The sequence below is a fragment of the Neocloeon triangulifer genome, unplaced genomic scaffold, assembly GCF_031216515.1.
Source record: "Neocloeon triangulifer isolate White Clay Creek 2 clone unplaced genomic scaffold, ASM3121651v1 ptg000012l, whole genome shotgun sequence".
NCBI lineage: Eukaryota > Metazoa > Arthropoda > Insecta > Ephemeroptera > Baetidae > Neocloeon > Neocloeon triangulifer.
In genome coordinates, this window is record NW_026775554.1 from 16,818,532 (window position 1) to 16,890,620 (window position 72,089).

The 72,089-nt window shown below is 35.9% G+C and overlaps 3 protein-coding genes across 3 annotated transcripts in view; 1 reads left to right on the plus strand and 2 right to left on the minus strand.

Moving 5' to 3' along the window:
• Positions 1-2,786: 2,786 nt before the first annotated feature.
• On the plus strand, positions 2,787-44,083 carry LOC132196691 (locomotion-related protein Hikaru genki-like). The gene is made up of 9 exons (XM_059619504.1): positions 2,787-2,934; positions 18,648-18,842; positions 19,710-19,801; positions 28,547-28,712; positions 29,558-29,731; positions 33,426-33,560; positions 38,065-38,208; positions 40,055-40,459; positions 42,828-44,083. The coding sequence occupies exons 1-9, from the start codon at positions 2,835-2,837 to the stop codon at positions 43,034-43,036; spliced, it is 1,620 nt and encodes a 539-aa protein (XP_059475487.1). The 5' UTR covers positions 2,787-2,834; the 3' UTR covers positions 43,037-44,083.
• LOC132196692 (uncharacterized) lies at positions 3,081-5,485 on the minus strand. Its single transcript, XM_059619506.1, has 3 exons — positions 5,427-5,485; positions 5,143-5,365; positions 3,081-4,436 (listed from the first exon to the last, which is right to left on the minus strand). The coding sequence occupies exons 1-3, from the start codon at positions 5,463-5,465 to the stop codon at positions 4,021-4,023; spliced, it is 678 nt and encodes a 225-aa protein (XP_059475489.1). The 5' UTR covers positions 5,466-5,485; the 3' UTR covers positions 3,081-4,020.
• Positions 44,084-49,809: 5,726 nt separating the features above from the next.
• Positions 49,810-72,089, minus strand: part of LOC132197149 (locomotion-related protein Hikaru genki-like) — a 32,381-nt gene continuing 10,101 nt past the window's right edge. The window contains exons 3-9 of the mRNA XM_059620241.1: positions 68,227-68,318; positions 62,455-62,620; positions 61,909-62,082; positions 57,351-57,485; positions 56,587-56,730; positions 53,128-53,529; positions 49,810-50,203 (exon numbers count right to left, since the gene is read on the minus strand). Coding sequence (XP_059476224.1) covers positions 49,995-50,203; positions 53,128-53,529; positions 56,587-56,730; positions 57,351-57,485; positions 61,909-62,082; positions 62,455-62,620; positions 68,227-68,318 — 1,322 coding nt within the window. The 3' untranslated portion in view covers positions 49,810-49,994. The remainder of the gene's footprint in view (positions 50,204-53,127; positions 53,530-56,586; positions 56,731-57,350; positions 57,486-61,908; positions 62,083-62,454; positions 62,621-68,226; positions 68,319-72,089) is intronic.

The following is a 72,089-nucleotide window of genomic DNA, read 5'->3' on the forward strand; positions in this document are numbered from 1 at the left end:
ACAGCTGGAAGAATGATCATGGGCAAAGCTCAACGGAAATTCCATTGCATGGGGTATCATGAAATATTGACAAAAAGATGAGGCCGGTGGCGTTTGACAGAATGAAGTCAAAAAGAGTTGAGAGAGAGAGAGAGAGAGAGCCGGCTGCAAACGCCAAACTTTTTGCACTGGCTCTCGCAAATTTTCTCTTTTTGGTGAGCATTCGTATATATAAATATAATATGGCAGTAGCTTGAAAAATGACGGATGAAAAACGGAACTCGTCGGGCGCACCCAGACATCGCATTAGCGTCCAAATAGGTCGTTGGAGGGGAAACACAGGAAGAGCAGAGAGAAGCAAGGTTGGCCAAGATAGTGGGAAAAAACATCGTCAGTTCTAATTAACATGGAGCTTATTGGCGCTGGAAGAAAAACAGTGGCTGCCTGTGCACGCAAACGAGCCCATTCATCGCACATCTTTTGTGCTCGTGTTGTTTGAACCCCGTCCATACACTCGCCATCATTTGTTGGCGTGCTTGTTTTTGGCCTGTGTATCATGGGGCAGCCAACATTTTCACTGAATAGCTGCTACGTCATATTTTTATAATTAAATTAATAATAAATGTTAGTTTAAAGGAACAAAGTTTGATGAAATTGTTTTTATTTTACGTTTTACAGTTTGAGTAAGATTTTTTAAATCAGATATAATAAAACTCTTTAAATTTTTTTCACATTCTATGATACATAAAATATCTTAAAAAAAAATAAAATCAATAGTAAAATTATATTGAAACATGATTTTGAAAGAAAAATAAATTTGCTTCTTTATTAAAAAATTTAATTACAACAAATTGATAATTAACATAGTTTTGCAAAAGGAGAACAAGAAAGCAATAATTGATTGTAACATAAAACTTATTATGAAATTTCTAATTCATTTCCCAAAATCTAAAGCTGCAATATACAGCACTAAGAAATTTTTTTATAGAAAAACAAGGCGACCCATTTATCAAACTGGATGAAGTGGATGCTTTGTTTTGCGCCGCTCACAATACAGAGCCAAAAGTGTCAACACTCGCGAACCAGCAAAGCGCCACGGCCTGTCAAAACAGCTTTCCGATCTGTGAAAGCAAAATGAAGTGGCGCTTTGTGCGTCGATTGCGAAGAGTGAATCAGCAGCAGCAATTAATTGCGCCGATATTGCGTCAGCCGCACTCCCTTGATTGCGCCGAGCACAGAGAGACCCAGATTCGCGCGTCAATATGATTGAGGGCGCGTGTAAAACATGATTGGAACAATTTTACAATTGTCGTCATAGTCGACAATTACTGCTCTTGTTTTAAAACTTGTAGGCTTTCCATTGTTCCGATATGAAAACGGCGTATTTTAATTGCGAGCAGAGGGAATGAACGGTGGGTTCATTATCAACATGGGAAAAGTTTTCCTATCAAAGTTCGGAAGTTAAGGGTATAATTTATATGAAAATAGAAGTGTCTTTAATTTATATATAAATTCAGAAATTGATACTCATTGTACTTGGCAAAATTAAAATCAGTAAATTTTAATTAAATACCCTTGATGATTGAACTATTTTGTTAGCCAACTCTGACTATTTAGATGAGAGTATATATTTTTTGTCAATTAAGAGATAATAAAGAACCAAATCTTTTTTACGGTCTTGATTGGATAGTAACTGCTTGAAGTTATGAGCATACTTGTTAAAAAAATTTAAATAACGCAATGTGTAATGTAATATAATTTACAACATCAAACAATATAAAAATTTTAATTTACAAATTTTAAAGGCAGAATTATTAAACATGAAACATGTTCCAATTTAAATAGTTTTTTATTTTTTCTATTGATATTTTATTGAATAAATTATTTTGTATATTTATATTTTATATTGTTTATAAAAAAGAAATTGATTTTTACCTTCCAATGAATAATTATTTGTGCTATTTAGAAATAAGGTTAAATTAAGGTTAAAATTATCACAACTTGTACACAGAACATGCGATCCATTGATATGTGACAATAATGTTCCTGATTTCATTATGGCTAAGGTACGCTTTTACTTGATATTATAATAAAAGCAATACATAATATTTGATATATTTTTTCATCGACTCTGTAATAAAAAGAACTGACTATTGGTTTCAAATCAAGAAAAACTAGTTTAAAAAATTATGACATCTGATTATTGTAGTCTAAACTATCAAAGAAAAGAAAAAGGAAATGGATTAGCACAAATCAATACAACTCTGATTTAAACAATGGGGCAGATTCAAAAGTCAAGATAAGGTGACATCGAGTGCCTGCTGCCGCTGGAAAAAACTGGGGTCGAGTCGTCGAAAAATAATTAGCATATAAATTAAAGTGCTGATGATCAAAAGAGTGCCGACGCGCGTTTCCTCTCTTTCTCTCTCTCTCTCCAACAAAACAAAAAAGCGACCGGGGACCAAAAAATCTTGCTCGACTTGAGAGTGGGAAAAAATATGTAAATTGATACACTCCCCCGTTCTTTCTCTCTCACTGCGACATTTGCACAATCATATCCCCCCGAATCACGTCTGCTCTCATATTTTTTATTTGAATTCCACCCTGCCTTGTCTTTGTGCCAAGGTTAATTAACGACAAATTTAAGGCGGATTTTTTTCGTCGCCGAATCTCATTAGAAAGAAGGCAAGAAACAAAAGTGTGTTATGCGCGCCACTCTCAAACAGTCGAGAGCAGGAGGAATTAAGGGACATGCGCCCTGCTCGGCGGGTTGCCAGCCAGCCAGACTCCCGGTGTGCGACCGGCAGTTTGCGAGCAGACCCCGATCATGTGAGGTGTCCTGGACGCGTGTCACGATGAGGGCTCGTGTTGCCATGCTAATTGGCGCCCTTCTGTGGCTGCCACTTGTGTCAGCCAACGAGGACAATGACGAGAGCAACGAAAACTACGAAACTGGTGAGTAATAATCAAGAACAATGCTAACCTCAAATTAGTGCTCCAATTAACATGGTTGACAATAACTGATAATTTTCCACGTCAATTGAAATTGCGTGCACAATTATGAGTTTAACATTCAATTAAACCAACTTATCGCCTTGGCATACAATATTTTTATGATTTTTATTTTTCATTTAAGTTTAAAAAAAAAGGAGTGAAGAAGTTAGAGCTCCTGAAGACTTTCAAGGAGCGACAAAAATGGGCATTGTTGTTGCCTTGTTGAAAGCAAGTCTTTCTCCTTCAATATGTACAATGGTGCAGTTACTTGATTTCGATATATCCATCAACCAGGTTTTCAAACACATGATTTCATTACACTTAGAGTACTTTTTCTCTTTGTCCAGCTTTTTCACTTTTTTCAGTTATAAAAACATCAGTAATGAAGGAATTTAGGCAAATTTAATCTTTATAAGTACAGAAATAAAATTATGTGTATAAGATTTTAAGGTTAATTTTTTTTTGCAGTTTGTAAATGAAAATGACCTGTAATGAAATATATTATATTTTAATTGAAAATTTTTTCCAATTAGGTAATTTTGGAACACATAACATCAAAATGTTTTCCAGATCTTTTAAAATACAAACATGCGTTTGTGGAACTCTATGTTATTTTTTAATGAAACGCATTTCATTACATTAAAAAATTATATGTATTGCCAGACGGAAATGAATTTGATATTTTGTGTGATTTTTCAGGAGGCATAACTGATATGGAGATTCTAAAAACAAAAATTTCTCGGGAATATAGCAAATTTTGATAAATATGGACATCATTGAAAATTTCAGCTCCTTTAAAAACAAAGGATTTAATATCCTAAGATATTTTCACATATTTTTTACTTTCATTTGCATATTATCGTTCGTCAAGAGAAAATTAATATCCCGCTTGCCTCGATATAATTTTTTTCTGTTTGTAAAACAAATGCTTATTAATGCTCCGATTTTTCATTAAACTTTTTATAATATATCTCCAAAATGAAATTTTTATGGCAAATATTATATAAGATATCAGGAATTTACATATTTTAAGAAACGCAGAAACATTTAAAAGGGTCTGGCACCACAGTTGGTATTGTAAACGCACTGCCTCAATCTAGTGTCGAAGAGCAAAGTTGAAACGCACTGCGTTCTGGCGGCCTTGACACCGCCTCCAGCGGCCCACGAGCAGACGTAGTAATGTCTGCAACTGTCCGGGTCGGGGAAATGACCCGGGCTGGAGCACACGGGCATTCTCGTCGTCGTTGCTGGCGGCTTGGGGCTGGTCGTGGTCGTGACACTAACGGTCGTGCTGCCGCCGCCAGATTCCTCGCCCCATGTAATCGGGCAGCCCGTGAAAGTTGCTGCCTTTCTTTCGCACCGGGAGATTGTCGGGTTGAATACAAAGTCGGCCGCGCAGGAAATAAAGTGTCGGGACCAATTCTGGCCGTCGTGCACGCAGCTCATGAAAATCGTACATGAACCTTTTAAAAGTAAATGAAAGTTAGCACACAAAAGTTTATGTTAAGCACTGGAAAATTTTTAAGAAAATATTAAATAGTAAAACTTAATATAATTGTAAGTAGTACAAATAAAAATAATAAATGTCATTTTTATTATAATTGCGTTACTTAGTTGTAATATAAGTTTTTTAAAAGTTGAATAAAAATTTTTTAACAAAATAACATATTTTCTTTATTGCATAATTTTTTTCAGATTAAAGATTATTTGTTTTAATTAAATATTAAATGATTTACAAGTTTTTTTTATTTTAAAAACTTAAAGATGTATCAAAAAGAAATAAAATTTGTGTAATTCAAAACCTAATAACTTATAAATAAGTGCTTCGAAGATACAACTGATGTAATGAAATATTTAACAATAAATAAATGCGTATCAATGATTTGCCACTGAAGTAATACTGATCATAATTTAAATATCAAAAATTCAATAACAAATACTAGGGAAATTCAAATGATTAAAAACTTTTTTACCAAAACAATTTCTTATACATTCAAAATTTATAGCAATGATAAATTAAAATTTTAAAATATTACAAGCATTTCAAATTATTCGTGAAATTATGTGAGTGAAACCGTTTCTACCGCCCTTCCCTCCTTACTTTTCTTTTTTAAATTCAGATTTTTGTTTCGTTGTCAAATGATTTAATTTTGAGAGCAATCTACACACCGTTAATTGGGAAAAGTCCCTCCTCACAGCAAGCGTCTTCAGGTTCGGAAATGCAAGGTCCCCATTTTGAATTGTTATCGCACAACAATCCGGGGTCGCAGCCATACACATGGCCCATTGCGACCCCGTCCACGCATTGCTGGACCTGATTGGCACTCCTGCAGAGAAAGTTTCTGTCCCCACATTCCCGTCCGTAAGCGAACGCCACCGACAAAAGAAGCACCTAAAATTGAGATAAAGAAATCGAATTAACATTATGAAAGCTCAATGTTTGATCAAGGCACCTCTACGGAGATTGAACAAACCCTGATGGTGACTGCCATTGCCGGAATGCGTCGCTTATCTGTTATGCGGGTGGCGCTCGGTGCGCCTTTTTGAAATTTTATTGCGCCTCTCCAGAGCAAATATCCCAGATTAGATTAGCATTTATTTCAACGACGTACATTACTTTATTATTATTACCAACTGATGCAACCAAGATTGATTAATATGAAGGGGAAAAAAATGCAGGTCTGTGAGAATTTCCTTTGGTGGAAAAAGTGATGATGACGTGAAATCTGCGTCGGAATTAATGAATCGCGAAGACACGGCTCGTTATTTTTCCATTCAATGCACGGAATAATGCGTCCATATACTGACTGGCGCGTTAATGAGAGTGGTGGATCCGGCTGGAGCTCTTCTTGTTGTGCCACGCCGCAGTTTTGGGGGCGGCCTCGCTTTTGTGCGGCTCTTTTCCAACGGCTTCATTAGGCAGATATGTAGTATGAAAAGAAAATATAATTAATGGAGCAGTGTTGCTCGACGCTTTCGCCAGAGCATAATAATAATATCTTTTGCAGAGCAAGAGAGAGCAGTGTGGGCGCGAAAATCCGCCTTGCGCTGTCGCTGGAATTTAATAATAATGGTCTGGGCGGAATTTTGCGCTGCATACTTTGATTGTCTGTATGCGGAGGGCGGAGGGGGTGAAATGTTTTAACAAAATCTTATTTTGATCCGCTTCAGCGGATTTATTTTGGCGTGATGGATAAGGTGATTTTTTGGAAAATTGAGTGGAGTTGATGAAAATAATAAAATGCAAAGTTAAGTTTGAAAATTAAAAAAGTAACAAAAAAAATATTTAATTTATTATTCATCTTTAAAATTTGTTGGTGTCAGCATTAGTTTAATGATTATTTATTTTTATTACAAATTAATTGTTTAATTAAATTCCCTTCTTATTTGGTTTTGATACCAGAAATATATTTCTACATTGGCTGACGTAGAAATATATTTCAATAATTATCATTTAAAATAAAAGTCGTATATTTTAGCCATCAAATAATTCACCTCAAATTTATTTAGACAAAACCTTGATAGTTCTTAGATGGAGCTCCATATTTCATTTGTCTATATTGCGAAGCTGCGTTGGCAAAATTGCGGTTTGACTTGGGGGTGCGGTTTATTGGACTAGAGGCACTTGGCTCGATACTCTCTTTCTCGTGCTATTCCACACCGATACGCTCGACAAGGATGCACGCCTTTATACTTATGCACCCCGGCGCAAGTAAAGCATAGCGCGTCGTTATTTCTCAATATAAGAACCTCGTTCCTGCGGCGGCAAAAGTACTTTTTCTCCACATAAAGAGTGCGCGAGAATGAATTATCAGTTTGCCATAAAAAGCAGAGGGGGATGAAAAATGGCGAGCATATCTGGAAAATTACGCATTCAGCCTCGCGAGTTTAATGATTTTGTAATCTGATTATATGCGCTGAGCCGGAGGGGATGCAAACGGCAGCGCTCTCACTTTTCTCTTCCATTATTTTGCAAATATACGAGCTGGGAGAGAAAGAGGTGCTGGCCGGACGGTTCATATTTCCAGATTAGGGTGGAATTATACGCGACGGCCGTTGGCGATTTCCGTTTAAAAAATTTGCTCTCGACAGCTCTCTCTTTTGACATGATTTATTGCGAGGGATTTCAGCAGGTGGATTATATGTGAATGCTCGCCAAATGGATTCTTTGATCATCCCTTCAAAAGTTGACAGGCAATTTACCGAATCATGAAATGAACTGGAAACAAAAACAACAGCATAAATTCCATCTTGTTCTATGTTGTATGTCATCTCAAAATGAGAAGAAACCATAAAGAATGTAGGCAAACAGGATAAAAATAAATGAGGTGAACTTATTTTCACAACATTTCAAAGAATATTTAAATTCTGTAACGAAAAAAAAAATTATATTTTACATCATTGAATTTAAAGTAATATGCAAATAATTCGTATGTAAGTTTTATTTGTACAATCCATACTTTTAGAAAATTATATTTTTATAGTTTCGTTTCGTATACAAAATTTACTAAATTAATAAATGAAACTAAATAACAAAAATTAGCTTTTGATAAAATAATAATATTTATTAGATTAAAATCATTATAACACTGACACATATCTTTCATCTAATTAAAATAAAGCTATTGTTGCAACTATTTCAACTTGAAATTTGAATACATACACATTATTTATGCTAAATATTCATTTATTTATTTCATGAATTATCAAAAAGATGTATTATATTTTTTTTAAATAATCATAGAGAGGAAATGGCGCGTTTTATACAAAAAAAATCATGTAAAATCCTCATATTATTTTAATATTCCGTCTTTGGCCAAATTCATGTATCCATAAAGCACACTTGGTAACCGCACAGGGAGAGCGTGCCCTATACATAATTCACCGCAATAATAGAAAATGGCCTCTTTGAGGATTTCTGGCCAGGAAAAATTTGGTGGTGTTTCCGTTGCCAACGGATATTTCGCCGTGCCCGACAGAAATTTGGCCTTCCACCTTTTTGCCCGGGCTACATTTGACGCCATTTATACGTAACGCATAAATAAAAAACCTGCTGGCACTGACTTGTTTTCCGACGCAGTGCCAAAACTCGTAAAATTGAAAGGCGAGCGAGTGTCTCCGAAAGAATAAGACGAAAAAGTGGGAAAAATTATTCAGCATACGGGGCAGACTTATACTTTGCAGACTTTCTTTCTGGCAGTGATTCTTGATATTCCTCACGTAGATTATACGCCCGAGCTCAAATATTGACATTCTATATATGCAGTGAAAGAGACACTGCTGTCACACAGATCGAGCGCGCCCGTCCGCTTTGCAATTCGATATTGGCCCCATTGTGTCCGGCTACGCGAATTCTGACATTTTCGCGCATTAATTCGGTTCCCATGGAAACGGCTCCTCACTCGAGCTGCAAGAACACAAATAGCTCCACCACGCTATCTTTACACCCAATTATCGGCAATACTTACTCTTCGCATTTGGAACAGGAATCATATCTATGCCAAAGTCAGTCTGTGCTCTACTTTTCTCACAAATAATGAAGTATGTGCAGTTTGAACTTTTGCTGCAACTGCAATAAGCATGACGCGATTGGTATTTTATTGATTTCTTAAACGTCACCAAGCTACTTTTATCAAAGTTATTGTTTCGATACATAACTTCTCCTCATTATAATATGTGCATCTGATACTAATTTTCATTGCATTCCATTCTTTTCCATAAGTTAAAACTAGATCAGATAGTATGTTATGGAACTAGTAATTTATTGAAGTTTTCTTTATATAATAATTTTTACTTATAATTATTTAAATCAATTTGTGTTATTTTTATTTTTAACATCATAACCTAAATTTTTTTTAAATATTTAGAATTTTAAACGTCTTTTAAGAATTTTTAAAATAGTTAAATTTTATTTTATTCCAACTTCTGTCTATTGCAGTAATAATAAATTTAAATAAAATGGAAAATAATTATATTTACATGACCATCACCCTAAAGTTAGTAAATATGTAATGTGGTATAAACTACTGCTTGGTGTACGAGGAACGTCAATTTCTATAAACAAATTATACATTATACTCCACATTTAAAATTGCTTTGCTACATTTAATATTTTTGAATAAAATGGGAGGTGCTTGGAATCATCGCTCATCATGAATTTCGTGGGTGAGTTTATCTTTCACCTCCCAAAATAACAATATTTTTAAACTATATCGAGTGCCATTATTAACCCTCTCTATTTTCCGCGTGAAATAATATAAACACAAAAGCGGCAGAAATGTGTATTTTGGGTTGACGGTGAAAGCAGAAATGTGTCACTGTCGAAAAAGAGAGGCGCGTGTCAAGTAAATGATGAGCTTTATTCAGCGCGTCTCTGCCAAAGTAGGCTTCTCGCAAAAACAATTCGCAATATCAGCAGCGTGCCAGGGACTCGGCGCATAAGTTAAATTTTGCCATACCCGACTAAGAGGTTTCAGTAATTAAACAGAGATCTAATGAAACAGTTCGAGTGACGCGAGTGAGCGCCTCTGTGCTCTTATTAAATTAGACGAGAGACGCGCAAGGTTGCCTGAAAATTATCAACTCTCGGCGCTATATTGAAATTCTTGCTGTTTGTCAACATAGTTTGGGACCGAGAATTCGTGCGGTGCGACTTTCCTGCCAACACCTTTGATCGACGTTGGCATTATTTATTTATTTATTTCACAAAATACGAAGTTTGTTTCCCAAGGGGAGGTGGATTTTCGAGCAAAGTAAATTGGTAAATTTCGCCATCAAAGGCTGCGGTATGTTTTTCGCCCTCGCGTTTTGCAGCAAAAACTGCTTTTAAATTATTTCCCCCAGGACGGCGAGCAGCTCCCATTCATTAACAACGCACGGGCCACTTCACCGCGCGCTAAGCATTCACAAAATTAAATTTTTTATTAAAGGCCTGTCCGCCGAATGCAGCCAGATACTCGGTTTACAGCCGCTTCTCTCCACCTGCCTGAATAATTACAGCTAATTTATGCCGCTGCTGACTAATCGTCCTTGCATCAACCTGACTAACTAGCCTTGCATTTTAATCTGGCGTTTAAAAGTAAAAAAAAAAAAAAAAAAAAATTATATAGCAGGGCAATGGAGGACACACTTTATACTGTAACTAGACATTATTGCAGAATTTTTAATTTAGAGCTTGAAAATTTTATTGATAAATAATAAATAATTAATTTATGAGGCATGGGTTCTTTTTGTTTCAAGCGTTTGAATTGCTGGAAAAAAGGATAGTAATTTGACTTTAAATCTAATTCAATCTATTCAACTGATTTATAAGGAAATATTTTACAATAACCCATTCCGCAATAAATGTGAAACATTCGGTATTTGGTTGAGCTTCTCTGAATTAATTAACGCAGGTAAATGCTACTAGATTATTCAGAAAAATTCTGCATGAGTGCAATAGTTTTTTGCTATAAGCTGGCAACTAATAGTTATTATTATTAACAATTATTTGCATAAAACTGAAAAGTAAAGAATCAAATCAATAATTCTCTATTTTTTTGATCAAAACCAAAACCAAAATCTTTAAATAATTAATCTTTCACCTGCTCTATTCCTCAGTTAAAAAGTAAAAAACCTGCAACGTTTTTATCAAATTCGGTTAGCTCCTTTTTGCTTTTTTGGTCCACCCCGCTTTAATTCTTAAAGTACACACGCTGTCCCTATCATGCTAATGCACCTTTTTCGTCCTCTTATCTTTCTTTGGTTGGGCAAGCCACTGCCCGTGTGGCGATTTACGGCAGAGAGCACACACCGTGCCTTATTTCGGAATTTTTTGCGCCACCTAGCCAAATTCCATGAGTTATTTTGCAACGCTGACCGTGCAAATAAAAAGCAGTTGCACGACAATAACTCCGTGCCGGTTTCGCACCACACTGGCTTTTTATTTGCGTGTTAGCGCCGCACCACTGTACGGCGCTTTTTGCGCTGGTTGGTTATTTATTTTCTTTTCTGCCGAGTGTTTATGTGCATGCATGCTGCTGTAACCGAAAAGGTTAACGCCTCATTGAACAATATGGAAATCGATAAATGATGAATGTTGGCCTGCAATAAATCACAACCCAAGCACGGCAGCTTGATGTGTTGTGTAAAGTATAAATAATTGCCCTCGGTTCTTTTTTATTTGCTATGAGAAATGCCATTTATTCGGCTAAAAAAATACATATATAATGAATGAATAAAATATTAAACGTTGAATATATGCTAATTTTTATATTCATTGTCCAGACGCTATATTTTAACTTACGTACATGTATAGTAAAAAGAAAGCTCTGAAACTTCACAATATTTACATATATTTTATGTTCAAGGGTGGAGAAATGATCATAATAATAATTTTACATGTAAGTTCTTGATATTTTATACACATATCTTAAAAATAAATAATTTAAAAATAATTAAAAATTGAAAATCAATTAATATGACGCATAAAAATAAAAATTATTTTAGAGGAAATATAACACTTCAAATTCCATAATTTTATTTTATAATATTGAGCTTTGATAAATAATAATTAAATTCACATCGCTTTTAAGTGAAGTTTTCCATGTAAATGATTTTAATGCCAACTGATGAAATTGCGCGTTAAAACAGATTGATATTAATAATTATTTCCCAAACATCGTTTACTATTGCATGGAATAATATTTACACAGGAAACCGCAAAAGCTCCAACCAGTAAACAATGAATACCCTAGTTGCCCTAAACTCATCGAATCCATTCCAATATTTACCAACCATGAATAATGACCAGAAAACAATCCAATTACATGGACGTGCACACAAGTCGTTGCCAGCAGCATTAATATTAGTTGCAAATCAGGCGAAATAGGTCAGCAGCAAATGATTTGTTTCAAACGCAGAGTTTTTGCAAACAAATCGAACCGAAGTAATAACTTGCGAAAGAACACATTAAATCGCAGTTTCATTGAGCTTTACAGAATATCAAAGCAGGAAAATAGTTCATTTAATCCACTAGCTGTTTGCAAATTAAATTCAGGCTGAATCAAATTATTTTTCCTGGTCTTCCCAATGGCTCGCAATTTACGGCTAGAACATGTGAATTGATAATTTAATGCCGCCATCACTCCACTCGGCGCACAACACCGCTTGCTTTAATGGCGTCGACACGCTTATGCAACCTGCTCGGCGCCTGTGTTGAACCGGTTGCATAAACTCATTCATCACCCGACCCTTTTCTATCCCCTGAGCACATTTTTCAACCCTCACAGCGTATAATTTTCGTTTATGTAGAAATTCCTGCCCACGTTTCGATGAGAATATCTGGAGAATGTGTAAGATTTAATAAATTCTTGAAAGAGGGAAGGTATGTGTTTTTGAGTCTCTCAAAAATTCCTTCTGACGCAAGTCGGAATTCCGATACTTCGCCGTGCAAACGGACCCCCTAGGGAAAATCACTAGGCGCTTGTTTGTGATTAATAAAATTACTTGCAAGTCTTCCTTTGAAGTTTGTCAGCGCGCCAATTGAAAAGAGAACTTGAAAGAGAAACTGGGTATAAAAGTTCCCTCCGCAGAATCAACAGAAATATCGGCAAGTTGTGCGCCTGGCGTTATAAAACCCACGATAATAAATGAAAACGGCGAAGCGTGATTAAAAGAGTTCGAGCGACTTGGATTTTTCCTTATTCTTTCTCCACTTTCATGTACAAAAATCCACCGTGCGTCGAAAGGTTTCTTTCTAATTTGCGATCTGCACGGCGGCTCAAATTTTCTTGTGAACACAAGTGGAAAATTGATTGGTTTCTTTTTTGCTTCTCTCGCTCGCTATAGCTGCATGTATTACACAGAGCAAACTCATTGTTGAACACGAGACCTCAAAGACTCCACTTTTCCATTGTCATTTCAACTTGCAGTGCTTCACTCGCTTTGTGAAAAAAGAAGACTTTTGTGGATGTTTTTTATATTGTAATGGTTTTTTTATGTGAATTTAAATATACTTTCAGAAATGTGAAATCATGCACATGCTTACAATATTTTCAAAATAAAAATTATAGCATTGTTAGAAATACATCATACATCATTGCATTTATAAGGTATAATGTTGGTGTATATTTCAACCCACCTGTTTATTGTTTTAGTTTGTATAGAAATATAAATTATATTTTTATGTTAACAATTATTAAAATTTCTTAAGTTATAATTCTTGTTAGTTACAATTTATTTATTTTAGTTAAAAAACGTTTTAGAATTCACAAATTTATTGTTCTGAAACTTGTAATTATTGTAATTGATAAATAAATTATTATCATTATATGTATTTTACGAACAACTTGAATTTTAATTCATGAAGTGAAGAAAAATGGCCGTTTAAATAATAATGTATGAGCACCATGCCTTCATCCTCCAGACTTCAAAAATTTGTTATTTTTTGTGTTAAATCTCAAATCGAATGTTCCCGATGGGTGAATGAATGCTGCAAGAAAAAGGCAATTTTCCTGCCGAACTACCAAGTCGAGTTTTATCTGCGGTGCGTGGAGTTAATTACATTTGGCTCGCCTGAGGACTAATCCTCGAGTTAATTACACTTTGGCCCGGGTGTGTAGTGACTGATTATCCACAAAGGTCCCTTGCAGCATGGCAGAGAGACCCTTGATCTACATCCCTCTCTTTCGAAAGTGGTGGCCAAATTCGGATAATTAGCGAGCAACAATGCGGCAGGAAGCTGCTTCTCTGCCGCCGCGTTGACGCCCAGAGATAACCCTCGGGCGGATGCAAAATAAATTTCCCCGACCCTGGGAATGAAGGATGACGCTATTGTTCGCGTATAATATTCGATTCTGGAAGCGCCCGCCGTCGAGTGCTCTTTCTCATTTGCATGCGCCGAGAGGCGGCTGATTGGATTTTATCGGCAGGTGTGTGTACGGTTAGAAAGCTCCACGCCTATAAGCGGCTTTGACACTAATTCGCCGGGTACTTAAAAGGTGCCCGTAATGTTCTGAGCTGCTGCCTAATGCTCCTTTGGCTTTTGTTCCGCCAATCGTCGCCTCAGGGCTCAGACTGTCGTTGAAAATAATTATCTTTGTTATCTCGATCCTATACTAAGAATAGCCCAGACTAATTGAATGTAATAGGATTCATCTTTAAAACATGCCTGCGAATTAAGTTATTTTAAACGCTGCGGTTAAGATTAAATCTGCGATTATCTGATGAATTGTTATAGCATAAAAAATATCTAAATTAAACATAAATTTTATACTCTCTTTGTAGAATATTAGCACATTTTCGTGTAAGTTATTAAAGCGTATTTTTTCACTCATATTGCTTAATTTAATTGCAAATTATGTGCATTTTATAATAAATTAATATTAATAACTTTCGATTTTCTCTTTTAAATTGATTTTTTTTACCAACTCTTTACTTTGACGTGTCCAACCGCACGTGTCACAATATTATCACGTTCCTTTTCCCTTTTCCGGATTTCCCCCGACTTAGACAGTGATTAGATAGCCACTTTTTTGCTGTCAAGTCCAGTTTCGGCGGCGTTTGGTGACAAATGGACTGCTGGCGTTCACTAAGCCGAGAAACTAATCCCGTCCGAGAGCCAGCAGACGATATTGACAGCGAAACCGATAGCGATACCTATTCCTAGCAGGCCACCTATCCGACTGACTGGTGCACTTAAAAAAAACTCTCACCCCTGCACAAACGGAAGAAAAATGAGCTAGGGTGTGTGTGGATGCACTTTCTCTCTTCCTGTGTTCTCCCAGGGCGGAGTCGCACCCCCTCTAAAACAAAAAAGAGAGAGAAAGTTTTCCACTGGTGTTGGAATTTTAGGGGAATAATATTGAAAAATTGAACAGACTTTCTTGTGGAGCGCGGTAAAATTGAGCATCGGAGCGTAATTTCTTGGCAAGCGGGCGAATGCAATAAAGGGTGGAATTTAAGAGGCGTGTCCGAGGCTATATCTTGATCGGATGGCTTAGGTAATAATTTTTACGCTGCTTCCTGGCTCGCCGTGTTTCACAAACGCACTACTTCTTGCTTGCTCACTGAAAACTACTTTCTCTCTCTTGTTCCCAATAAATTGGGTCACCGTTCCGGAGCGTGCTCACAACAATTTATGCCACAATTAAACCTCAGGCTCCGGCCTTCTCGGAGAAATCATAAATATTTCCCAGCATCCTGCTCTCTGGCCCCGAGCATGTGCACTTGGCGAGATATTTTCCGCAGCCGGAATATCTTCATCTGCTTAACTTGGAAAGGGTCTCTTTTGTTTTAGTTAGTGGACCTCTCTGCACTAAATCTGGAGTCTTTTTCCTTTCGTTGATGGCTTTTTATCCGGAATTAAATGGGGGAAAAGCAAATTCATGGTACAAAAAACAACCAAGTCATCATTAAAAAAGAGGAGCAGCTATAAGTGGAGAGTTCTTAAACATTAAAATAATGCAGATATATTCTGACTCCTTGTTTATTTTTTAAGTAAAAGTTTTGCCAACTATAATTGAAAACACTAGAATATGAGGAAATAAGAAATGATCTGCAATAATCTAATGTAATCTCGGTTTCATCTTGAAATTTTTGCACACACCAAGCTGATCAAGCAAACTAAAAATATACACATTTCCAAAATTAAAAAGTGACATCCTGGACAAAGGACAGGCTACAAGCTTGTGAAGGGTTAACATATTTCAAGCTCAATTAACGTCGTAGGCATCATGGGTAGTGTTTTTCCAATAAACTGTTGATATTTTCAGAGAAAAACTTTCAATTTACTAATTTAAATTACTTCAAGACCAATTTTGTATTATTTTTATTTTTAATAAAAAAAAATGTATATTTGAAACTTTCAAAGAAGGAGATAATTAATTAATATGTATTATTCATTTTGTATAACTTGCTCGTAAAATTATTGGAGTTTTTTTTTACTAATTCATTTAATTGATTTTATTCTTTTAGTATGCTGGTTGCTGAATTCTCATTTGAAGTGATTCGTAGCAAAAATCTGACCCTGAAACCTCAAATGTTCTGAAAAGTAGGTTGCGTGCTGCTTGTTAAAACAAAATTTTACACGTCATACAACAGTGGTCGCAGCTTCCATTCAGAACTAATCATTTTGCATACACGTTCATATATTTCACCTGCGAGAAGTTTTACCAGATTAGGGCCCCACTTGGGCTCATAAATCCGACGCGGCTGCCCGAATTTCCCACGAGATCGGCGAAATAATTGTGCCAGCTACTCTTTGCCCGCGGTCGGTGTACGTCACGCCAGGTGGAAAAGTGCAGCCTGCGAAACAGACGCAAAATGGAATTCTGCGCGTACACTGCGGTGAAGCAGGCCGCGCCCTCGCCGCGCTTTTTTAATTAGAAAAACCTGCGCTGCCCTTTTAATGCGAGTGGAATGAAAATATAAATGGCGCGGCCTTTGAAAAATAAAAAGCTAGTTATGCGTTTTGCTTTTAAAAGCCATCAACGCCGCCTAACTAAGCGGAAAACGCTGCTTGCTTTTTCCTTGCACTCTCTTGCGGAAATAACATATACACAAGGCCGAAAAGTAAAAAAGAAAAATATGAAAAAGAAAAAAAAACTGGAGAGGACGTTGGCACACATAAATATTTCATGAAAGCCTCCGCGAAAAATGGTGTTTAACTTTTAACCTTAAGCTGGACGCCATTAATCGCAATTGCTGGTGACAAAGTCTGTTCTTTATTGCATAGGCGCCCTCCCGTTTTATTCTATCTGACGGTGAATTTATTTATGAACTTCGCATGAATGTACGGATGAGGAGTATGTGCGGGGCGCACACCCGCCCAACTATAACTTGAAAAGATGGTCTATTTCCAGTTCAAAAAGTGCACCAGCAGCGGCAGAAGTTTTCTGCTCTGTGTAATCATAAATGAGAGAGAAAACTACTACTTCGCAGGCACTATTTCCTCCTCTTCAGCAACACTCATAGTGGAGAGGAATTATGGCAAGTTTGTATTTGTGCAGAGCTTTGCAGAAAATCAACACTCTCTAGAAATGGACTGGAAATTGAATGCCTACATAATAAAAAGGAATATTTTCTTTTTCTTTTTATATGACTAAAGTAAATCTAGCAAAGGAATCCCAACTTTTAAACATTATTTCCGCAGAGAGGATCGTGCAACTGGACTTAATGAAATAAAATAATGCTTGGTCAGTCAGTTATAAAAAAACCAAAATTTCAGTACTTAGTCAAAATTCTAGAGAAATTCAACGCAGTCTCCAGCTCTGTAGCTTCTAAATTTTTAGTTGCAAAAGTCTCTTAATTGCACTATATTGATATCTCTCCGGGAAATTTCTGCCCGTATGCATCATTCATACTTTCAAAAACAATAAATTTGTCAGGTTATTTACTAAACATTAGTTTAAAAAAAGTATATAGCCCATAACCTTTTCCCCCTAACAATATCCTAATTCCTAAAATATTTATTTTCTATTCTTCCCCGCTATAAAAAGCTGATAAAAGTTTGACAGAGAATTCCTGCTTCTGTTAAATAATTTGTAAGGTGCTTTGTCCTTACAACACATAATCCCTGGAAAACATCTATCAATGTTTCTGAGCTGGGCATATTGCAATTATATGAAATTCCAGCCAAACTATGTTATCAACAATAATCAATTCATAAATTGTTGTCGTAAGGGAATCCAACGAGTGGAATGCAGAGGCTTTGCTACCTTGCATTGCCAGGATATTGATTTTAATAAAACCAAAGTCTTTTGAGCTGGAAAATTTGTAATTATATCACAAGGACGGTGTTCCATTATAAATAATGCTATACAGAATATTGCAAAATATAAAATTTACATTATAATTGTACGACGTGCGCTACAACCTTTATAAAAAAATTACATTTTCACATTTTTTGCTTGGTTCTCTTGCAAATAATTTTTGAATAGGGCATATTGAAAATTTGCCATAAAAACAAATTTAAATTTGACGTCACATATCTACTCACTATTTTATTTAAGCCCTTTTTGGAAATACAAACTTCAAACTATCTATTTATAATTTTCAATCGGTTTAAGCCGATTTATACGCGGATATTTTGTGTGGGTGATTTTTGTATAAATTTCCTTAATGAACGATTTTGTTTTAATGGAAATAAAATTATATTTTCAGCTCTTTGTCGTTTAGCATTACCTCGTTCATTTGATCAGCAGCCCGTTGCTGATTGAAAGCATTGGGTCCATTTGCAACATGTCCATTCATCCATTCACAAGTGCTACTACAAAGAGATTTGTGCCTGAGCGTCATGCAAGTTTTAACTCACCAGACTAATCCTCTCTAGCGCGGCGGTCTCTCTTTTAGCGAGAGAGAGGACAGAAATTAATTTAGAGCCATTTTTCCTGCGGTTGGAGATTAAAGCAGTGGGCGTGTATTCGGGGCAACTTTATTGCGGCCCAGGTGGCCCCGGGGACATTAGGCATGCAAACACTCGCTTGCTCACTTGACCGCCGGCGCTTCGGGTGTTTTTGCCGGAGCGTCCGAGGTGACCGCACCCCAGGGAGTTTGCATAGTGGTGCTCTTGACCTCGCCCGCGATCAGATTATCGTCGTGTAACGCGTGAAATATAATCACTTAAAATGCCGCCCCTCGTCCCCTCTACGTGTGCAAAAACTTAATTAAAAGTTGGCTTGTTTTGTCTTTTGCAGGATGGGCGGGGACCAAATGTTCGCCACCCGAAATGGCCCTCGACGGCAACTCCGTGGCCTCCTCCTCCACCGACTACTCCAAGGTCATGGAGGTCATGTTTCAAGGAGCCATCGGACCCCTCGGAGAACGCAGATTGTGCAAAATCAAATGCATTAACGGAGAGTGGGTTGGACCGCTTTGCCAAGTGAAAAGTGGTAATACTATTTTTATATTCTTCCCACAGTTTTAAATGAAATTAATTTTTTTTTCTTAATAAAAGTTACACAATATAATGATGTATGTTTATTGAGTATTCTCAATTTCTCAAATAAAGTAATATATATTATATCAATTCTAAATTCATAATTAATTTTATCCATTTAAGTGATTAAGTAATAAACTAATTCAATACCTCTTGACCAGATGCTACAAAAACAAAAACAAATGCATAGCATATTTGATGCCATTAGATGACTTTAAACATCAATTGTACATCACAAAAATTTAAATTGCAAAATATAATTAAATCTAATAATAAATATTTAATTATTTCTCTTAAAATAATTTTGTGTACTTAAATAAATCATTGAAATACTAATTCTTGTTATATTAGAATAATAAATAATATATGAAAATATGAATATTGAAAAATATAAAAGTAAAACTTCTTAACGGTTTCAAAAAATATTTAAAATATAGATGCATTTAATTTTATTTAGACTAGTGTTTCTTAAACAAAATTTTTTTTGTCAATTTTGATAAATCTTTAATAATTTATTGGTAAATTTATAAACATTATTAAAATTCTAAAATTCTTACCATATATTCGTAGCTCCGACTGAAAAATATCAATCCATTAATAAGAAACAACATGGTGCTTTTTTTCTACTGAAATAGTTTTTAAACATTGTAGCCAAAAAGCAGCACTTTTCCCACTTTGGCAACCATCATGCCGAGGGATTTGCCACAATTCATTATCACTTCGCACAAAGCACTATACTTCGCATCACGGCTTTTAAGCCACCAACGCTGCTTTTTCGCAATGGAGCGCTCGTATTTATTTTTGTTGTTTTTTTTCGCAGGCGGCGGCAAGTATCATCCTCTTTTCCGGAGCTGTCATTTCGGCGCTCTTCCGCCTCAGCTGCTGGTGATGTACAAGAATGTCAGCATTGTGGTGAGTTGCCGCTTCTTCTTATATTCCGTCTCCGTCCCCAGATACAATCCGCCCCGGAAAAATTGCACGCGCCATACCATCGGGGTCAAAGGAAATTAAATTGTCACACAGAAAAACCCCTGCGCCTGATGCAATTTTCTCTTCTCTCTGCGATATATATAAACACAAATTCCTAAATTCGGTTAGGACGACGATAAATAATACAAAAAACGCGGGAGAATAACACACCCGGGCAATTAAATTCGTATAAAATATTCCCCCTGTGCACATGACGTCGGCGGGGCGAATTTCATCTTTTTTCTTCGCGTGCAGCCGGGGATGAAAACGAGTTTTTTCCTCTAACAGAAAATGAGACTGGAGAGAGAGCAGAGGACTTATTATTAACATCTCTCGCGGAGAGGGATAAATTTTAATTCCGCACGCCCGCGAACGGTACATGTACTTTTTGTGTCTTTTGCAAGAGAGAAAGAGAGAGACCAGCTGGCAGACTACTTGACAAAAATGTTCAACACAAAGGGATTAAATCGTGCCCGGAGAGTTGAAGACAATTTTCGCACACTCTCTCTCTCTCCCGATATTCCTTTCTCTGCTACATTTCTTGCTTCTTTTGTTCAGCCGGCGCTCCGGAGACTTGAAAAATGCTCGTTCCGAAATTACATTGTCTGTATGCATGCTTAAAAAATGAGGTGTTGAAACACAGCGCGCGCGCTCGTGATAAAATCTGCTTATTTTCGCAGCGCCACTTTCCACTCTGCTTTTCGCTCCCCCTCAACTCCCTCAGCTGCAGTTTCCACCGGCGCCGTCGTTTTTCTCTAATGAAATTTCGTGCACCATTTGAGATTCATCTGCTGATTTACAGGCGATAAACTGGTTTAAATGTTCGCCCCAAAAGCACGATTAGGCGTGTGATTGAAATTTTATTTATCACTCTGCAGAGGAAAAAATGTCATTTTAAACGGAGAACTGACAGAGGAAAATTAATTATGTTTAAATTGGAAGTATTTTATCTAAAATTTAAAAACATGCTTGCCAATAAATTTAAAAAATAATTTCGACCCTATATTAAATATGAATATGAACCGTTCTTAATTATTTATTTTTTATTCTAGTAAACACAACATCGTAAAAAATTTTCTGTATAAAACATGCGAAATCATGCATTAATGTTTCAGAAATTTTGAAATTATGTAATTTCATGGGAGCCAGCAAAGAGGATTAAAACCAAAAGGTTTATCAAAATTAGGTTTAAAAAAATATCGATTTGCTTCTGAAATATTCTTCAGATATTGACGAATACAATATTTAATGTAATTATTATTTATTATCTACCCCCTTGAGTTGCTAAATTTGAATTACAGTGGGTTGCGTTTTTATTGGAAACAATAGCAAAAAACAGCATCAACGATCTGGCCGTTGCAATTTGTATTTAAAAGGTCAACATGATCTAAATGACATAAAAAGTGTCAACACCACCTCTCATTTTCTGAGGACCAGAACGTGATGAAAATGATGAAATTTCCTTGTATGCGTAAATTCCCTTCAATCCATCAAAGGGAACCGCTCGTTTCAGCATCGGCAACACGGCGCGCAACGGAGATAAAGCGCCGGTCCGGCAGCTGGGCCAAAATCCAGTCGAGGCTTAATTTGATTAAACTCGCCATACTCGCGGTCGCGTTGCGATAATAAATGGCTATCAATTTTCAATATGGATCCAACAGTTTGCAGCACAAAGGCTGACGTCAGGCCCGTGTCGGTGGCGCGGCCAGATCGATTTTCATTTTGTGTCCTCGGCACAAACGGCCAATTTTTTATGCCGCCCCGGCGAATTTTTTTCACCATCGCGGCTGATAGGCCAAATTTTTCATCGCATGTTTAATATCACCCTCATCGAGCAGGTCATTTCTCTCAAGAAGAAGAAGAAGAAGGAGAAATGAAGTGCAGTCCTTCAAAGCTATATGGCTGCTCTTGATGAAATAAAATGGGGGGAAAAACTTCTCATCCGTCAACTCTTCGTTAGTCCAAAAATAAAACAAAAAACTTTCAGAAATGCCTTTAAATTTGTGTTTAATTCCCTTTTTTCAGAATAATCTGTTATTGTACAAAATACCTTGAATTTCCAGGTATTTTCTGCTTCCAATTTGGATTTAAAATATTTGACTAGGAGATTTGTATAAACCGTTTCATTTATTCAAGATTTGAAATATAAAATCACATAAATAAAAAATTAATAAATTAAGATTCCTGCAAAATCCAGAAGCAGAATTATCCTACAAATAATGTAGTAATATAACTTAATTTAAATAATTAATTTCATACATTTTGTATAGAAAATGAGTCAGAAATTGTTTATCAATTTTCCGAACTCAGATTTTTGCAGTCTATAATGGAAATCCACAAATCATGGCGCCTTACGTGCTCAAATAAAGCTCGATTTTGTGCTCTCTCACAAAGTGATTTTTCACTTTGGTCAGAGCTAGAAAGAGACCTCAAAGAGGCGGTCCGGGCCTCTATGGTCAGAACCCTTTCTGACCGCGCCACTATACTTTGGCAACTAATAAAACTTGACGCATAAAAGAGGTGGGAATTGAAGAGGATAGGTGCATGCGAGCCAATATTGGCCCGCACGGAATTCGTCGGCCGGCCAAAGGAGAATTCCTCCACCGTATTCAAAAGGGCCTTGCTCGGTGGAGCGAACAGAATTTTGTAGCAGGACGGCGGCGAGGAGTTGCGAAAAAGGAAACGGCCCAGAGGCATCGTCAAAATGAGTGATGTGTGATATTTATCATAATATTCAAACTCTGCTGACGGCTGCTTATCACTCCAATGGCTATACTGCTTGTCATTCACAGTTTGGCCATTTTTGACAGTTAATGTCTCTGTTTATCCCATTGTCTATCTCCATCGTTTTTCTTCTTCAATACATACAAATAAATAATTATTTGCACTTAAAATGCAAAAAAAAGTGATATTTGGCTAGAAAAAAGTAATAAGTGAATGAAATGGATATTAAAAGATTGACGGAGAGTTAGATGGTAATTATTAAACAAATTTTTTAATGATTTGTGTGGATTTGTGGACCATTCACTTGCGAGAATCAATTGATATGTTGAGATTTGAGCTCTTCCACGGCAGCCTCCCGCCTTTATTGATATAATTTTGTTTTTTAAATTTGTTGATTCAAAGATTAAACTTTCAAATTTTAAGATTAAAATATTTTTCAATAATTATTTTCTGTTATATTAAAGATTTATAAACGTTTTTATTAAAGATGTATTGCATAAGCTATCATGGTATATTTAGGCTCTAAATTAAACTTCCATAGATGAACCAACTCAAACTTTCTTTTGGTTGTAAAGTTTGCGGCATTATTAAAAATTATTTTAATTGTAGACCAAAATTATTAAATGCAAATACTATTTATTTAAAAAAATAATCCTGTCTTTTTTATTGACAATGAAAAACTAATCTGAATTTCAAATGAGGAAATATATAAAACTCAAAAGCCACTTGATCGTTCTAGAGGAAACAATTTGCAATAAATTTCGCTTTCCCCCATGTCAGTCCATCGATAAAATTTCCGCAGTCACTGAGTCCGAAAGTTATCTCGAATGAGAAATCAGTCATGTTAAGGAGCAATCCGCAGGCAGAGAGAGAGGAAACGTTATTACATGGCCCAAGCCGGGAGTACCCTATGTATGCAGGCGCGCGTACATAAATTCTCGGACGGCCAATAAATTTGATTTCGCCTCTCGGAAACTAGTTTTTCCCTTGTAATAAAATACGAAATTGGGCGCCTCTCGTATCAGCGAGAAGACTTTTTTCCTTCTTCACTGATGCACCGATATACATATGAACCGACCCGAGTCAGAAAATCAGTAAACGAGGTGCGCCTTTTCTGCTCTGCCTCTTTGTTTCTTCTGTTCTCGAGAAAAGCATACAAGCAACTTGTCTTTCTGCAAGCGAATTTGCCTTCTGTAATGCCGGCACGTCGTTAACAAAAACACAGAGCCCTTTGCTGACTTTTCCAGAGAGAGAGAGAGAGAGAGTTTGACTCTTGAAAAGTGGAGGTCGTTTTACTTGTATTTTAGCAGCAGTTGATCAAGTGAATTGGGTCAGCGCGGATGAACTTTCCGGAAGAGAGAGAAGCTAACTAACTTTTTGTCTTAAATGTTTGAGAGGCCGGCTATCTCTTCCTGCTGAACTCGCTGAAAGAAAGTTGCTATGCTCAGCTATGTAGCTTTGTAACTTTAAATATTCATTTGAAACAGAAAGCAAACTCTTCGTGCACTAGATTTTTCTGATATATCCGTTCGAGGCATAATTAGAATAAAAGTTTTCTTATTTGATATTCAGAACAAGCAATTTTCCTCTTTCCGTGCAATCTTCTGTTTTTAGAACACGCGGCATTCTTGATTATAATGGAATTATTATTGCTATTTTTTTTTTCATTTTAATACTATTGAAGGGAATCGCACTTCAATTACAAAGAGAGAAAAGTTCATTTACACTAAATATTAGTTAACAATGATTATCATATATTTTTATTTCACTTTACACTAACACTTTTACTTTTCTTTTGATAAAATCACCGCATATTAATCAATTAATTACATCCTATACAGGATACGAAAATTTATCTGTATCAAGATTAGAAAAAAAAATCTGAGGTATTTCAATGAATTTTTTTCAATTGCATAGTAATTGATTTATAAAGTAAATTTCAATTATAGCTAAAAATCAATAAATGTTAATTGAACATAAATAATAGATTTCAGTGTCAATCAGAGTATAGTGCAAAAGGTCGAACGGATCTTGATTTTTCCATTCCCATATTCCAAAAAAGCTAACGGATTGACTTCCTGCCAAGTTCAGGAGTTGTTTTGATCAGCTCTCGGCACGAATCGCACATATTTTTCATCAGCCGCTTTGAATGTGTACTTCCCTTTCCGGTGCGCGTATGTAAATTTTTTTCACAAAGAATAATGAGCTCATGCATAACATACACACGCACTCAGGGCGGCGGCAATAAATCGCGAATTTCACTCCGGCCTCTCTCTCGCTGTTTCTATTTTATACAAGCGCCGCTCTCCGCACGAGCGACGCCGCCAAAAGTTTAACTGGATTTTTACGCAGAACGGATGCGTGATTGGAATATCCGAAGGACCATTATTTCTGAATCACCACGAAATAAATAAATAACGGAAACCACAGCATTAGATGAAAATAAAATGGAATAGAGGTCGTTGAAATACAAATATGCATACAAAATAATGCATATTCTGCACTTTTCTATTGAGCTGTTTGCGTCTTGATCTCGCAAGGGAGTTCCGCCAAGCTTCAGTATAAATATAAAATAATAGGGTCTTATATCTACAATGAAATTTATTTTTCAAGGTTGATAGCCAATCAAAACGGCATTATTTGTATTTAAGAAGAGTAAAAAAATTAAAGCTATAAAATTTATTGAGCCAAAAAATAACTGCAGTAAAAACTAAATGAGAAACTATTTTCAATGTTTTAATGGACAAAATAAATATTTAAAAATTAAAATAATAACTAGCGACTCGGTTTCATTGATTCTCATTTATTATAATTCTGATTGTTGCTAAATAATTTAAGGTTTAGTGATTCATTCAAATAATTATTATTAAAAAAAAAATTGTTCAACAAATTAAATTTTATTTCAGTCACTGCTTCATATTATAATTTAAATAATAAATTATAAATTTCGTAAGACTTGACCAATTTTTGCCTGACTGAAAAAACCAGTGTCAACGCCGACATTCCCTTGTCAGCAGACAAACTATAGAATTTAATTTTGAATATTGATCCGCCACTCAATATAGCAGAACGAGAGAATCACGCTGATGTTGCCGAATAGATAATAATATCGACGCGGGCTTCTCTCTCAAACCGCTCTGCCTATTTCGCACAAAACGAGTAGCTGCTGCTCTCTGAGAAAGCACCGTGGATGGATTTCGCCTCGCTCTCGCTCGTTGAGCACCCGCCAAAATCAACATTGGATATATTAAACCTCAGATGCAAAACGCTTTCCTGACGCGCGGTGTGCTCTCCCGTGCTTATATTGCGACGAGCCTGAAGTGACTGACTGGTTCAGATTAGGTGCTCTCCTCCTCATATTGACTTGCAGAATAAATTTACACAAATTCGCAAAATCTGTGCTGTGACCCACAATGTGAAAGCTAAACCCAGACGTCAAAATCGTTTATCGTCATAGGTACTCAAGTCCATATTTTGTTAATAATCAAAAGTTTCTTCTGGTAGACACCAATCATTTTGTAAATTAATTTTAATGTTGCAATAATTGGTAAAATTTCTTGGAAATATACATTTTACACATTCCTTTGTAGTTAGATTGATAGGAAATTTTAATTTAATTTACTTTTTCAGCTTTTGCAAGATACAAATGTCAACAAATGATTGATAAAAAAAATCCCCATCCCATCGATTAAAAAGTTAATATTATTCTCCAAAGATAGCTAAATAAAAATAATTAAATTCCTTAATATTTTACAAAAATTATTAATTTTAATTACTTTAAAAAGTAGCACTCGCGCATATGTGAATCTATGCCCTTGGTAATGGAAATATTAATACAATTCAATTTTATTCAATACCGATTTCCAGTTAAATTCATGGACTGTATTCGTTCTTTGCAATTTTATTTAAAATGGAAATTTCCCAAAGTTTTGTTATCTCCACATCTCCAGACGCCTTTCTCGTGCTCGATTTGCAAAGAACACGGGGCCGTGCACTTAATAGGTGCCATTCTGGTAGTGCGTGTGGCGAAAACTGAATTGGGTTGCGAGCGAAGGTGCCCTAAAATTAAAAGAGCACGCGCCATTTGCGTTGACCACGGCACGGCCGTTTGGGCTACGTTTGCTGCTCGTGGGGCCCACTTTCAAAAAATCCCACCGGCAAGAGGAAGAAGCAACTTTATTTTCGGCTGCATGTGTGTGTCCATTTGTAAAAGTACCTCGTTTTAACAACAATGGCCGGCAGTGCTAGGAAAGAAGTCCGTTATCTCGCTGCGTGTTTTTTCTCTCCTCTTATTCCCTCTCGCTCTTTTATCTCGTCCGAGAGGGATCTCGAGAGCCGCAGTCCGTTTGCGCCAAATGGAATTAAAGTGACCCTTGCCAGCCTACAAATTCGTTATCATTTGTTTATAACTGCCTGCCGACACACGGTCTGCTGCGGAATAAAATTAATTGCCTCGTTCATGGACGCCGACCGACGGGGCTGCTGTTTGTGCTCGCGGGGCCAAAGAGAGATCGGCTTGTTTGCCTGCGTGAATTACGGCCGCCGAGGCAAACAAAATCTGCATCAAAATGCGATCAAACAATTGCCCACCAGCACAATATGATATTTCCATTTTAATCTGACAAGTCTCGTGGAGAACGTTCCCCACATATTTAGACAAGTTCAGACATGGAAGTGAATAAATTGCATTATTTTACAATTGATGAATTGGCCATTGCATTAAAATCTTTCAATCCTGCCATTTTTCTGTTTATTAAAATGCATTATTTGTAATAAAAATGCATGGAAACAAGTAAACTGCCTGTATTACTTACACTCTATAAGTCATCGTATATGCATCAAAAAACAAAAATTTTCCAGCAGATTTCCCAATTCCTCTCGATATCTTTCCCGCTAGATGGAATCAGTTCCTTTCCCGCAAGAATCCCGCAAGTCCCGCGGGAAAATAATTTTTTTCCGTTCCCGTCGGACACATTTGTATTTTATTTGCATTTCAAAAGATTTTTGAAATTTTTATTAATCTTAATTATACTGTAACTTATATTTGATGAAACCTTCAGAATAATTCATCAATTTATGCTTCCATTAGATACCAGTCAAATCCTAATGACTTGAATTATATATTAAAACAAAAATTGTAATCTCCATTTTATGAGCATGATTATTGAAAAGATTTTATATTCGTTTAGCAACATTTTATTAAAGATTTATATTCATTAATAATTTTTAAAATTTTTTAAACTGTAAAATAGATAATAATTAATAATTTTTTAGCATTATTTAAGAAATAAGTAAACCAAACTTTTAATACTTTTAATTTTAATAACTTTTCTTGATTTAAAAACTCTTATGATGATCGCTATTATGGCTTGTTTTTACAGACGGATTAATTGAACATATCATGTGTACAACTTTACAAGAGAAGAAATGCACTTTTTTCTATTAAATAGAATAAATCGTAAAATATTTTGTCTACAAAATGTTTTTGTATATGTTTCAAAGAATTTCAAATTACAATACACCTTTTAAATGTTTTGAAGAGATAAAAAATTCAAATAATGGAAAATTTTTCACAGAGATTTTTTGATATTTTATATAAGCATTGGTGGTAGGTAGCCATTGTAGATTTTTCTTTACAAAAATCTTACTATTTATTAATTTAGAAATTATAAGCCAAATTTTAAGAATGTAAATTTTAACTCTCAATTTATTTCTTATTATATTTAGCCTTTTTGTTTGTTTAGTACCATTTTCCTTGAAATTTCGATCTTCAGTTACAATTTGTTTTGATTAGCTGTTTTAAATCGTTGGTGCAGTACTTAAGAATTGAGTAATTTTCACGATTTTATTGTACTAACAAGACAACACTAATTGTAAGAGTTGTTGAAACTGTTATTTTCATGCCTATCTATAAAAAAAAATACATTTTAATTAACCAAGTTGTGCTTTGTTTTTGTTTTTTAGGCTGACACTCGTCTACCGTTTCCCGACGGGGCCCAGGTGTCGGTTCGTTGTCGTGAGTTGGGCGTCTACAAGCTGCTCGGCGAGTCCAGTCTCACCTGCCAGAATGGCGTTTGGAGCCACGAGGTGCCCAACTGCATCCCGACCACGCTGCTGACCAACTTCACAGGTAAATCTATATTTATTTTGCATTTATGCCAGCGTGGATCTGACGATCTCCTCTATGCAACAACTTAGACGTTGCAACTGGTTGCAAAACTTTTAGTTCGGAAACTCGGTCAGAGTTTTGTTTGACGCAATGAAGGGAAATCGCGTTCGTTTGCAGAGTGTTGGCTGATCAGCAAGGCTACTCTTTGAACGTAATTTGTTACAAAGTTTTTTTTTATATTTGCTCTGACGGGTGATTGCTAACCGTCAGCAAATTTTGCTGTGAAGCGGATCTGGGAAAGGTGTTCTTTGAGAAGTGGTGCTTGAAAAAAAACAATGTGTTTAAGCAACTTTTTTCATTTTATTTTGCTATTAAGATAATTAAAACTTAAAACTGTTGCTTATCAGTAAAAGAGCGTATTCGAAGAAAAAAACCGATAAAAGGGAGTAATTTTGAATGATGAATTTAAATAACATTTAATAATTTTAATAATTTTTTATAGCTCTATAGCATAAAACTGGCTTAAAATTCAAATGGTTTTTGTTTTTCTAAACAAAAAAGATATAGAATTTTAATTTGTTAGTCTTCTAACAATTATTTATAAAATTTTTAATGGTCACACTAAAAATTAAAACCACATTATCCTCCTAGGATATGCAAAAAAATTATCTCAAAACAATATTCTTTTGAAATATCTACAAACCTAAATCGACTTGCCCATAAATCGCTAACGCTGTTGTCATTTTCCCTGCTGTCAAACTGGCAGTCGTAAAAGTGTCCCTCCTCCCATAATTTTGACTTTATAGCAACGTCAACGTGCCTCTTTTTAAGCCTGGCGAAATCCATTTTGGTGATATTTTTTGCAGATGACGCGCCTCCCACGGTTCTGGTGCGAGTCCCAGCTGGGTCGGCCTCCGTCGAGCCCGACGGCGAGCTGGCCGTCTTCCCCGGCAGCATAGTCCACCTGGAGTGCGTGTTCGCGCGCAAACTGGGCAACCCCGAGTGGAGCTGGAGCTCCAGCTTCCGGCAGTACCTGACAGGTGAGTGTTTTTGGTAATTTTAACAAAGATTCCTCCACATTTATTTCAACAAAAAATAGCATTCAGGGAAGATAAAATATAATTACGCATCAGATAAAGGGGTTGTTAATTAAACAAATAAGTTATCACTTACTTAATTTTTCTGAAAATTAACCAGGCGTGAGCACATTTTTTTCTGACGGGAAATCAGAAATTCTGAAAAAGAGCAGAAAAAGACTTGAGAATCTTGCCTCCAGCATTATTTGTATTTTTTCTGACCTAGGATTTTTCAAACCCCTGACCCTGCGGTATCTGCAGGCAATAAAGCATTAGGGCGGAGAAAGATGAAAATCCGATACGGCCCATAGTATATAAAGACATTAAACGCGGCTTTGAACGTGCGGCGAAATTTATACCTCGCGCGAGACCGGGAAATTATCCTGCGGAAAAAGGCAGAGATAAAAGCATCGGATTTCGAGAACAGCCCTTTCACGAGAGGTTTTTGTTTTTATATATATTTGAAATCGGCGGAGATAAGAATTTTGCTGCTTTTTTATTAGACGGGTGCCGCCAAACATGAAAAGTGGCCCGGCAAAAGGCGCCGCAATTGCCAGGAATCGGGTTCAACAACCATGACTATGAATTGGCTTTATCATCTTTTCAGCAAGAGCTCTTTCGTCGTTTGTGCAGTGTTTTCTTTTTTCTGCCAGCCACTCTGAATTGAATCGGGCTTGATTATTCCGTTCCGTTTTTATATGCACAAGCGCGTATAACTCTCAAACGGCGACGTTCCGACTCTCTCGCGAGACAAAATTTCAATACCGCTTTATCTTTATTCATGTGAATTTTTCGTCATTTGCATATTTAGAGACTCCTGACACAAGAGGGGACATGCAAAAATGGCTTGAGTAGCGTGATTGACTCAATAAATTATTTGATTTCAAAGGATGTATTGTGTAATATTTCCTTTTCATTTTTCTCTCAAATAGATTTTATCTTCTTAATTTTTTTAGGCTGACTTCGGTGGAGAGGTCTCTTGGATCTTGGAAGTTTTAGCAAAATATTCACTTCGTTCAAAATATGTGTTTTGAAAATGAATTTCTAGTATCTAGGCGGGAAATTGTTTTGCTAGATTTTGAGCAAATTTGATAATTCATCAAATATTAGATTAAAAATCAGTTGTTTGTATTGCATGTTCATTCGTTGCAGGGAAAATTTGAAATATTTTTAAATTTGTGCTTCTCAGCATTGTTTGGAAATAATTTGAATGAAGTCCAGGAGCATGCTGTAAGAACAATAAAATTAAATATTTAATTATCAAGTCTTGTTTCATCTAACTGAATGAAATCCATTGTATCTCATATATGTCATCCTGCACAAGATCCCATTCCAACACAATGCATTCCCCCAGATTAAATCCCCTGAACTACCATTCCTCAATTTTGTTTGCTCCCCCTGCTGTCCCAGCTGAAATTACATCTGGCATAGAAAAATTTATACATGGTAAATAAAGATATGATGGTTGTGGATGACGATTGGGAGATGCGCGTGCAGCCGGAAATATTTGCTTAGGCGAAAGTCAGAGGTCGTCATTGTGGTCAAGGATATTGACTCGGGGGCCCCGCGGGACGAGAAATAAAATAATACGACTGCCGCCGTAATGTTTGCCTTTGGCAGGCTAATATTTTCGGAGAGGACGTGGAATAATACGCGGCACGCCTTTTTATTATTCAGCAGGAAAGGCGGCGATATAATTTTATCACCTCTCTCTCTCTCTCTCTCGTCGCAGCATAATTCAGCACTTTTGCGGCGAGTGTGCTGCAGCAGAAATGCATATTCATGTGACACAGGCCGACGCGATTTATAGTAATGCTGAAAAAAGCCAGGTAGTTTAGCATCATAAAGGCGCACCAGTTAGATTTCATTGTTACACAGATGCAATTTGCATCCCACAGCTGCGATAACAATGCTCGCTCGTGAAGAGGCAAATTACGGAGAAATGGGAGAACGGATGAGATATGCTATTTTTTGCTATGCTCAGCTGATGTAAAAAAAGGGAAGCTGTGCAAACTGGAAAACGATTTGAGTTCTTTATTGAAAAAAAGATGACGGTTTATTTTATATAAAAGTGGATTTCCATTTCCATGCTGACCAAAAATATCTTTAAAGTCTTATTATAATATTTTGCGGAGGACGCTTTCCTAGAATATACAAGAAAAATAATTAAAAACATCACAAAAATTTGAGATAACTATCATGGTAATATGTATGTATAATTCTCAATACAGATTTCAAGGTGTGATATAAAGATGAAAAAAAAGCACAAGCGGTAATTATCATTTGGATAACTCCATTTTGAAAATTCAAGGTTTCATAACTTTATAACTTGATTTTAAACTTGTATTTTTCACGGTACAACCTAGCCATTCAAAAGTTTCAAAATAAATTCTGTTGGTTAAAAATGGATTTACGTTTTAATTATTAAAGATTGTCATTAAAATTTTCTTCATGTTAACGAATTATTTATATTACAATAGCTGTAAGTTGTTACCCTTTTTTTAATATTTGGTACAGAATTTTGAAGCAATCAACTTAATTTATTCTCGAGATAAATAAATACTTTCAAATTCTATACATAACATACCATGCTGCAAAATGCTGCATTGACACCCGCTCGTTAAATAATTCACGCTTCCATTCTCACACATAATTATATTCAAACTGCGTGTCCACCGTTATATCCGCATGAGTATTTTCATTTGGAAAAACACATGCAGGGGTGGCAAAATTATCTTTTATTTTCGGCCAAACCCTCTCTCACGTTCGGGAACAAAGCGTCAACGATAAATTGCATGTAAAAACCGTGGAGAAGAGTCAGCGAGTGCGGGGCTTTGCGATATCATGACACGAACTGCCAAATCGCCTGCCAATTATCAAGTGACAGGCTTAACAGAATATAATGGTGTGCACGTGATGGAAATTGCAAAAATTTCCATGCTCAACGAGCAAAAAACACAAATCAAACGGCCAAACGTCACGTTCGGTCGTTCGGAAAAATGCTCATTTATAAATAAATAAATAAATTTGCATGCACACGGGGGATTGCTCATTTCACGGTCGATTTGCAGCTCGCGATTTCTGACGGGCGAGTTGATCAATAAACTGAGAGGCTCCGAGAGAGAGATAGGAACGACGAGAGGCAATTCGCGCTCTACAACGCTATTCCATTAGATTCGCCGCCCGCCGATGCAAAAACATAAACTATATACGCAAGCCAAGTCAACACGCTTGTTAACTTTTTTGGCTGCGCGCAAAATTCATCTGCCTGACAGAGAATTTTTCAGCGAGAGTAATTTTGCCAGATGTTTATGTCACTTGTTTCTATTTTGACTTCTAGACTTTTTATTACATAAACTTTTGTTCTCGTAGAAGAACCCCCACGATTCTTGAAATTGAAATATTAATTTTTAGACAGTAAAAAGTTGAAACATTAAGTGTTTCTTCTTTTCTTAAATGTTTTTTTCCCTCTTTTCTGTTCAATCAAAATAACTGACAGTGACTTTAAAACTGAATTTTTATAACGATTTTTTGTTAATTTTTCCATTATAAAAACATTTTCTTTTGAAATTCTATTTTAACTATGTTAATTTCCTTTTAATTTTCAAGGTAAATAGTTATAATAATCTAATTTTCGCGATCAATTTGTCTGTTGCAGGTTGGGCGATATCTGCGGAGGAACGTGATTGGAAGTATCGCCTCTCCATTTATTACAGTAAGCCCCAGGATTCAGGTGCGTTCACTTGCACGACACCCCACGGACTCACAAACAGCGTCACAATCAATGTTGTGGGTAAGTGTTTTCCCTTGCGCCGTTCCAGATATTGATCACCTCGCCAATAATTGCCGCCCCAAAAGTTTTTGTCTCTCTTCGGATTCGCAGTCAATGTGTGTCTTTCCTTTCACCCGGGCTTACTTTCAACTCCGGCAGGGCTCGGGGCAACCTTCTATCTCGGCTCCCTTTCACTGTTCACATATTTGCTTGGAAAACAAAACCTTTTAATTTTTAATCGAACGTCATGGATAAGTGTCTACACTTGAAAATAATTTTACATAACTCATCAAAAGTTGGTTTTTTACATTATTTATTTTAATTTTATATATTTAATTAATTAAAGGCTCATTCTTGCTCATTTTTTCAAACTCTGTATATTTAACAAATAGTAACATATTTGGACTTTTGAAATCATTTTCCTGAGATATACATGAATTTGAATTCCAATATGCAACCAACAATATATGAATTTTCAAAGATAATTAATTTTATTATTTTCCTATTATATTTTACGTAGCCTCCTTAATTTTTTTTAAATTTCATGGATTGAATAGATTATAAAATATATATAATTATTATTAAATAAAATAAACTGATAGTGTTGGATAAAAAGGGAATATATATATGAATTATTTAAATTTTATTCCAAATTTGCTTAAAATATAAATTTAATTTTTGTGTGGGCTAATTGTAAGGTTATTTTGTACTTTAATTGATATTTTTATTTTGATATATTTTTTAGTACCTTTTGCTTTTTTTCTTGAGGTATTGCATGATCGATGTTTATTACACGTCTAATTTTTTTCCAAATATCGAGAGTACCGATCCGATCAGTCTCTAAGTTTTGCTTTCTTTTCGTTCCAAGTTTACACGTTTGGCTGGTCGGCCGGCTGGTGAGCGAGTTTCACTGCTGTAAGGCTATCGCTCCATATTGATCTATCCCTTCATCACTTTTCACATCTGACCAGCGGTGGAAATCCGAGAGGCAACTTCTGCCTTATCCGCATCATCCTCTGCTCGTCTTTCGCTCTCTTTTCCCAGTGCCTAATCCAGCACTTTGATCAGCTCCTTTTTTAGCTACAACTTTTTCTTTCATTCTTGTAAACCTGCTTGACAAAGTTAGCATCAAAAGAAGCGCGTGCAAAATTCGATTCGCAGAATGAAATTCAATAAATTCCGCTGAGATATTAAATCTGAAATTAAAATCTCCCCGGCAACGATCCAAAAATAACAAAATATGCGAGTGCCGCAGGCCAAATAATCGCTCTCGTCATTTTCCGTTTGAGTGCTGACCCCTTGATTGCGGACCTTTTTGCCGAAAATAAAATTTATGCACGCCCCACTGACTTGCAGTATGCCGCTTGTTGTGCCTAATGAATTAGACTCGCCGCCGTCTTCGGTCTTCTGTCTTGACTGATTGCATCCGAAATGCTCTCCTTCGTCTCCCTCCGTGGAATTGACGCACCCTCAGCAATATTTGAGTTGTTGCTGATGACGTGCAGGGAAAAGTGGATTTTGGAGGAGTATTTCGCGAAACGACGGGTAAATTCGTCGGCTTTTAATCATTTATGCAACGGTGCACTTTCGAAGCTAAGCTTTTAATGGGGGTGGAGGTTAATCCAATCAAAATGAAAGCACTCACTGCGATTGATTTATTTTTACTTCAATTCCCCGTAAACGTTGCTGTTTTTATTTTATAAAAAATTTTTAATACTAAGCTTTATTTACGTATATATAATTTTTAATAAAATTTTTAGTAAATTTTTTTTTCTTCAATTTTTTCACATAATTTTAAAATATAACAAATTATTATTTATCAGTTATATTTTTTTTTTAATTTTTTTTTTGCAGATCGTAGTAATGTTAAATTTTTCATTTCAATCAGTTGTAATATTTTTAGCAAATTAAATATTATATGCATTTTTATAATTTATATTTGTTATTAACGCCTCATGATTGAAACTCATTGATTCAAGTAAAATTGTTTTCCAATTCCTCTACATATTGCTCTGTAGCTCACATCGATATATTTTTTGATGTTACTTACTACGTTGGTCCATTTTTTAAACTTAAAATATGTTCTTCTTTCTCATTTGACTACGTAAAAAAATCCAATGAAATTCTTAAGTCTTGAGAAGAGAGAATTTGATCAAATTTTACAAACTTCCACGCAGTTCCTGGATAGATAAAATACACCTTGAATAATTTGATGGTGGAAAGCATTTTTTAACATATGCTCAATGTTATAATTTCAAATCATACTATATTAGTTTGCAAATTCCAGCAAATGCTTAAAATCAGAATCAAAATTAAAATTAAATTGGTATGTATTGAACAAAAAATTTCCATGCAATTTACAATTCACTGTAAAAGTTCACGTCAGAGAGCTTGAGTTTCTTGTAAAACCCTCCTTTGAGGATATTTTCAGCTTTTTTATTTTTCTCAATATGCGAAAATCTCCAAGGTTCAAACCCCTCCTGATCATCCAGCTTTAACAATGTACAAACATTGCCGTCGTTATTCAAAGTTTTCGAAGGACAGCAGCCCTCACATAAATTCACCCTGACTGCGATTCGTTAGGGGTCGGTTCATTTAGCGCGTGTTTACTGCTGGTGCATCCCCCAGCTAGGCTTACGTTGGTTTTATCCCCCGTCTCGAGATAAGAAAAAGCAAGCGGGGAACTACTTGTTTGTGTGCGTCGGCCTCGTTTGCACTTACTTTTGTGTGCCGCTGGAATGAAAGCATCAAGTACGGGGAGAAAGGGTCTCGCCCGTGGGAAGATTCCGCCGCCAAACACAGACGCCCAAGGCACTCCCTGGTGCATTCTTAGGGTCTGCACGCCCCCTTTGCCAAGGCATATTTTCCATCGAATTGCCCGCGATTGGAAAAGGCGAGATGCAATTTTCGGTGTGGGAAATTCAGATTGGAAGCCGCTGGGAATTGGTCGGCAGCTCTCATATTCAGTCTGCCGTCTTCATTAACTTTCAAATGGGCTCAGCCGCTCTCTAAAAAGTGAATAAAAGTGCATAATGTGCGGCGAAATTGATACTTTGATGGTTTCAAAAAGCGTTTCCTTGCCACCGTCAAAATTTATTACTATGTGATGCAACGATACAGTGAATTTCCATATAATTCACAATTTAGCATTTTGTTTTATAAAAGCCGCGTCGCTTTGAATTTCAAATTGGAAATTTAGCTACAGGCAGACCGAAGATCGATATCTATAAAGGGATTTTATAGTAAAAATTAAATGAAATTGATTAAAATATCAAATGAAAGAAACACAATTCATAAAATATTATAAACCGACATCAAAATTACAAGACGCAATTAAAATATCATTTGCAACTAAAATGTTTTCATAACATATTATTTAATTTTTTTGACCAAGTAATTTTCATAATTTTTTAAATAAAGAAATATTAAAGGCATAAGTGTATTTCATTTTTTAGGATTTTTTTTTATAAAAAATTAAAATTATTATGTATGTATATATATGGCGATGGCATGGCGATGGCATGGCGATGGCATGGCGATGGCATGGCGATGGCATGGCGATGGCATGGCGATGGCATGGCGATGGCATGGCGATGGCATGGCGATGGCATGGCGATGGCATGGCGATGGCATGGCGATGGCATGGCGATGGCATGGCGATGGCATGGCGATGGCAGAGCACTGCCACAGCACTTTTATTTTAATTATAAGATCAACAAAGAATAAGCCGCACGGCAAAAAAAACAAGCAAAAATCCAAATAATATCACAATTTTAAAAATACACTTAATTTTAAATTAAATTTATTAACAAATATATCATCTCCCACTAATCTTGATTTTTAATATGTTTGCTACAGGAATTCAATATACAATCTTTTCTTATTCAAAAAACAATACCACCAATTTTCCTTACTCTTACTTCTCCTGGTGTCAGATAAGAAGTATTAGAATGAGACAGTTAAATTAATCAAGAAATACGTTAAATTCGTACACCCAGCAAAATTAAGGGCTAGTATAAAGTTGTGGGAAAATTTCTAGAGCTGTGGTATCTCTACAAATGGATAATACATTACATTGCGATACAGCTCTAATAAATTGCTCATAACTTTTTCTTACTGTTAGATCGGTCTATGCTCTATTGTAGAGAATTCACTACTCCAGTTAGTTCCACTACAGGCCTGCGGTTTTTTGGGTTTATGTGCAATGGGCATCTACTGTCTTAATTGTATGAATCTAATGAGCTTTGCCTAATTATATCACACACTGCTTTCTCAATATTAGTATGCAGAATATAGTATAGTATCAAATTCATCACCAAGCTATAATGATATATTAATAGAGTGGGAGCTACAAACTGCAAAATTTTCATGGATATATACGGATATATAGAAGAACAGACACAGCAGCAGTTGTCAGAAATTCACTTAATTTTCTTGAACTTTAATTTTGAACCCTCCCTGACCCGCACACGCATTTCCCAATTAAAAAAATTAATATTCAATGTGATCTTTATTTTCATTCTAGCAATCCACTGTGCACCGTTAGAAGTCGACGACCCACACGTGACGGCCAGGGTGGAGGGCAGCAGATTGGGGCACACGGCCGTGTTCCAGTGTCCCACGGGCTTCGTCCTCAACGGAACTGCCAATCTGACGTGCCACGCGACAGGTAACAAATCAATAAGCGACCAAATTGAAATTCGCTTTCCTTTTGTGCTGCGAAATAGAAAAATACAAAAATGAGCACCGCAGAAAAAAATAGTACGTGAGAAAAGAGGCGTGAAAACCGAAAATAACGCGTATAAATGTTTGATAGGGTAAGCCGTGCGGAAAGCTGCGCTCATCTTGTACATATGAAGTTGGCGCGCATCCAGAGAGCTTAAATTCGCAGACCTGCTCACTACATACTCGGTGCGCGCGTCAATATTTTATCATTTGAGTCGAGGCTCCTTGGCTTGCGGCACCGACCTTGACCTCCAGACATGCATTTCATCTTTCTGGTGTGTTTGGCCGTCTTTCAAACTTTCCACTTTTTTTGCGACGGTGCATACAAATTACTTGTTAAAAGTACAGAGGGTATTTCTATCTATACTTGGAAATGAGGTTGCACCACGATCGGCTAAGCAAGTTTTTCCATTTATTCTCTGGAATAACTTCTTTCCCCATTTCACTCGCTGCTTTGCCAAGTAAGGAAATTGGGAACATTTTCCAATAATAACACAACTTAAGAGAGTGGAAACGAAAGGCGTCTCTTTTCCGTTCTCTCTCTTTCCACCTGTTAAAAGTTGCAACGTTTTAATTAAAAACACACCGCCCGCCGACTACTTCATAAAATGCCACTTTTCTCTGTTGCGCGAGCACAAAAGAGAATTCCCCGTTCGCCCTTCTTATTTCCCCTTTATATGTTTCCGTCTTTTTTCGCCTTTCTGAACACGGCGCCGCTCTCTTGTCAGACCAAATTCTGCTCGCTGACTGACTGTGGATTATTTGCTTTCCAACCTTGCACACTCTTTCTCTCTGACAAGAAATTCTCTTTCTCGCAAAAAATTCACATACGTTAGAATAACCAATGAGGGCATCTCAATTCTGCTGGTAGAGAAATCAGCTCAAAGCTGAAATTATGTTGAATTGTTTAAAGTGGTCGTACGTTTGGGATGAATTTGTTTTGATAAGTAGATCTTAACTTATTGATTCAGCGTGTTAGTATGGAGATTTGAGCGGTATATTGTTGAGAAGAAATTTATTTTCTATTCTATTCTATGTTTTATTCTCCAAACTTAGCCAACCGTAAAGGAACCCTCAATAACTTTTAAGTAAGTTCAAACTTGCTGAACCAGAATAATTGGGTAAAGTCTAGAAGGAGGTGGTCACTAATCTGCCTATTCTGAAAGCACGCCTTTTTTTAAATTATAATTTTTGGATCAACTAATTCTTGAAATTATTCGTTTCATTTTTGCTTTTTCACCAAAAGAATGTTTCAAACTATGGAAAACCATTTTCAAATGTTTGGAAATATTCAAATTAATTTGTCGGTAACGCTAATATAATTGAGCTTTTTCGTCTGTTTGAGTAATAATTGATGCCTTTTATCGAGCCAGTCTACAAATGGCTCAGAAAAAGCCCACGATATGAAAATAGCAAAATTTTCTGTTTAGAAATTCTTTAAAATTGAATTAATATTAACTGCCTTCGACACCACCAACAAAGGGCTCAGGCCGACAAGACTTGGCCTGACCCTAAAAAAACAGTTTTAAAACGGAAAAAATTTCTTCCAATATTTTCAGTGTTATAAAATAGTTATAAAAATTTGGATAATTTAGAATACAATTCCAATTTTTACAGTTTATTTTATGTAAAAATATTTATTTCTCATTCTGTAAATATTGATTATTCATAATAATGATCAAAATAAAAAATTTAACTTGCTCTTGTATTAAATTAATCATTGTTCGATAAACTGACTTACATAAGCCAATTTTTAAATAAGATTTTTTTCTTCAACTTTGTTAAAACAGGCAAGTGGTCAGGTCCACCTCCGAGCTGCACACCAGTGCGCTGCCCCCGTCTCAGGGACATCGGCGACCCTCACCTCGAGCTGATTGAGCAGAACACAAGTTACCTGGGCCGCGCGTACTATCGCTGCAGGTGGGGCTACCGTCTGACAGGGCCTCCCGGCCTCGAGTGCGGCAGCGACGGACGGTGGATCGGCGACATTCCGCGCTGCCAACCTGTGCACTGTCCGCCCCCGCTGCCCCCGGCGAATGGTCGCATCCTGGAGGCTGGCGGCAGGGCTCTTTCGGACGGCAGATACGCTGTCGGCAGTGCTGTTCAGTTCGGCTGCTCCGATTCGCACCAACTGATGGGCGAACCCACGATCGTCTGCACTGAGAATGGATTCTGGTCGCACAAAGCACCCCTATGTAAGTACCACTGAAAATTTATAATTTTTTACAAGAGAAGAAAAATTTAATTCTTGAAATCGAAAAAAAAGACTTAGCAATTACACTGTAAAGGTTTGAATAATAAAATAAACAACTTTATCTTTATTTAACTTATTCAGAACTAAAAGTATTAATTTTTCCAAGCAATTTTGTTATTAAAATTATTTATTTATAGTTAATTAAAAAACATGCTCTTTAATATTTTTAATCAGTTTCAATTTACAATTATTTTTGATGTCGGGCGTTTTAGCAGACCTCTGCTAGTTGTGATACCCTTTCTGCTCATTTTTCCAATTTAATTTTTTTTCATGTATGACTTGAGTAGAATAAACAACAACAATTAAAATACAAAATAAATTTTTATTATTAATTGTATCACGTATAATATATAAAATAAATTAATTTAAACAATAGTTCAGATGAACTATTTGTTAGAATAACCTGCGAGACTTTCACAACATTGAACTGTGTAGTCATTTATATTTGATAAATTTAATTAAGGAAATTAAAAATATAATAATCATGTATTAAAAATCTATGAAATTGTAGTAATTGCACTATTAAAATACCATTATCTCTAACTTACAAGAAGTATGTTGTGCAGAAGAGCAAATTTTGATATTTATTTTTAAACATTCTTTACTTTTCAATTTAACCGGACAATTGCACGCTCCAAGCCATAATTTATACATATTTACCTTTATGCATGTATTGTGGTTGGAGTCTACAGATAGATTTTTTTTTTTTTTGAAAATTTCTCATTAAAACTGATTTGAATAAAGCTTGATTTGTGATTATATATAAATCAAATTTAATTTTATTATTACTTAAAGAAATTGATGGACACTAAAATCCTAGCGTGTTTTCTAAATATTGTTTTTCAATGCGTTATTTATTGAATTTGGCCTCCACCTAAAGTTTACGCATTAAACAAAATAAAACAAACTATCTTTGAAAAAAAGTTTATAATTTAAGCCTCAAATTTTGTGAGTCGTTTTTTACGAAGATATTTGAAGAGGGGGGGGGGGTCTCTTCGTTCAGAGTTGTGGTGATTAATCCCTTTTGCCAGAACAAATTTTCGGTACTTGGTATGGTTTCGCCACCGCAAATGGAAAAAAAGCGTCCAATTCCGCTCCACCGCCATGAAATAATAATTGTATTTGCGAGAGAGTGCCGCTTGTTGGGGTGTGCAATTTTTGCTCTTTCACGTGAGCTATAGATGGATGAGGTGAGCGACGCGCAGGGTAATTAGGCCGACCGACCAATATCCGTCTAAACCGCTGGCTGCGCTGCACACCATCAAACGGCGGCCGCAACTCTGAATACAAAGTAGCCTCTTCGGCTCGCTTTGAGTGCAGCCGATATTGCTGCTGCGGGGCCAACCGACTGCTGAATAACCGCGTCTTTTTCCACCTGAAAATTCTCGCTTATCTAATGAGAATGGTTGAATGGAATGCTAAATACAGTCATGCACTCTGCCAAGTTGTTACTTTGAGGCGCTTTGATGCTGCGGCATTCGTTTTTTTTTTTTTTTTTTTTGCTGAATGAGTTGACTTACAATTATAGAAAAAAAAGAATAAGTTTTGCAGTTAATGCTGTTTTATGAAAGAGAAAAAACTTCAAGTTGATTGTTTTCATCAATTTTCTATTGATATAATAACATAAATTGTTAAAAATACCAAAATACACACAAATCTACATTTGAACAAAAAAAGTAGAAGCCCAAAAAATAAAATTCAGCATCAAATAATTTTATTTGCAAAAAATAAAAACTGAAATATTTGTAATCGTAGAAAATTGTATTCATATTTTTTTATTTATGATTCTGTGACGGGCCTTTTCAATGAAAGAATCAACTGGTCAGCATATGAGAGGATGTAATATAGGTCATCTAGGAAAAACATTTATAATTAAAGTTAATTTATTTAATCTCTGATATTATACATTATTACATGAAATTGTATGGTTTCAAATTTTTATATGAATTTTTTTTTTAAATTTTTTAATTTAAAATGATTTTAATGCAATGCATGAAAACGAGTCTTTATTAATATATAGCTAAAAACTAAATAAAGTAAATTTTGATGATTCAATAATAAAATTGTATTTTAATGTAACAAACAAGTGAAAAAAATTTACTTAAATTGGTAACAATATTAAAATAATTTTAATTAATTAATTGTTTTAATCATTACTTTACCCTGTCAGATTAATAATAAAATATATTTGCATTAAAGCTTTTGAAACTTTTCTTTAGGTGAGTCTCACGTCGGACATAAACCAGATTATCAACGGTCGTAGAATTCAATCAGCAACTAAGCAACTTTCTGTTGGTCTCGTGTTTCAGGCAAGCCGCGGTGTCCGTACCCAGGAGACCCGGAGAACGGCCGCATAGCGCCGCTCAAGTTTTATTACGAGCCCGGGGACCACGTCAAAGTGACGTGCAATCCGGGCTTCGTGATCCGCGAGCGCACCGCCACTTCAAGACCTACCTGTCGCCCGGACGGCTCGTGGTCCGAGCAAATCCCCAGCTGCGTCGACTACACCCAAGTCTGACTTACTCGCGCTGACAAGTGTGTGTTGTATTATTTTTCCAGCAACTTTTCATCCGCCCCGAGAGCAAAAATAAACCAACCGGTCGGTGATTGCGTTCAGTGTGCACGTACTTGTGAAAAGTTTGCAGCTGGGGAAACACTCTTGTGTCGAATGTGAGCGAGACTCTGCTGCTTAATTGTGTTAATGAGGGAGACTGTGCGTGAGAAAATGAGCGTGCGACTGAGCGCCGAGTTTGAGCTCCAGTGCTTTTTGTTTGAAAACGACCAGTCAAGTGGCTGGCCTATTTAATTTTCGCTCAGAAATCTTGGTGGATTGTGTGCTTGGGGATAAATTTTTATGCAGTTTTTTGTTGTATCAAGGCAAAATGAAAAAAGGCCGTTGAAATGTTTTTAATTAACTTATAATTGCATCGCATGGATGCAGTTTTCTCATTCCATTTTAATATTTATGAATTTTTATTTATTTGAAAAAGTAACAGAGATGAATTTCAAAATTTGTTTCTTTATTTTTTTATGCTTCCTGATAAAAAAATGCATATTTTAAATAATTTTTAAATCAATGAATTTATTTTGATCTTAAAATTGATTGAAATTGGATGAAAATGATCAATGAGATTTGATGTCCTTTTTTTAAAATGCACTTAATCACAGCACTACGGTGCGCAAAATTCAAGATGTCTACATTTTGGATCAGTATTTTAATTATTATTTCAATGTTTATTACGTTTAAAAAATGGAATGTCAAATCTGATCAATAAAAATGCCAAAAGTTCACCTTGTGTCATGAAATTAGACAACCCCTTTAAAACAACCATCTAAATGGAACTTATTTTTAAATGGCCATGCTTGTATATTTATATCCGAAATCCAAAGTTTCAATAGCCTTAATCTCAATACTGGAAAATGATCTTGAGCGATCTCACAGTGTATAAAATGTCTGTAGAAACTAATTGTAAGTAAAACGGTAAAGTAATTACTGAGGCTAGATTATCATTTGCTTGTTTAATGAAGTCAACTGTACATAACATAATAAAAGGACGGAATGTACTCGATTACATAACATACTCTCTGTGCGACTCTTTTTATTATTGCTGCACGCTCCATTTCACGCGCGATTGCCTGCGTTTAATAGAATTAACCTTTGGCGGAGAAGCGGCCACTTGAGAATTAATTAGTCCGAGCTTTCCATTTTTGCAACGCTTAATTTTTTCCTTAAAATTTCCGAGAGCTTTCAGAGTAGCTTTCGCAGCATTGTTCCTTCTTCTAACAAAAGAAAAAAGCGTTCGCACAATCGGTTTTATTTTATTATGGAGAGTTCTGAAGGGCGCCTTTAGTCCGTCGGACGCTCTCGCTAATTGAATTGCTCAATTCTTTTGAAGCACCAGACAGAAATCAATGATCAATTAGCCGGTGCTAAGTGTTGGTGCTTGGTATTCTCCAGAGCACATCGGATGCCAACTACGGAAAAGCAGAGCACGTCGTGTTTGTTTCCTGTGTATTCTTTGTTTCTCGATACACGTAGCGATAAATCAAGTTGATTTATTGTGCGAATTAAAATAAAACGACGACCACCTCGTTTGACCCTTTTTTAATTAGTGCAGGGACCAAAGGGCAGCAGCTGCATCCCCAAACCAAAGCTGCGATGTTTTTTACACTAAAAAGTAAAAGGGGAAAGGCAGCGCAATCAATCAATCTGCAATCACAACCCCTGAAGCTTGAAGTTTTTTCAAAGGGGCCGGGTTAATTATCTCGAAAGGACCATCTTTGCAATTCAAAACAGACACGATTGAAATTCCTATTTGCCGAAACCATTCGCCCAATTAAATGGAGACTTTCTTTCTCTTCTAATTGGATTGGTATTTAATTCAAAGAGCACTTCTTCTTTTTTTTTCCTTCAGCAAATCCCTCAGAAAGCCTCGGTCCTCTTGTGGAGCTGATATCGGGTCCTGTTGTTTCCGGCACATCAACTTTTGAAGATAGCCCCGGCAGAACGCACGTCGACGCTGCTACAACAGCTGCGCGAAAGGGCCGATATTTCTCTCTTTTATTATGATTGCCTGTCAAAGGGCTCCGCTATTGCCTGTCACGTCAGCTCAGGCTATTCATCTGTAATTATTTGGAGCCGCGTGGCAGCTCAATTTGCGATGATTGCTGTTTGGCAGTGACCGGGGCAGAGCAGAGAGGCTAGTGATTTCAGCGAAGCTGATCAAGGAAGCTTGAAACTCTGGTTTGATATTTCTTTATATTAAAAATACGAATTATATAAATAAAGAGAGAAAATACTGGAGTGATTTTGTGTATCAACAGCAATTTTTGTGTGAATAACCATTCATTAAAAACACGTGCGAAACGCAAAAGTCCTAATTAAAATTATATTCAATGCAGGATTTTTTTTTTATTTCTACAAAAAAAAATTAATAGTTTTGTATTGTTTTAAGCATAGAGGTAATATGTATTAAAAAAAAACTCTTTTAAGGAAAACAGTTGAGATTAACAAATTGCAAAAAAGGTTATGCTTGTGATGTAGAAAATTATCAAAGGGTAAATACAGGTATATTTTGTGAAAAATTTCATTTATTTATGTTAATTTCTGGAACAATTTTAACATGTTTTAAGCAAATTAAAAACAATTACTTATGCGCTCTGGAAGCGTAATCAATCCATAAATCTATACTCATAAAAATGCAATATATTCACAGCCTTCATGAAAATGCATATAATTTTACAACAACAACAAAATCAATAGAAGGGAAATCTATTAATAACGAATTCTTGAGAAATTTTTCATTAATTAATCAGACTGTATTAATTGTAATTGTGTTTTGAGTTCAATCAAAGTTTGGTTCTATTATTAAAATTTCCATCTAAAGCAAAGTTTTCTGTGCAGAAGTTACAAAGTTGAGCCAGGAACACCACCAACTGCGGTAAGTGAAGCAAAATTTCCCCCCAGCCGTGTCTCGAATCGGCAGATTACATCACGCCGCGAGGGCGTATCAAATCGCGCGCGGCACGTCAGCCAAGATAAATTACATTTTGAGCGGCGATATGCGCCCATTTTTATCGCATATTGATGCAGTGTGTGTGATTTCATATTTGCGTTGATGGGCGGTGAAATATTGCGGAATCGAGTTTGCAAAAGCAATTCTCGCCGAGCGCGAATAAAGTGTATTTTCTCGAATCCATTCGAGTCTCGCAAGAGATGTAATATCTCTCTTTCTCGCAGTGCTCCAGATATCAGGGAGAAGTTTAAAACTAGCTCGAATGAAATATTGCTCGGCTCGCCGCCGCTTTTTCAGAAAACCTTCTCCGAGAGCCCGGCTTTCCGCGTGAGTCAATATTATGATAATAAAATGCGCGCTGTGTTCCTCGGTCCCCATTTGTTAAAAGCCCCATTCGCACACTTTTGGCACAACTTTTCCCTAAGTCATGTTTTAATCCGGAGACCGTCTTCTATTTCACTGATTATCCTAATTTCTTGGCACGGCTGCAAAAATCTTGGCCCTCTAATCCCTCAACCTACGAGACACACCAGCCCGTAAACTTAGAAAGAGAATTAAATGCTCTTGTCCAAATCTGATGTAAGTTTGGGAAAATCTCTTTCTAAAATACAAAAATATTTACTAGTAGAACTTTCCAGAACTTTTTATAAATTAAATTCGACTGACAATGAGCAGGGAGCATTGATTGCATTTTGCAAACTGTTACAATAATTTCCATGACCTCAATAGTGAAATTTACTCTCATCAAATTTCACAGGAAGGAGTTATGGAAAAATTCGAGTTCAATTCAAATCTTATTCAGCTCTGTTTTCTACAAAATTCTTACTCAGTAAGTGTTATTATTACTTTTTTTTTAATTGGGAGTCTCATGATATAGGACAACGTTCTTTTGTCCTCATTGTCAGTATTAAAATTAAGTAAAATAATTCACAACAATAATTTTCAATGGTTTTTCTCTTGACATAATAGAACAGAAAAAATAAATAACAAATTCTAAAACAATAATAGCCATTTATTGATTCCAAAAATCTGGAGTTTAAATTTACGAAGAATAAAATTAAGAAATCGAATTGTAATATTGAGATTTAAATATTTTTGTCTTTTTAGCTGAAAAACTTTATTTTAATTGTTACCGAAATTTTTGTAAAATTTAATATTCAAACGTTCTTTGAAAAATACCTGCTGAACGTGACGGTCGCTGCAGTTATTACACTTTTCCAATTAATCAGATTTTCGATTTTCCATTCATTTTCCGTTGTAATTACTGAGCAAACACAAACTTTGATATAACAGAAGCCGGTTCGGTATGACAGGTGGCCGCCATGAATTATTTTATCCGACCGTCAAAACCTTTGCTCTTTTGGCGTGAGAGCGAACAAATCGCGCACACAAAGGCGCGCGCCGTGCAAAGCCAACTTTTTTAATAAAAACTCGCGAGGCCCGAAGGTGGGAAAACCTTTGGGAGCTTTTACCGCGACGGCAGCCCCGTAAACACTCCACCGGTGACAGATGCACGCACGTTTTCCAACAACTGCTGGCTCCAGGATATCATTTTCATGGCGACGGGGATTATAGAAGGGGTACCTACCATACATACAAAGCATACGCAGAATATATCTTGACGAGTTTATTTGCCAACTTTCCGCGCGCGGCGCACCGATGGCCGCTTAACTTTCTGCCTTGGAGGATAATTTTAAAACGGAAAACTGCGTGCACGACTTTTCCTTTATGTACCTCTTTAAAGAAGATATGCGAGTTTTCTCAACTTGCTCACTGCGAGCAGTTATTTTTCTTCCGAGAATTTTGTAATGGTCGATCTGCGCTTGGGAGTTTAAGAGAAGAACAGAACTAACAAACATGCTTTTTTCTGCAGCATATGCCACGTAGAACTTTTGGCCTTGGGGAAAACTCCAAGCAATCTACTTGAGTCTTGAGCAACGAGAGTGCAATTGAAGCTTACATAAGAAGAAATTACACTAAAAAATATGAACAGGAAGTTATAGAAGTAGAGAAAATAATATTTGAAGAAAACACACAGTTTGCTGATAGTTATTTATAGAGGTTAGAATATATAATATTTTCAGCACATTTTAGTGCTATTTTGGTACTAAATAGTCTCAGATTTATAATGCTTAAAATTTACTATACAATTTATGTTACATTATATCAATAATCTTGTTGTTATGGCCTAGAATAACTACGTCCCCTTAGTAAAACTAATTTGAATGAGAAAATTTTACCGTTGTATAGAAATGTTAATCACGAATTTAACCAAAAGAATCAATGCTCTCATATTTGTCCCGCAAAATGAGCTCATTAAAACTTTTGAAGCGCGTAAATCTTTCAATAAATGGTTGTTTCTGGATGCATAATGACCAAACTCTATAATACATCTGGCTGTCTCTGGTTGGTGCTCAACTTTGTATCAAGTACATAACTCGGAGCGCTTTCCATTGAGAGTCTCAAGTGCGTGAAGCCACACATCGATTGAACAAGGTTGCGATTTATTCAAAACCAAATTCACTCGGAGGCTGATGAATTAGTGAAGGCGCTCTCTCAACTCCAGGGACAGAGAGAAACGCAATTCGTCGCATAAATAATTCATGCAATTACCACGCGTTTTGGAGCAATTATTTCGGCAAGTCGGGAGACAATGGCGATGAGACTTGGTGTTGCAAATTACTGTAAACAGCGCGCGCGGAGAACAATATAGTGTTTAATTGAAAGTCCTCTGCCTCTCGGGGGAGCTGCTTTTGGTGCCGCCGCCGAGCTCTTGTGGAAAAGGCTGTTAGAACGAACAATGGCCATGCGGGATTATTTGTTGTGTTTTCGAAATGATTTGGCACCAAATATGGCAATCCTGAGTCAGCTTTTCGTTTTGATTTTGCCGCCAAATTGTTTGCGATCGCAACACAAAGGAGTCGGCTTTTTGTTGCGCGTGTTAGATTGATAATACAAAGAGACAAACATAACACACACAAAAGCTTGTTTTGCTGTACACACAGTAAAACAGAACGCATGCAGTATGCTGAAAATGGGTGGGTGGTGGGTTCCAATATCAGAGAAATGATTCTCGCAACTGTTCACGCGCAAAAATTCTCATCAAACGATTCTCGAATGTAGTCAATTTCCAATAAACTAAATTTTTGCTATAAATATAATTATAGGGGTATTTTTACTTTTTTTTTTTAATTTCATTCAGAAAAATAAATTTAAAAAAAATATACATATATAAAAAACTCATCTTGCATTGAGTTAGCTTGCATTGCATGATATTATGATTTGTATTTTTAATTAAATTTTTTGTTGCAATTTACTCATTATGTTTTATTATAGAACCCTATGAAAATTAGATTGCTCGTTGACGCAGGCAAATGAATTTTTATTTTGTTTAAAATTTAACAAGTAGTTTAATAGCAAAAAATTGTTAGCATGATAATTCTAACTAAGTAAGAAATTTTTTACCATGTACCTTATACTGCAGATTTGTTGTGTCTTAGGTACCTCTGATAAATATAATTTTTTTAGAAGATCGTCACGTTCGTCTTACGTAGTTTTAAATTTATAGAAATCGTTGAAATTATAATAAAATTACAATTATTAATTAAAATTGGATAAAAATCATGATTTTTCAATTCCTTAAATATGATTTCATCTGTTGAATTTAATGTGAAATGAATATATAAATATAAGACGTTGCTTTGAAGCTTTTAAGATTGATATGTAAATAAAAGGAAATGTAGCAAAATGAAACTCGAGAGGAATAAAACTTGTTACCAACAGTGAGGAGCAAACTGCTTTATTTATATAGAGTTGCGCCGTTTTTATTGTTCCATCTAGAGCCACAAGAGCCACATCAAATTACACACACAGACATCAAGGAGAGGCGGCGTTTGCACGGCCAGAGATGAGAACGCGAGACGATGCAAACACAGTTCTTGGGCACAATCTCTGTTCTCTCTACACTTCCGAGTAGTCGACGCAGGTGGGCATTTTCTCGGACCAGGAGCCGTCGGGGCGACACGTGGGTCTCGAGGTGGCCGTTCGCTCGCGCACCACAAAGCCCGGATTGCACGTCACCTTGACGTGATCGCCGGGCTCGTAGTAAAATTTTATTGGCGCGATGTGGCCGTTGACCGGGTCACCTGGGTACGAACACCGCGGCTTGCCTGCGAAGCAATAAAAAAGGACCAAAAACAATCAGCTTTGAGTTCCATTCCAAGTGAAAGCGGCCAGGGGATTTTTGGCCCGTGCAAAAGGATCACGCAGCAATCGCTTTTATTGGGGGCCAGATAATAGTTTTATGGCCTGCAGGGGGAAGGACACACATGAATTCTCAATTGCTAAATTTCTACTGCATTATTTGTTAGCAAATAGAAAATTAACAAGTGGGAGCAGGATTTAATTCAAATGAAGACAAGTAAAGAGCAGCATTATTTGGAAGTTAAATTAAATTTTTACTAGAATGGAAAACGTCTTTAAAAAGAACATTTAATTACATCTCGCAGATGCTGGGTTTTTACGATACACAATTTCAAGTAGTGAATTTGTATCTCTTTGCTAAATTGATGCTATATTCGAAAGGAATAATATGTATGTTTGCAAATATATTTTGATTAGAAAAAACGAAAATTCATTTGAAGAGACGCTCACGATGTGAAAAGCGAGCTTTCCTCTTTTGTATGTATTCATTAAAATTTATTTTTAGAAAAAGGCCCTCTTCTCACTCTTTGAACGACTTCTTGACGGAAAAAAATACATCATACTCTTTTCACGGAAAATATCAATTTTCTGATAAAATTGACGAATGCAGAATTTTCACACTATGAAAACCGCTGAAGAATGAGAGAAAATTTTTGTTTTTAAGTCTGCTTCTACCTTAATAATTTTTTACATGACTTTTCCTTAACATATCGAGTAGGATAGATGAAAAAAGGTGATTAATTTGGAAGGAGTGCGTAATTGAGGAATTGAGGACAAAGGATTTTCTTTTCTTTGCTCTATAAAGGAATAAATTGTTTCCCAGAATTTTCCTCCCTTCTCGGCCAAATCAGTTCTTCATCTTTTCCAGTATAAAGCAATATCTTTTATTTCTGCCAGAGAGACGCATTGGAGACCGGCGGAGACTTTTATTCCAGTGGACTCTGGGGAGCGCAAATATTGTACTTTTAATCTCATTGCCTGCGTGCTTGATGAGTTGGAAGAAGAATTTCATTATTATTTGCCCGAGAGCAGCGCAGGCGACTTATTCTCTGAGGCGAATCCGCCAGCATTTGAACACGAGTGGGCAAACATTCCGCAATTAAGACTCGGCGAAACTTGAGAGTGAAATCATTTAACGATGTTGCTGCGCCGGCAGCTTAATATTAAGTTTCATCATTAATGGTCAGTCGACCCCTCACACGCACTCGCCAGCCGTATTTAGCACATCTGAATCGAGGACTGCCCTTTGCTCTTCCATAATTACGCGCAAGACCCTCTGAGCTCGTAAACTTGGTAATGGGCACTGGCCAATGTCGACCGTCTGACTCTCAAGGTCAAAACGAGAAAGTAGTTAAATGAAAATTAATGAAGTTATTAATGCGGGATCAAAATATTTGGGCATAATTTCAATTTAATTAAATTTCAATAAAAAAATGATATTTTAATCAATAAGTGAATACGTACATAATAAATGACAAGGATTTATACATTTTTCTCAAATATGCTCCCTTAATTTTAGGAAGGGGTTAATAGCCTTTTTTAATTCCAACCTTTGTAAATGATATCAAATTTTTTTGTTTTCTATCATTTTGGTGTGCTTCTGATTTTCTGAACTTCATAGAGCATTTTAATGTTAAAAATTTTTATATTTTTGTATTTTTACCTTCCTTTTCTAAAGTAAGCTCTTTCAACTTATACCACTTTTATAACATACAAATAAAATTTTTTATGAATAATTAATATTAATTTTGGTTTCCCCTTTTTGAATTGAAGATTTTTTCTCCAGCTCTTCAGACTATTTTATTTAGCCCATTTTCTTGAAAAAACAAAAAACAAATTTCAAAGAGACTCTTCTGCAGACCAGAGTAGAAAAAACTGCAGATAAAATCAAGGGTGGAAGCACACGTCTGGGGGAGGGAAATAAAAATTTTATTTCGTCATTGCTCGGCGTCGGCGGTCGGTAAAAAAGAGTTGGCTGAGCGGCAGCTCATTGCTGCCGCAGAACAAACACAACAATCTGTCTTTTGAAATCTCTGGGGTGCTTCCAAACAAATTGCACCTTGCCTCCTCTCGTATGTGTGTTTGCACCGCACTTCCCCCTAGATCACGCTTATCTGCAGCGACCCCTTATTTCGCTCACGTTGCCACGGTCAAAATTTGAATCTAAATATTTAATCAAAACAACGGCACGCCGAGTGCCTCTCTTTTTATACGTTTCTATTTATGCACCGACGTAAAAGAGGTTCATTCCAGAGATGATGTCTAAACAAGTCAATTCTCCGCAGGCAAAGAGAAAAAAACCTCTTCCACGCGACCACTCTAGAGTAAAAGTGCGGTAGTCTGGGTAGCTCAAAAGAGTGTAATTTTGAATCGGGAAAAGTTGCATTGCGTTTTCATGTTTTTTATTTTTATTTTTTTTATTTTTTCCCTCAGTTTTTCCTTGATGTACTTGTAGTAATTTATATTTAAAATGTCATTCATTGATAAATGATATCGTCCCAAAAAGCGAAAATTTTTTTTCAATTGATTCAAACTTAATATCCCTATTCTAATAAAAAAAAAAATTATAAAGAAAGATAAATCAAACAAATTATATCTATGCAACCTGTTCATCATATTGGTATGGCGGGTCAGTATCCCTACTTCTACTTGCCTGGTTTTGAAAGCAATCTTTCAATAATCCTGAATTAATTAAACTCAGAATTTTTATTTTAAATAATCCAAAAGTATCAACATCTATTTTTTAATGCTAATGGAACGCAATAAAATTAATTTCATCATTTTCACCAATCAATTCAATATATAAGGGAAAAAATTGTATAAAATAAACCCTGCATAAATTTGAATTTATTAACCTTAAGTAAAATTGAATTAAAATAATTATACTTACAGAAAGGAAGAGAGTGAGACCAAAAGCCTCTCTCGGTGCAGACGATGGTTGGTTCCCCCATCAGCTGATAAGACTCTGCACACCCGAACTGGACGGCGCTGCCCACCGAGTATCTGCCATCAGACAAGGCCTGTCCACCAGTTTCCAGAATCCTTCCGTTTGGAAGCGGTTGGGGCGGTGGGCAGTGGACCGCTTGACACTGAGGCACTTTTCCAGACCACCGTCCTGTGCTCTGGCACTCAAGATTCGGCGGCCCTGTCAGTTTGTAGCCCCAAGGACAGCTGAAGGTCACTCGACCACCATAGCTCCTGTTAGTGTTCTCGACGGCCAGTCTCGGGTCAACGGGGTTTATCTGCGGACACTGCACAGGCAGGCATTTTGGAGGAGCTGAGGACCATTTGCCTTAAATAAAAGTAATTACAATTTTAAAATATGATATTCAAGTTTTTTTTAATAAATATAAACTAAAAGAGTAATTTTAATTTTTTTTTTTTATTTTAATTAATATTTTATTTATAATTTATTTTAGTTAAATAATTAATACACTACATTAATCCTTTTAAATTTTAACATGCAAAATTGATTTATTTATATAATTTAGGCAATCTAGGAAGTTTCATATAGAATATGTTAAGCAATCAATTGTAATAATTTCGTGTTTTTGTAATTATGGATGTTAAATTATTAAAATTATCTTAGTTACTGTGACGGGAAAATTAAATTTAAGTTCAAGTACCTCAAATATCTTGCACCAAAAATAAGTTTAACTAAAAAGATAAGTATAAATAATGAAAAAAAAATTGCAGAGATTTTCCATCAGTGAAGCTTGTGATGTTGGTTGCTTTGAAGCAACCTTCATCAGCAAAACCTCTTTCCGCGCGACTCAATCTCGAAGACGATTTGAGAAGTGCAAACGGGCCATTCAACCGAAGAAGGACCAAATTAAAAGGAGGATTCCACTCAGCCGGCGCTGCTGCTTTTTCTGCCACCACTACTTCGTCTTGTGGACCTAATTGCCTCGGGCACAATATTTTCCCTTTTAGCTGCACAAAAGCCAGAGGCGCATCAGGGCCTGCTGGTGGCGCGCGAGAGAGCTTAATAATACATAACGCTGATACTCTCCGTAGTCTTCGTTTATTTGCAAATGGGGAAGTGCCAGAATAAAGAACCGAAAAAAAAATAATATCAGTCTGAGATTATTTCAAAACAATCTTCAAAACAGTGATATCAATTATTAACTTATTTGCTAATTCTGTACAGGTTTATCTGGATAAATCCATAAATTCATAAATCAAGTTTTTTACAGTATTATTGGAACTTTGTCTAAACCACTGCAGTTTTATTTTAATTTAAAACAGTTAAATTTCGCTATTGGTGTCAAGAAAAAGGATTATATGTAATGTAAATAGCACTAGTGTGTGTCACACACTCCCCTTGTAATCTCCTTTATATTTTTTATTTCCCCGCACATATTGACGCTAATCCTCTTACAAGGAAAATTTGCGAGGCCTCAGCTGTTATTATATTGTAATTCCCTCTGCTGGCACTTTTGCCAAGGCAGTTTGTTGTTCCAAGTGCTGATTTTCTCACTAACGTAATTAAATTGGATAATAATCTTCCCCAGTTTGCATTTGACTCATATTTATGATGAAAATTTATTACAACGATTAAATAAATTAAAATGAAATCAACTAATCTTTGAAAGAGGATAGGCAAAAAATTTAATTTTAAGAATTTTTATGCAGATATAAAATTGTATTTTTTTTTTCATCTAACGATGTATCAATTTAATTAATTAACAGACTATCGTAGTGCCGAATTCTTATTTCGCCTTGTCAATTTTTTGTACTTTAAAATTTTTGCTTTACTTGCTTATAAAAGTACCATAACTTTAAATTCAAGCTTCAAGCACGCACTTGAGCTTACAAGAAAATAGTAGGATTCACATTAAAGCTTCATCTTGATAAAACAATATTTTTTCTTATTGTTAGACAGTAAGTAATTCAATGTTGTAAAATACAAGAGGATTTCATTTTTTTTAAGACTGCTATGTCAAGAATCGGTTGCCCCATGCGTATTCTTCCTGCGCTCTCTTCCACGTATTCATTTTAAGAGGCCAACCTGCAGCAGACACACAACTTTTTATCGCAAACTCCTGTGCCAAACGTACTCCCAGAAGGAAAGCAATGTTCAAGAAATGCCAACTTTTTTCTATTTAAGCACGCATTGTGCTAGTGTACATCGAGCCGAGCGCAATCTCTGGAAATACAATGGAAATAAAGAAACCTTCGGGGAGACACGGCAAGTAGCTGTGCACCGTGAATATGTACGCATTCCAGCTCATTACATATTTACACAGAAGGAGAAAAGTTGGCAAAAAAGGCTTTAGCTAAAGAATGGAGGCGGAGTTTTAATTAAAAATATATGTTCCTTGTTTCACTGGGATAAAGTGAATGTAAACTTTTCTTCTTCTATTATTAAAATTACAAGTTTCTTCCATTTAATTGTAAGTTTTGCAAATAATTATCTAGTCATTAACTGCTGCCAGATAAGGATAGAGGCTGCAAAGTGAATGTTGTTTAAAGTTTTTAGACAAGAATATAAAATAAAAAAGTTTGAAGGGAGATCAAAATAAAAAAAAAATTATAATATTATGGCAGTATAATAAAAAAAAATTATTTCAATAAATTTTTTAATGTTTTTATAATGATATAATTTGTCTCATTTTGGATTTTTTTCCATCACAACTCAATATTAATATAATTTTTTCTGTGTGTAAGTTTAAATTAAATATTTGGTTATTAAATGAATTAAAAAATTCAAAATTAAAAAAGATTCATTAAAATCAATTTTTAAAATTTAACTTTCTCAAACTAATTTGATTACAAGTCGTAGCGCTTGTAATCTGACAAATTATAGTCACTCATGGCAGCTTTGAAAATCCGTCATAGGCGCTTCAGATTCCGCAGCGGTGAAATATTAATTTTGCCCACAGCGCTCAATGTTTAATGACGTGTGCCCGCGTTAAACGTACATGTACGTGTGCAAGTACGTACACTAGTGGCTGCAAAGTGAGCATGCAGAGAGCGCCGGCCTTATTGAATATTTAATGCCGAAAAAGCTACTTAACCTCTCACCGCCAGTCCTGTAGCCGGCTCGGCGATAAATTTAATTTAATACGACACCGCCGAGAGAGCGTCCTATAGAGAGTGTATTATTCATTTTTATCTCCGGCACCGGCGTTACCAGCGCGCGACTGACGTATTTACAAGTTCTATTACGCCGATGGCTCTTGATAAAGATTAAATTTGCTCGAGAGAGTGCCTCTGCCGCTGCTGCTGAGCCGGCAGTATGCTAATTTTCGCCCTCGCCCACCCGTAAAAAACGCCCGCCTGCAGCTTTATTTCGGGCCTGTGTAGAAATTTGCGAAGGAGTGAAATTACTTATTGCAAAAATTACCTGTCGCTTCGCAGCTCAAATTGGCGGTGCCGTTGAGGAAGTAGCCCGTGGGGCAATGGAAAACGGCGGTGTGGCCGAGACGACTGCCCTCCACTCGGGCGGTCGCGTGAGGGTCACTCACCTCTAGGGGTGGACACAGAACGGCTAAAATCAGGTAAATTCACAAAATTAACACTTATAATATTGAAAGAACATTATTTGATCTTTATTTAGATGCATAAAAAGTTACCAAAACTTAAATAAGTAACATAATAAAATAGTACAAAATTTAAAAAAAATTTTAACATAGTTTGTTATTAAAATTTTAAATTTTTTTTAAATTTGTTTTTAAATTATTATTATACTACACATTTATGCTTATAAACATGTAATAATTTATAAATATCGTGAAATAATATCATAATAAAAAAATTGTAAACTTTAAACAATTAAAAATAAAATGTTATCAATGTTTTCTCACGGGTGATATTAAAAAATTAATATTTTTGGATTGGGCCAGAGTGTGTTTATTTTATTTGATAAATTTGATGTGGTGAGATAATTATCGACTTTAATTTAAACGTGAGTGTAATAAAATTGGGAAATGAACAATGACCGTCATTCTGTATCAAGTTGAATACACAGCAAAATTGGTGATATATTTCTCAGCTACAAAAAATATTAAAATATTTTGATTTTGTTGTTTACTATTAAAATTTGCAGTGTAATAATAAAAAATTAGTAAAGCCCTATAATGCACATTTCATAATCGAGAATTAAGATACCTTTAACGTTGATTGTGATGGAATTGGAAGTGCCGATGGGCGTCGTGCAGGTGAATTCACCTGAATCCTGCGGCTTGCTGTAGTAAATAGAGAGGCGGTACTTCCAATCACGTTCCTCTGCAGACATGGCCCAACCTGCAACCATAAAATCGCGCGTCTCACTTTAATCAATGCCGCCTCCGCATAGTGCTTTATTCACTCTCGCCCAGTGAGCGATCGCTTCAGTCGTATTTTCGCGTTTTGCGATGAAAAGTCTGATCAGCACAGGCGGCTCGATAAACTGCGGATGTATCGCGCCCTGCAAACGGTGACACAGTGGAAATATGACGACGAGCGAGAGCTCAATCTGGCTAAACGGCTTTTGTTTGAACGGCATTATCGGCAGAGGGAGAGATGCCTTAATTAATTCTGCCGAGCTTTGGCTAATTGGACGTAGTGCTTTGATTTTATGAGCGATGGCGAGTGTGCTCGGCAATGAAATAAGCCGATACAAAGAGCCGTGGAACAGGAGAGTGGGTTTTTATTTTGCTCAAAAAAGTCAATCGCCCCGAAAATTAAATTATGATGTTACAAAGGCGATTTTCCGTGTTAAATATCATTATTCAGAAGTCTTAAAAATTAAATTTGATGTTTGAAAAGTGGTAAAACATAAAACCTTCATATATAATTATTGTGCATTTTTAACAATCAAGAAACATCTGAAATTAAAATTTTTGTTTTCAAACGTTATTTATTAACATTAAAAATAAATAAATTAATTAATTAATGATTGCTTGCTTGCCATTTGATGAAGACAATAGACTATAATTTAATTTATTTGTTTATTTAAGACATTTTAATTTTGAAAATATTCACAGGAAAAATACAAATAGATTACCCGTGAAAATAATTACACTCAACTAACCTTTCTAAAAATTAATAATGCTTACAGATTTTAATTCTCTCTTATTCTTGGATTTTTATGTTTCTTTAGAAGCTTTTCAACTGAAAAAAACCAGTAAGTCAAAATATTAGGAGAAAATACCGAAGGGAGAATCATCCCCCGTGCGAGAAATGCATAAATCCAATTTAGAAAGTTGCAGCCTTTTTCCCCGGCTGTGCCGCAAGAATGCAATTCAAATCTATTAACTTGGTAAACTTTCTTTTCAGTGGGAAAGTTTTACTCGGCGCAGCCAACAAGCGCGAAACTGCTGGGAAATGGATACGGACGCGCAAGAGTGATGATGATGATGCGATACTCTTTCCTTTCTTCTGGTCGTGACGTAATCTGTATCTCATTTCTTAGCCCGCTAATGGAAAATCCGTGTCTCGCCGCCGACTTTCTCGCTCGCAGGACGGACGCCCGCGCCGTTTTGCAAAAGACACACGATTCAGAGAGTTGTTTTTCTGCTTCTATATATTATGCAAAGGTGGATGCGGTAATAAATTTTAAATTTCCCTCTGCAGTGTTCATCTGCCAAGCTGCAAACCTCCCTCTCAATAATAGGGTTTGTTTTTTAAATCCTTCCATGCGATAGGTAAAATTGTTTGTAATCCAAAATAAAATAAATAAATCAGTTTGTTTTCTTAGAAAATTCACGACATGTCCATGAAATAAAATTAGTCAATCTTATAAAATTAAAATGCAAAATCTGAAAATATGGTACACTACATTTTTTCAGCACAAAGCTGGACCCCCTGCAGAAGACAAACTGTGATGATTCTAAGCAAATCGATTTAGCAAGACAAGGCAGAACTCACAGACCGACTGAACCGACTTTGGAAATAGTTTTTGTCTCAAATCAAACTTTCCAACTTTCCGCGGCAGCTGGTCGCGTTTACGCCGTGTTTTTGCTGCGGCTTCTCCGAGGGGGCCAAATAATACGCCGGCAGCTCGCACCAATTTGCATATTGAGCACTCAGCACTTTTCCAATTAGCGACGCAATTAATCATTTTTGGCTGCGAACAAAAAAGAGGCCAAGTTTGCAAAATCATTTCTCAGCCGGCGGTCGCGCGATACAAGACCAAATTAATCACCCCAGCTGCGACACCCCAAAAACTGCTTCTCAAATTACATTTCGGCCTGTCTCTGCAGCCGTCTTATTCAGCAGGTAGACAGACGCACGTCCAAAGTTCACGGGAAGCCATTCGTCCCGCTCAAAGATTTATGAGAAGACTCTCGTCATTCACTGGCCCTTGCTTATCTCTCCCGTCCCTCACACAAAAAAACAACTACGTGCCGTCTTTAAAAATCTTGTTTGGGACCCGATGGTTGGACTGATGCTCGCCCTGCTTCCTTTTTGCTCTGAATTACACCACCCAAAATGACATTTTCTGTTTAGGGTATTGGGTTGAAATAAGTAAGAAAATGATGCAATATATTGGAATTTTTAATGTTTCAAAATAATCGCGTTTGAAAGAATTTGAAAATTATGGAAGTTCCTAATTTAGTGATAATACAGAATAAACCTCAATTGAAACATAAATCAGGCATGCGAATTAAGTTTAATTGTAGTATAAACAACTTGAATATTTAGGAGGGAGCACATTCACATAAAAAAAGAGCTTTTTCCCTGGCAAAATTAAAGAAAAATGTGTTTTTTTTTCTTCTTATTGTTAGGAATAAGAAAATAGGAAAATTATTGAAAGTTAAAGGGCGTTAGATAATTATTTGTAATATGTATTATCAAGCTTTACAGTAAAATTTTAAAGATTTTCTTTTTACCAAAACGTAATAAAGAAGTTGAGCATAATTTTTATATGTAGTAAAAAAATGTTTGAAAAATAGGAAGAAGAAAATATTCAATTTCCTTCTTGTCACCATTTGTATCCACACTAATATAAATGAAAGTCGAACAATAAATTAATAAAATATATCATACAAAATGTTCTTAAATAATGACTTTCATTCACGTCGTGGTTGTAAAATGTTGGAAAGCCATCAAATCCAATTGGACATGTTTTCAGCTTTTGTGGTTACTCATAAAATAACAGTTCTTTGTTTCTCCTCATCTTGCTCATAATAAAGTTTATGATGAAATTTACAAGGAATTTGTTTCGTTTCCGAAGACTATAAAAACTGTAACTATTCATGATCTAAGTTAAATTTTTATGTATGCAGTAATGTAAACATTTCCCGTAAAATAGAAACTGAAAGCAATCAATATTTAAAATTTAATTAAAGCGCAGGATGCAAAAAGAAACAAAAATTCTTCATATAATTACTTATTGTAGTATAATAAATATGCTCCAGAATTTATGTTTTAACTGTTCCAACATTAATAGAAGCGAGTTCACTTATTAATTAACGAACGCATTCCTCTATTTTCCGACCCGTGAGGAAGACTTCTGGTTATACTTCAGAGCAACCCATTATACATATTTACGCGCAAATATTTGCCCGTTGTGCGCCGCCGGAGAGGGTGTATACTGCAAATTCAAAGTTAATTTGAAAATTCGAACTTTGATGAAATGCAAACCGAGTGTTGGTTGAACCCACTTTTGGAGTGCGCTCTCCGCAAAACCGTACGTCTGCTTGTTTAGCCCAGCAGCCGCCGCGAGAGAGCAGTTTATTGAAGATCCATGGAGCAAGCGTGTAACACATCGCCTGGTTGGTTCGTTGGCTCATCATCATCATATACTATCTCTCTTTTACTTTGTATTCAACCCTTCCGCCGCTGGTTTTGCATTGCATGAGGGAGGAAGCCAGGGCTTCATCAAAGCGGCGTGTCGTCGTCTTTGGAAGCCGCATTTCTACATATAAACAACGACCGCAAATAATCCGATCCGCTGTAACAATGCCCCTTTATCAGCATATTTTGGGGCTTACGCGGCATTTGCGGGGCTCATTTGCATTCGATCTATCCGTGCACCTTCGGGCCAGAGAACAATGTGTGAGAACTTGAGCCGCCCGACTTTAGGGGTTGACTTCGCGACAAGTATAAACAATGGGCACGTGAGGGGTGAATGACACGTGGAATTGTTTGCCTGGAAATATATTACGCCCCGAGCGTTATTAATTACTGTCGTCTTACGTCGAAAATTCAATATGCTTGATCGAGACCAGTGAAAACAAACTTCAAAGTTTAGGCGTCTAAAATAATTACTCTAATTAATATTGTCTTATACAACCCTCTTTAAAATAAAGTATTCATTGTCTTATTTTTTTTTCTCTTAATCCAGATCAATTTAAGGCTGAAAATAGGTAATTCAATTAATGTAAAAGTAAATGGGGCTAAATTATGTAGGATTAATTTTTTCCAAATTACATAATTTTCATTCCTGATAAAATATGTTTCACTTCTCATTTTAATTGGAAAACATAAATTAAATTCAAAATTTTAGGACGATACTATGCATTTGCCCCGTTAGAGATGAAAGCGAAGAAACTACGATGGCGATGAATTAAAAAATAAGTTTTCAAAAAATATCTCATGCAATAAGCTAATGAATAAAATAAATTGAGTAATTTTATCTACTCTCTATCTAAAAAAATCACTACCCAATTCGCTTGGAGTTTGAGAGAACGTTTTTACTCTCGCTATCAATAAATTTGGTTGTTGTTGTTTCTTTTCCTACCTGTCATATGTTCTCTGAACTTTGACGTCCAAGTCCATTCGGGGTTTCCCAGTTTCCTGGTGAAGGCACATTCGAGATGGATGATGCTCCCTGGAAAAACTGCCAGCTCGCCTCTCGGCTCCACAGCGGACGAGCCGGTCGGTACTTTTATTAGAATCGTCGGTGGGGATTCCTCTGAAAATGAAAAATGAGACATTATTTCCTCTTTTAATCTGCTTTAAGGTACAACCTAAACTATGAGTATCTCTCCATATAAAGAAAATTATTTTAACATATATTAGATTCTCTGCTTATGAAAATTAGCATTTACTAATTTTATAAAGAAGTAAGGTCTAGAAAGGTCTTTAAAACGTCAAATTTTTCTAAGTTGGAATCATTTGAATAAAATTTGAATATAAAATTTAAATTTTATTAAAGGTAACTTTCATTTTTAACCAATTTTTTTGCTATCAAAATTTCTCCAAAATTTTGCTTTGAAGGAATTATGTAACTAAAAAGTGCTAAATTTTATAAATATATTTTATTGCATTTCCATTTTATTGTTACCAGAAAAGTTGGTCAGCAAAGTTGTGGGTATGCAAATGGGCAGTGGGTGGCTCCAGACGCCGTTCTGGCACTCGAGAACCGAATCGCCGAGCAGTTTGAACAGGCCGGTCTCTCTGCAGCGCACCAGCACCTCAACCCCGTGGGGAAACACCTTCCTCGAGTCGGTCTGGAATCACAAGTCAGCACTTTGATCAGCACGGCTCGAGATAATTTTCGGCGACTGCTGCCGTGGAGAAAAGCTGCGGCGGACATTCATTGGCCGTGTCAGCTCGACCCGCCGCCGGGCCCACTTTTCACCGGCTGTCAAGGGTCTGCGTCTTTTGCCAGCGCGGAGCAACTCAAGCGGAATTTCGCATATGCAACGCGTCATATTTATCATGGTGTCGGGTCGCCCAAAGCCGGGTGCTGTTTGAAAGAAAATCTGCCGCATTCATTCTCCACCCTGACATTGCTAATAGAGCCCTGGATTAGATTGAAGCGGATTCAATATTTGCTTTGCAATTTTTTACATTTGAAATGAAAATGATCGTATTTCTTCTACTGAAGATTTTCGGAAATATATTTTGTTTTTTTTATCATAACTTAAAAATTAGCCAATGATTCACAATAATTGTTATCAAATCAAATTTGAATCTGTGTGTCTCTTTGAGAATTATAAAATTAAATATGTATAAAAATATTAGCTTCATTAAAATAAAACACGAAATGAGATTTCTGTAATGACGAGAAAATGTGAACTTCCAAATAGTATTAAGTTAAGTTTTTTCTTAGTTTTGATAAAGTAACTGATTAAATAGTTTTACAAAGCAAAAAATGTTTCCACATTTTATTTTTAGTTGTTTTTATACATTTTCATGTATAATTTTATTAATTTAATTAATAATATTTTTCATATTTAAATTTTAAAACTAATTGTTTTGTTTTGCTTTTCAAGACAAATGGTCTGTATTTCAAAAATATAAAATTATTAAACAAATAAAATAAATTTTTTGAAGTAACCTCCTTAGATTAATTAAATGCTTTTTTATGGTCAATTGGTCACTGAATCCATTGCCTCTTTCTTGTTGAGTTTCCTCATTTACATACATCCAAGTGTGTTAAAATAATAGAATTCTTGAATTATTCTATGTCTGCATGCATGCACACTATGATAATGATTATTCTCAATTTTCCACACAGAGATTAAAAAATTAATTGTAAGGAGAGACAGAGACTCATAACGAATCACGGGGAAATATGATCTTAAGCAATCTTTGCTAGTGGTAAGGCTTTTTTGGCACAAAATTCCTTCGAAACAAATTAATTTTATTAATAGAAATTGCTTGTAACAATAGGCAAATAAGAGAAAAAATAAAAATATTTTTATAATACAAACTTCAAAATTAACAAAATTAAAGTTAATTAATCAATTAATATTGTACATCTAAAATAAATAAATATCTTACATAAAAAATTCCACATTTCTAAGAAATAATCATTAATCAAAACTCATTTTAAATCTGAAATTTAGAATTGTAAAAAAGGCAAAACATTAAAATTTTAATGAAAATATTATGTTTTTCCAAATAAATTGATAAATCAGCTTAGAATATGCAGTGAGAATCCACTTTAGAGTAAACTTTAAACTGCCGGGTTACTGGCAGACGTCGAATAATTAATTGCAAAACCTTTGGCATACACACGCGGGGCCCGACTTGGGCAAACTTTGTCTTCGGAAGACAATCAATCAGCTGAACAGCACCCGTCTTTCGCTCTCTCGCATGTGGCGGCGCGGCTTTTTTGCCACTAATTCAGCCCGCGCAGCAAAGTAAAGAGGGCGACAATGCCGACGACAACGCGAGGCACAAGTCGCGGCTAATGAATAATAATTCACCGAGCTAGCGACAAGAGCTCGCGTATTATTTATGCCTCGCGACACTATCTAATACAGTTTCAAAAGAGTCTACAAGCAAAGAAAAAAGTTGCAGGCGGTGAAAAATTGTTTTTGCGGCACAAAAGCATACATTAAAATTTGGACTCACGTTGTCAGCCTTAAATTACATTTTAATTTGTTGCACTGAACTTTTATATTGCCGAAGTTTTATTAATTTTTTATGCCTTCTGGTTTTCTTGAAAATTACAACGAAAGCTGCGCTTCATTTTTAGAATTTAATTATCGATTTATTTGTGTGCAAATATTTAATTAAGAATTCAATAAATGGAAATTTGAGATTTGAGATTCTAACACCATTAAGTTTTATTTTTGATAAAGAAACTAAAAAATTATTTTTGGTCGTGAGCTGTAGCGGAGGTAAATATGGAGTGTACAAATAACTAAAGCTTATTTTTTTTTTATTAATATGCAAAAATAATAGCTATAAAAATAGAAAATTTTCAAATAAATGTCTTTAGTTTTTAGTGTCAACAAGGTAAAATAATTGTGTATCTGCTAGAAATAATCACAAAAGAAAATATTATTAAATTAAAGAAAATTTGATCTACATCGTAATCATATTATATCTACAAAAATTTCTTACCTTTTTCTCAAAAAGTGCGTATTAATCAAAATGGAAATGAAGATGCTTTGCAGGTATCATATTAATTGGGCATGAACAAAAATCGGAAAAAATAATTTCCAATTAAACATTTAATTAAATTTTTTCTCCTGTATCCTTCAGTTTTTTATTGCAAGCAAAACTGTCTCTTCTTTGGGCGGATATTGTCTTTGTTCACACTAATAAACTTAATATGAAGAGCAAACTTTCTAATCAAACTCCTGAAAATGAAATTGCTAAGTAAGGAATTTAAACTCATTTATACTACAAACCAGATTTACAGGAAACTTGCAAAGCAATTTCCTATTCAATGAACATAGTCTGCAAGTTTCACAAAAAGCAATAACGCCGGTGCTCCGTCAGTTGGTTTTTGCCTGGCTGAATTTTTAATTTGCGTATCAACTTCCGCGCTACTTAACATCAATAAAGCTCTATTGTAGGGGGAAGATACGAATATGAAGGTAGATTTATTGCACGGACTAGTTCACTCTCCACTATGCACCTAGAGCGGCTCTTACAGGAGAAAGACAATGTTAATGATTGTGTCACTCCAGGCTGCTTCCATTTATCAGAGGCTGGGATAAAACAGCTCCTGTCATCTAATTACACCCCGGCGTCTTTGCGACAAAGGCACAGAGTCTATGTACTTGCCGAGAGAGACTTAACCGCGTTCCCTGCCAGCTGAAAGCAGCAGCGGCTGCACCTTTTTAATATCACGTGCTCTCGCGGAACGGCAAACTTTTGCCTCCCCCCGCCCACAGCAAAAGCAGCCAGGCAATTTGGCTGCACGAATTTATATTCCTCTAACTCGCTAGACGTATGGCGATCGTTAATTTTTGCCCAATATTAAGTTACTCTCCCTGGCGGGAAACATTTTTTATTGGCCTGCTGGCCGTCAAGTTTTATGGACACGGTCCCTCTGCTTTCGGCTTCCCAAGCCGTTGCAACTTGCTCTTTATTTTATGTTGCTGCAATTTACTGGCGAGAAATAAAGTATAAAAACGTGACTAATTTGCTCGCTCGCACTTCCTAGAGGAGACGTACTGGGACGAGTGATCGATGTGTGCGACACTAAACTTTGGAGAAAGTAAAAGGAAAAGCTGAACTCTGAGAAGATGGACAAAATAAAATTTCTTTTAATGATACAATTATTTCTTGATATAATTTTGTAAGGTCTTTTTACATTAATGATGATTTAAAATAAGAAACTGAAAAAGACAACAATAAAAATATGAAAATAGTTGAAATTGCGATTTTAATTTACCATTATTAATCCCGTTTCCTTATAAAAAAAATGAGGATTTGACATAATTATAAGTGATCTTTAAAATAATTAAGGTGCTATTTTGAAATCTAGTGACTTATACTGCCAAGATTCCATTTGTTAGTTTTTTTTAAACACTCTTACGTTAGGTGCTTCTAAATTGAATCCCCGTTCTCTTGACGATGGGCAGTAAAATATTACATGAGCTACAAGACAAATATTGAGTGTTGAGATATCAGTTGAAACCCCCCTTAATTTTAATAATGAAAAAAATTAATAATTCCATATATATACAAGACAACCCATAATGACTCATTTTAATGATTGCTTAAATACTCAAATTTATAATTTGAATTCCAGATCTAATTGTTTTACCTCATTGTTACCATGGATGCTTTAAATTTGATCAATATTAATCAAGCCGTTATGTAGCCAACAGACCAAATTTGAAAATAATTACTGAAACACGTTAATTATATGGTGAAAATCTAAGAAGCTTTTTTACTAGCAAAATTCGATTAACAAAAAAGTCTGTTTCCCGAGCATATAGATTTTTTTAAATACACTTTCAAAGATTTCCTCCAAAAGGTTACTTTGAATCTCAAGCTTTTTTGTAGAAGAGGAAAATTTACAACGTGCTTGTAATGAGTTTCCAAACTTTGCTCCTCCTTTCGCCTGGGGTAGTTTCTCAATTGAAAATCGCCGATTAAAAGCGCGTCAATTACCAAGGGTAGCTAATTGCCACAGTAAATTTGAATTAGCAATTAGGGGCACGGCTCGTGGCATCTGCGAATCAACAATTACCCTTTCATTTGCATCAGACCGCCCCGGGGCTTTGAGAGCATTTTCGCGTTTCGTCTCTTGTACGTATTTTAATGCGCGGCGTGGCGAAAGTCATAAAAAACTCATTTCCTCGGTGGCTGATGTGCTTCTTTGAGGCCGCCGAAAGTTGCCTGCTCTCGTGTAAAATTGCTACACGCGCGCTGCACGGAGATGTATTTAATTGCTACCTCTATTGGGCCCGACGCACAAAAGATTACGCTCGCTCCATTCTTTTGCTCTTCTTCTCCGTTTTCCCGACTCCTCACGCGCGCACTAATTAGTAATTTACATTAAGGCTGGAATTTCTGGTGGATGATGTCAAAAGGCTTTCTCCACCATTAATTTTGAATTCAAATTAAAAAGTTGCTTCAAACTGCTCTGGGCGCGCGCCAGATTGAAAGAGAGCGAGCGAGTCTCGGCCGAAAAAGAGACGAAGTGTGCGAAATGCCGAGAGAGCTGCGTGAAAACTTTGTCTGAATCGGATTCGCTCGTTTGGAAAATCGGTCCCAATGAGAAGCCGCTGCTTTTTATTAAGGTGGAAATTTATTCAATGCGAATTAAGTTGCGTTTGAGTGGGAAAAAATACCTTTTCAATTTAATTAAGTTTATAGATTAACTAGATCATTGTTGAGCAAACAAAGAATGTCAGGTTTCAAAAATTTTCTGATGAATATTCAAACTTACTTTAAATTTTCTAAAATTTGGTAGTAACAATTGTTTCTAAATGGTTTTTATACAATTTTGGAATGAAATTATTAATTTCTAAAATTTCCAAAGTGGAATTTTTTTATTTTTCAGTACTTGAAAAAAATTCATTCGTAAAATAAACATCATACTATAGGATCTACTGATACAATATTACTTAATTAATAATTTACCAATGTATATTAGGTGTATTGAAACCCTTACAAAAAGTGCATTAATTTTTATGATTCATTCCTTACAAGAAATCTAAATTTAAACATCATGATCGAATATTTTATTAAGGTAGACTAGCTAAAAAAAAAAATGATTGACAGTAATTGATTAAAAGTAACCTCAAAAAATTGATATATGTGTCTCTGATTTCTCCTCTAAAACCAGAACACATGTAAATCAGCATAATCAATTATTTGTAATATGGTGTGAAGAGGCATTTTGCAAATTACTCACCGCAATGCTGACATTCTGGTATGTCACGAGCAGCTGTGGTGGAAGGGCCTTGAAGTGACAGCTCCGGAGTAGAGGATGGAACCTGCCGCCGTCTGCAACAACAATAATTAGGGCTCATTTGGCTGCACAGCTACCATTTTGACACTTGTCATTAATCAAAGTTGGGCCCAAGGCGTGCGCGAGAGACGTCATTTTCTCTGTGTAAATGCCATACGCTGCTTTAAGCACAGTTCGGTTGCGCAATTTAAAATTCCAAACTTTTGGAGAACTGATATTGGCAGTGATTGGCAGATAATATTTTTTTATGTTACAGTCATAGATAAGCTACTGTTCACATCATTTTGTAATAACGGTGATTTTATTAATAATTATTTACGTCTAAATTGTAGTTTTTTCAAATATTCATGAAATTTTTCTTACGTATATTCTTGTTAATTGTTTTGAAGCAACTGTACATATATATAACATCTTGTAGACATCTGACTATGACAAATAAAAATTATCCACAAAAAATAAGATTTATTTCTACATTTAACTTCAAAGCTAAAAATATAATAAATAGATTCAAATTTGCACAATATTGAAACAAAAATAAATTAATAAAAACAGAACTATAAATATTATCTAATTTTATTTTTTAAGACAAAATTTATTTTAAGCAAAGAATGCATTTAATGTGAACTTAATTAAACACATTCTGCAAAGTTTTGCAAGTGCCAGAATTCTTCGCAGATGGAAAGCAATTTGTCCTCACTCGACGGCGAACCGCAAAAAGCATTTACATTTTTGCCCGTTTCCGCTCGCGTGCCACTGCAATAGTCGCTCTTTCTCACGCGTCACTGCACAAAACACATCCTCTCCAAGCCGAATTTCAGATAATCAGCGTAAATGCGGTTGTTGTTTTGTTTCGTATGTCGCCGCCAAAAAGCGAAACGGATTTATTCGGGTGGAGACCGCCCATGTGGTTGGCTGGGGCGCTTTATTTCAAGCGCCGCTGGGTGTATTTGCGGATTTAGATGGTGCGCCGCGACTCGCGACTCGCGCGCACTCCACATAATAATGAATGGCTATGTAAATGCCGCGCACAAAGGAAGGCGTTTTCTTGTGTGTACATTTATTTTATGGCTTTACGCCTTGTACGGCATTGCTTGCTCTCTATGGGGGGTGCTATAAAAGAAATGAAAATGCGAGAGAGGGCGCCCATTAAAATTCATGTGGGTGTATCTGATTGCGAAAGCGGCGAGAGAGCAGCTTTTGGCCGCACGTAGAAGCAACCAGTTTGTTGTTCGAAGGGTTATTGACCTAAATTTTAGGACGTTTTCTTTGTTTATTCCGAGAATTTTTTCTTTTAAATACACTGTGTAAATTAAAATTTTGGTAACTCCTTGTTACAGAAAGCGCCAGTCAGACATTATGGACTGTCGATTTTATTGTGCTCAATGACTGGAAAATACGAATAGTCTTTTTTTAAATTTATTTAGGAAATCGAGAAAAAAATATTATTTATGGAATGTGAATTACTTAATTCTGAAGGTATCATTATCATATTATGCACTAATTATAACCAGTGCATGCATTCAAAGTAAAGTAATTTAATAAAAACTTAGTAAATCTGTATATAATCTATCATTTTTCTTATTTTCATAGAATATACTATATTTTATTGTGATATAAACAGAAAAAAAGCGTTAAAAAAGTGAATATTTCATGAGTTTTCCTTTTATAATTTTGCGATTAATTTTATAATTGAATAAACGTATGGTGTGTTTGGGCAGGTAATTTCCAGTGAGAAGCAAATAAACCTTTTTCAACAAAATTGTTTTTTTCGTATTCTTACACTATTTACACCTTTACAAGAAAGTGTTTTGTGCATTTTGATGTCGTTTCAACCGACTCTCCAGAGCGATGATATGCAATATCATAAAAATTCTATCCGAAGAACTTACGGTTGCGCGGCACTAAATTTCCGAGAGACGACGTGTCCCCTGCTCGCTCGCTGGAGCCTCCTTTTTTCTTTCTTTTGCTCTTTCGAGTCGCGTAGTAGCAAGCTGAATGTACAACGTGTAAATATTTTATGAGGTCTTTTCTTTGGCCGCCTGTGATGATGAAAAGGTGATGTGCAAGGAGAGCGGGCGGGCGTCGTTGCCGCCGAGAATTATTATTCAGTGCATTAACTTTTGACTGCCGACGAAAGTTTCAACTTGCACCAGCAGCCACCGGTTTGATGTGGAAATATTAAATGGAGAAGTTTCCATTGAGTGACGAGGAGGGAGAAGCACTTTGCTCTATCACGCGGGCCGTGTGTATTGTGAAACTCGATCGTAAATTTCCACTTTGAACTCGCCTGCGTGTGTAACGAGTTTATGGGCACGAAATGAGAGAGAACTTTGTCGAAGTGCTTCACTTTTGTTGATGAGATCAATTTTCAATTAGCAGAGCTTTTCGCGCATTTTTAATTCAATTTATTCATGTCAAAGTAATTTAAAACTCTATTCAGAGTGAAACACATAAATAGTATCTGTAACCGTTTTTTGTTAGGGTACGAATTTTAAAGTAAATCCATTATTTTAAAAGAAATCGCAGTTTCATCCCCGCTCCTTTCATTTGATTTTTATATATTATACATTGGGAAGATTGATAGGTGGCTCCTTCTCAATTTCCAAGTAAAAGTATGTTTTGCTTTTCCAGGAAATTAGAATTATATTTTTCAAATAAGTAACCTTTCCTGGTTCACTTCCTCATCACTTTATATGTTGTCGACTTTAATTAAAAATATAAATTTTTCACACTGTTTAGAATTACAAATTGTGTAAGATTATTTTAATTTTAAGTGGTACATACATACATTATACACAAATGTGAAGTTATTATAAATTTTTATATATGTCGCAATATTAACAGCTCTGAAATTTGAATGCAGTGCGTAAAAATCATAAAGATTAACAATGTAAGGGAAAGAAAGACGCATGAGGGAGAGTTAATTTTAATGTAAAATTCAATAAGCAATGAAAATCGTGTTGATATATATATAAATAACAATATTATAGTTTATAAATTGTTTTTCTTTTATTATTCTAAATTCATTATATTTTTATAAATCGGGTTATGCGTTAGTAAAAATGTATAAAAAAATTTAAAAGTTTAAATAATTATATTAAATACAGCTAAAACTGGCTAAAACCTAAACAATTTTAAAACATTCTACATAAATACGCATAAATTAAAAATAATTTACACAAAATTAATATGTTAACAACTATTTTTTTTATAAAAAGTGGTTATTTCAGTTTTTTTGTAATCTTTCAAAGTGATGGTGAAGTTATTACTTAATTTGTTGTTATTAAGGGTTTTTTATTTATTTTCCTCTGAAAACAAAACTGCACTTTGTACGTGAAATAAAAGATTGATTTCGGCTGTGCTCATTTTAGTGAAATATTAATATCACTCTCTCACGAAGCAATCTGACAGAAAGGCTGTGCGCCGCCACATTTCCGTTGGGTGAGATCCGCTTCTCTCGTCGGCGCAGCCTTGGCAGTGCGTCTCGTCGTTTTACGGCCTTCGATCAGCGCAGTCCAATTTCCCGTCTGATTGTTTTCCCTTGTCTTTCGGCGAGTTCGATTTTGCTCGCGCGCAATTCATTCACTTTTACGGTAATGAAGGGAGGCTGCACACGTCTCATGCCCTCGCCGATACAATCTGTGCGTGGCCGAGCGAGGCGCAACACACGCGCCAGTTCATTAAGGAAAGCGTGCTCGGGCTACTGATGCCGACGTGTTTCGCCCCCGGGCCACCGACCGCCCTCGCTTCGTCCAACTCAAATATTTGCCTCGCCTGCTCCTCAAATATATTGTCTACTTTCGGTG

Bases quoted from the DNA above. Each gene is read 5' to 3' on its own strand.
- LOC132196691 (XM_059619504.1), top strand. From the start codon at position 2,835: ATGAGGGCTCGTGTTGCCATGCTAATTGGCGCCCTTCTGTGGCTGCCA. The intron at 2,935-18,647 runs GTGAGTAATAAT...TGTCTTTTGCAG, and splicing joins CAACGAAAACTACGAAACTG to GATGGGCGGGGACCAAATGT. The intron at 19,802-28,546 runs GTGAGTTGCCGC...TTTGTTTTTTAG, and splicing joins ACAAGAATGTCAGCATTGTG to GCTGACACTCGTCTACCGTT.
- LOC132196692 (XM_059619506.1), bottom strand. From the start codon at position 5,465: ATGGCAGTCACCATCAGGGTTTGTTCAATCTCCGTAGAG. The intron at 5,366-5,426 runs GTGCCTTGATCA...TCTCAATTTTAG, and splicing joins TTTGTTCAATCTCCGTAGAG to GTGCTTCTTTTGTCGGTGGC. The intron at 4,437-5,142 runs GTGTGTAGATTG...TACTTTTAAAAG, and splicing joins GGGACTTTTCCCAATTAACG to GTTCATGTACGATTTTCATG.